The sequence below is a fragment of the Chelon labrosus genome (genome assembly GCF_963514085.1).
Source record: "Chelon labrosus genome assembly, chromosome: 22".
Taxonomy (NCBI): Eukaryota; Metazoa; Chordata; class Actinopteri; order Mugiliformes; family Mugilidae; genus Chelon; species Chelon labrosus.
The window spans coordinates 475,708-547,109 of NC_140355.1; the positions used below are offsets into that span (position 1 = coordinate 475,708).

The window sequence follows — 71,402 nt, forward strand, 5'->3', positions numbered from 1 at the left end:
AATTCTTTCTCCCTCTGATTCCTTACATAGCTCTGAGTCTAATGGACTACGCCACGCCCATTTCTGCCTACCCCTTTTTCACGCCATTTTGAAAGAAATACACCTGAAATCAACTCCTCCTAGCCCGTTCATCCAATTCTCACCAAACTTGGCATGTATCATTTATGGACAAAGATAATGAAAAATTCTCTAAAGAACTTTAGCAGGGCTTTTAATTACAAAGTTAACAGCTAATTCATTTTTATGGCGTGGCACAGTATACACTACTCACAATAAGTTAGGGATATTGTGAGAGACTCAGTGGATGTCATACATACGGTGTTTGTTTTTCACTTCAGAGATTTTTGGGATAGGGAGGCAATTGTATTGGGGTGATAGACACACCTCATTTTGTGTTTTCCACGTAATGGTCTCACTGTGTACAGTGTTCCTTACATATTAGGGCCAATACCAAAAAATACTAAAAGACAACCCTTTTCAATGTGGCATCAATTTCAACATTCTGTGGGTATAAAAAGCTGGTATTGTCAGTAAGTCATTCCAAGTTCATCATTCAAACAGCCACGAACACATGACGTCACTTAACGGACGAGCAGCGCCACCTGGCCATAGCGCGCCTTCGGGTCAGTGGCAGGCAGTCAGATGTTGCTCGTGAACTTGGTGTGTCATCAGTGTCATCAGCAGACTTGCATCAAGACACAGAACTACTGGCAGAGTTTGTGACAGACCCAGGAGTGGAGCCCCACGAGTGACAGACCGCAACGATGACCACTACCTAAGGACCTATGCACTCAGACATCGTTATGCAACTGCCACACAGCTGCAGGTCCATTTACAAGATGTGAGGGGTACTAGGGTTTCCAGACAAACCATTCGCAACCGACTCCACCTGTTTGAATGCCAGACGACCGTTGCAGGTGATTCCACTGACACCAAGACACCGCCGTGAACGTTTGCAGTGGGCACAAGATCATGTGACCTGGACAATGCAGCATCGGGTGTCGGGTCACCTTGCACAGAAATGATGGTCGTCAGCGTTGTTGGAGAAGGTGAGGTGAGCGATACGCCGAGGTCAACATGGTCCCCAGGGTTCGCTTTGGTGGAGGAGGTGCAACAGTCTGGGCAGGCATCACCAGTCAGCGCAAAACAGATTTGGTCATTGTAGATGGCTCAGTCACTGTACATTCTTACCTCAGAGACATCATAGAACCCATCATCATCCCCCAATTCCGCCAGCACACCCCCAACTTTCTGTTCATGGATGATAATGCTCCACCACATCGTGCCAGAATTGTCACAGCTCGACTTCAGGAAGTCGGAGTGCCTCATATGGTATGGCCAGCAATGTCCCCTGACCTGAACCCCATAGAGCACGTCTGGGACCAGCTGAAGCAGAGACTGGATGATCGTACCCCACCCCCACGTGACCTGGCAGAACTGCGTGTAGCACTTGTGGAAGAGTGGAACGCATTGCCTCATAACATCCTGAGGCTAGTGAGGAGCATGAGACGTCAAGGCGACAGCTGTCAAGCTGTCATTGCGGCAAATGGTGGAAAAACCCGCTACTGACATTGTCAATTTTTGTTATTTGGGGCTATCCTTGTTATTGTCTAAATTTTTGGGGTAATAAATATTAAATGAATATTATATTGATGAAAATGGTGTTTCTTCTCATTCATTATTAGTAATATCAAAGGGAATTTTTACTTATTTCATTAAAATTCAGACCAAATAGGAAAAGCACTCATGTAAATAACAATATCCCTAACTTATTGTGAGTAGTGTAACTCCAAAGCTAATATTTTGTGAAGTATATACCCAAACTTAACCAAACTTCATATTATTGATAATAATATGATTCTGTACAAGCACCCCAACTTTTGTGACCCTTGGTCTCTAGGGGGCGCTACAAAAGCAACATTTCAATATCTCAAACTGCAATAACTTCGTGAAATATGGAATAAACAATCTGTACAATATTGTGTAGACGCTCATCAAGTTGCGTGACATTACGTCTACGGGGGGCGCTACAGGTGACACGGAAACATTTCATATGACTTTAAGGCCTATAACTTTTGAAGTATTCACCCAATCCTTATAAAACTTAGCAACCGTCATTATGTTTGCGTACAATCATGGCAAGTTTCGTGAAATTCGGGCTGTAGGGGGCGCTACAACAACTACATGTTTATATCTCACAAACCACCAGAGTCTGCTTGAAACAATGACAATAATAATCTGGGGATGACTCCCTACAAGCCCACTTTGCCACAGCATGGACCCCTTTATGAAGGCTTGTGATCATCTAGTAAATTGTGTATTTTTACAAGGACGTTCTGCATAAATGTTAGCGGCTCAGAGGCTGTAGTTTGGACATGCAAAGCAGAGAAGGCTGCTCTGTTTTAATATACTAATTTTATGTGCTTAGCAATTTTTTTTTAAATCATTTAAATATTGCTGGGTGTTTGTACATGCCAGAAGCCTACCATTTAGTCCATAAATGTAATGGCACATGTATGGCTTATGAAGATACTATGTTCATCAGCACTGAGCTAATTATGTAACATTATTGTGTTTCTCAACCATTAAAATGTACCTAATCAACTGATTATGATTTTTTTTTTCAATCTGTTTGCATTTATTTATTTTTATTTGTATCCAGAGAAAGCACCCCATAGCCATGCAGAGGACAGCAGCTAAAAGGACTAAGAAAATGATGACTGCTGATGACGTTGACAAATGCAGCACCACTACCAGTACAACTTTTGGACCTCATCAGAAACAAGCAAATCTCATTGCAGCACCTGCAACCGCTACCGCAAAGTGAATGCGCTGATTTTTGACTTTGTGACTGGCAGTGCACAACCTTGTGAGCTAAGAGTAATCCAAAAGTATTTATAGAATCCATTACTTTACTTGAGTAATCCAAGGGAATAAATTACAGATTACATTTTAGGACATATAATCAGTAATCTATAAGGGAATACGTTTTAAAAGTAACCCTCCCAAGACTGGTCAAGATATACACACAAAACAACTAATTTACATATCCGTTTGACCACTGCTTGGAGGATTACATGAGTAATAGTCAGAGCCGTTTCTTGCTAGAGGCGAACTAGGTGAATACAGGAGTGGTGACTCTGCACCTGGTCTATGTACAATCCACAAGAGCTTTATCCTCGTCCACACTCAAATGGAGGACGATGAAGAATCTATGCAGAAGAATCTGAAGCCTCACCACGCACTTTCAGCCACTTCTGTCAGTGCAATGTAGCTGACTCCTACATGATATGTGTCAAGTCTAACCCTGTATGACTCTCATTCATTCATTCATCTTCTGTACCCACTTAGTCCTGTTAAGGGTCGCGGGGGTCTGCTGGAGCCTATCCCAGCTGTCATCGGGCGAGAGGCAGGGGTACACCCTGGACAGGTCACCAGTCCATCGCAGGGCCAACACAGAGAGACAGACAACCATTCACACTCACACGCACACCTACGCCCAATTTAGAATCACCAATTAACCTAACTAGCATGTCTTTGGATGGTGGGAGGAAGCCAGAGTACCCGGAGAGAACCCACGCAGACACAGGGAGAACATGCAAACTCCACACAGAAAGGCCAGCCGGCCCATGGATTTGAACCCGGGACCTTCTCGCTGTGAGGCATCACCACCTCGCCACTGTGCCGCCCTGTATGACTCTCACCAAGTGGATATTTCTCTCATCTTGTTTTAGTGGTTTGTATAGGACCATTATAGGAGATCCTTTCTTATACAGTACAGACCTGTAGTTCTGACACAAACATTCATTAATACACAGGATAAGATGTTACAATCCCTTGTGCCAAAATCCCAGGCAAAACACACTTAAAGGCCCTGTCCAACTGAGAAACCCTAACAAACCTCCAGTCATGTGAAATGACGCTTAACCTGCAATCTAAATAAACTAAGTAAATGCTGCTGGCTTGTATGGCCAGCTCAGCAGCAGAGGCTAATTCAAACCTTGTGAAATATAAGCTAACCAAATGCTGCTGGCTAGATTAACCTACAATCTAAGTGAACTAAGTAACTGCTGCTGGCTTGTAGGCTCACAGAGCAGCAGAGGATAATTCCAACCTTGTGAAATATAAGCTAACTAAATGCTGCTGGCTTGTATGTCCCGCTCAGCAGCTAACCAAACAAAGAAATATCGCTACCAACTAACATGAAGACATCAAGATACCTGGCCTAGTCACCAGCAGTATGCAGCATGTCATTGGGGTTTTCAAGTAGGCAGCTCCCTTCACTGATGTTTCGTTAAATTAGGCCCACGACACCTCAAGAAGGCTTAACAGTGAATTCCAGCGTCCTGGAGTCACCCCCCTCCACGCGGCCACTGCAAAACCCTGTTTTTTTCCTCACCATTTCTCACCATTAATATTAGCAACTAATATTCCAATAATTAGCCTAGTCCTTTTATAAATCACGACCCAAACAAACAAATCTACCGTGTTTCGCCCTGTTGATGCGGGCTGAAACATGAAACAAGAAACGAACAAGCAAATCTACCGTGGTTCGCCCCGTTGATGCGGGTTGAAACACGAACAAACAAACAAATCTACCGTGGTTCGTCCCGTTGATGCGGCCTGAACCACGAACCAAACGACCACATCTATCATAATTTGCAAACACACTAGAGTCACGCAGCCACCCTTACCTTTAGCTAGCTCCCCAGCTAGCGCGCTTCCTACGTACCCAAAGCCGCTCACTCGCTCTCTCTGCTGCCCGGGACATGTTACATACCGCAGTCCTCTGGCATTTTTCGCATATGCCCAGCTCGCTCAGAATAGCAATCGCCGATTTTGCCACAAATCCACAGCAGCCCACTTGTACCGGGCGGACATAAGCCCTCCAGCCATTCTGCTCTGCGTCTGCTGCTAACTCTGCATACTTAGCTCTCTTACGCTCGTTAGCCTTCTCACATCTATCTTCCCACGGGACAGTGAGTTCTATGAAATAGACTACACTGTAATCCCAAACAGTTGTACTAGCTCATAACTAATAAGGTCATAACAGTCAAATGTCGTTATGAAGTTGACCAAACTATAAAGTGTTGAGCTCTGTTGAGATTTATGGCACTTTAATTGAATAGGGCTCAATATTTTATATCTAATTTGCGTGGAACGCTCAAAAAGTTTAAGAACCGTCATGACGTTATCGACGTCATGACGTTTTGGTGGGTGGGTCTTATCTCTTCCTCAGGTAAACTGAGTCAGCCATCTTGAATTTGCCTTGATGCGAAGAAGTTTTGGCCAACCCGTGTGGATGCGGAATACAGTTAAATTTGTTTTTATTTGTTTGCAATGCGCACTTTTATCCGCTTTTAACCCCGCTTCAAACCACCACCACCTCAGTTTTTTTTCCATTAGTTGTATTGGCCTCTTTTGCTCAAGCGCCGTCTTTTCATCAGCCCTGATTTGGTAAGTAAGCTAACGTTTTTTTTGGGGGGGGTTTTAAAACTGAATTTCGATAAATAGTCTTAAATTTGGAACTGGGAATACATTTGTACAATGTCCACAGTGAATATTTGTTGTAAATAGTTTACAAGTCTAAGTAATTGTAACTTTAGAAGTTGTTGAATGTGACAAATACGTTACGTTACTTCATTTTTCAACAGTGTAACGTTATCAGCGGGTTTTCTGGATGAACTACATTTCCCATAATGCATGTTTGCCCGGGAAATTTACTTTCTCTGGCTCAGACCACAACAGCAGATCTGGCCGTAGTCGGGTGCTAGCTATCTCGGCTGGAATAACCAGCTGTCCATTTAAATCTGCCCTCATCTCCCAGGCTCCTCCTACTCTTAGCTGTCCCGTGTTATGCCTGATGCCTGCTAGTCTAGCCTTTTCTCCCTCCCATACAAACTTAATGCGTCTATTCTCTCTGTTAACGCCTATGGAATTTAAATCTAATCCTGCTGGCCTCCATGATCCAAAGCTCTCTCCACTTCAACTTCCTTTTCTCCACACTCTCCCAGTTCACCCATTGACCCTGCGACACTGCCTTAGTGCATCTTATTGCTTCCTCGTTTCTGTACCTCTTCCACTACCATCTTTCTCCTTTCTACTGCTGATGCCTTGCTCCACAGAGGTTTCCCTGCGCACAGCCCTAAGCCTCCACGCCCTTGCTGTACATTGCCTATGATATCCCTATGCCTAAGAGCTGCCTGTGCTTGCTGTACTGCCTCTTTTGGGTTCCACTTCCTCCCTGTCTTAGCAGTGGGCGCTGCACTCCTAACCACTGGATCCTTCGACTGAGTGAGAGTCATTTCCAGTCTAACTTTAGCACACTTAAGCTCCTCTGTTAGGCTGGTAACTGGGAGCGCCAATATGCCTTTCCCATACAAGGCTGTGCCGCTTAAGCAGCGTGGGACACCGAGCCATTTTCTGATAGATGAATTAATCATCCTTTCTAACTTTTCTACCTTTGACAGGGCAACGACGTTGTAGTCGTCATGTCGTCCATGTAGGCCCTACTTGGGTGGAGGCAAAGCCCTCCCTGCAGCCTTTCTCCACCTACCACCCATTTGGAAGCCCTAATAATGACCTCCATTGCCATTGTAAAGGCTAGTGGGGAGATTGTACACCCTGCCATGATGCCTACCTCCAGCTGCTGCCATGCTGTAGTGTACTCTGCTGTGGTAAAGCAGAGTTGTATGTCTAAAAAGTGGGCTTTGACTAAGCTTTTTATACTACCTGGAACTCTAAAGAAGTCAAATGCTTCCCATAACATACTGTGTGGTACTGACCCAAAAGCGTTAGCCAGGTCTAAGAATACAACATGCAGGTCTCTCTTCTCTTGCTTTGCTAACTGAATTTGGTGCCAAATCATACTGGTGTGCTCTAAGGATCCAGAGAAGCCGGGGATCCCAGCCTTTTGCACCGAAGTATCAACTAGTCTGTTTTTCACCAAGTAACTGGACAACCTCTGTGCCACAACACTGAAGAAAATCTTCCCCTCAACATTAAGTAGACTAATTGGTCTAAACTGGCTTATTTCCAACGAGTCCATCTCTTTGGGAATAAAAATCCCCCCTGCCCTGCACCATGTCTTGGGAATAACCTGTTTCTTCCATACTACCTTCATCATTTTCCACAGGAACCTCAGCACATCTGGTGCACTCTTATACAGCCGGTAGGGGACCCCATTAGGTCCCGGGGCTGAAGAGGCTCTTGTGTGCCTTATCACTTCTTGAACCTCTTTCCACCTTGGCGGGCTGTCATCACAACTATTTCACCAATAGGTGGAATATCAGAGGGTAGTGCCAACTTTCTAAACCTGTCCGTATCTTTATGCACCTCCTCCAAATACTCCTCAAGCTTCTCTTTTGGTACCGTGAGGCTACCATTCTTTTAACTGCTAAATAGTGACTTCACAAATCTAAATGGGTCCTTATAAAATGCTAGTCTAGCCCGCTCTTTCCTTTTCCTATTTTTCCTAATGTTCTCCGCCCTTCTTAGCGCTGCCAACCGCTCCCTCACGTCTGCCTGTAAACAATCAATAACTTTCTTCTCCTCATCTGTAGCTTTCCTCCACTGCATCTTAAGGAGTCTCCTCTCCCGGACGAGCCTATCGATCTCTTGCTGACGCCTAGATCTAACTACCTGTCCCTCTTGTTTCTTCCGTTTTTCAACCACACCAAATCTTTCCTTACCATAATCATAAATGAAATCTCCTGTTTTCTCCAACTTACTCTCCGCTGTCCCTTTAAGCCTACCTAGCATTATTAAAGCCAACATTGATAATTCGTCTCAAAGGACACAAATCCTTTTAATTGTATTTTGTTAACATTTCACAAATATCCATGAGACTGAACTGATATAACTCTGTCCCATAACTGGGTCAGTCATTACAAACACTGAAAAAATTAAACATTCTGTTTAAGTCCAGATTCTACAATTGCCATAAATGAAGGAAGGAGAAAATTGTGCACATTATAAAATACTTGGGTTTGAATATGTCTCTTGTGGATATTGCCATCTTGCTTTAGTTATGAAATGATACAAATGAGGGATGAGATCATTTTAACAACCTTAAAGCCAAAGGACAGGGAAAGTGTATGCTAAGGAAAATGAGGGCGCCAGATGTTGATAAGAAGCTAAACTGGCATCACCAGCCTGCGCCTGCCCTCTTTCCCTCACACAGTATGTTTGGATGGCATCCCTACCACTCCTTAGCCCACAGAACCCTGGTTATCGTTTATTATGACCCCACACATCAGTTCTGTCGCAACACATGCTATTATCAGTTTGTGAATAGTTATTATATAACATTTTGTAATGCCTTTAAAGAGCATCTGTGATATTAATGAACTATATTCTTCTGATAAAACTGCTGGTAAAAGTATGAGCCTAAATACTTCCATTTGAAAGCTAAGTAGATGGTTTTAAAATATGATGTATTCAAAAACACCAGTACAAGCATGTTGTTTTTGTTGACCACTACTCACTGCAGGTATGTTGTAAGTGGTGTTTTGGATGGCGGCAGCCAACCCCTCCTTCATCATGCAGGTCAGGCTGTAGAACTCATGCTGTTGGTCAATCTCAAACAAGCCTAGAAGTTTCCACTGTTGCCTCAAACCTCCCCATCTCCTCATCTTCACCGCACCAGAGTGCTGACGGAGACCAGACATCCCTGGGCCACCTCCAGCTGGTGACACATCCATCTGGGGTACAGAAAAACACAGCTCTGAATCATGTGACTGACAGTCACCTGACGTTGCGTTGTCAATGCAAAAGAAGGTTTTCAAAGCTCCAGCAAAAAGAAATCAAAGAGCAAGTGGAGGCCAGAGAGGCCAGTGACCAACACAAAAGACAGCTGACTGTCAGTTGAGTCTTTAACAGGGTAACTATGGAAACCAACACAAAGGGACAAAAGCTTTACAGGCTTTGCTGTGGTTCATGGCAAAATGCTTGTCCTCTGACTACTGCTTATCAGCATCAATCATCAACTACATGTCCATTTATTACAGTAAATAGAAAAAAGGTCAGTAAGAAGAGCAAAACAAAGGTAACAACTGTACTTGTGGGAGCATTACAAAGATAGAATGCAGCTCGTAATTTGAAAGACTGGTGGAAATGTAAAAATGTTGATGTAAAAGCATATTAAAAAACAAAAAGAAAAGAAAAAGAAACAACGCTGGTTGATTTGTGAAATATACTGTTTAAAATATGACTAAAATATAAAAAAGGTAACTTTCATTCATTCATTCATCTTCTGTAACCGCTTGCCCTGTGAAGGGTCACAGAGGGGCAGAAGCCTATCCCAGCTGTCATCGGGTGAGAGATGGGGCACACCCTGGACAGGTCACCAGCCTTTGCAGGGCTAACACAGAGAGAGAGACAACCATTCACACTCAAATGCACACCTATGGCCAATTTAGAATCACCAATTAACCTAACAAGTCTTTGGACAGTGGGAGGAAGCCCGGAGTACCCGGTGAGAGCCATGCAGACACAGGGAGAACATGCAAACTCCACACAGAAAGGCCCCAGTCAGCCTGTAATCGAGCCCGGAGCCTTCTTGCTGTGAGGCACCAGTGCTAACCATGCCACTGTTCCACCAAAAAGCTAATAATGATTGGTTAATTAAATGGTGACTTGATTATTCTGCCCTGTTTGCACTATTAAGTGCAACACTTGATTCACTAAAGAGGAAGAAATACAAGAAATCGCTACTGAATAAATGTTAATGAAATTCTGCACTGATGATAGGCAAACAAACAAACAAACAAACAAACAAACAAACAAAAAGAAGTTGAACTAATCTCAGCTTTGAGGTGATGACCAAAGGGAGCATGCGGTACTGTTGATTAAAGGCCATTCCTCAACATGCATTATTATCTGCACTTTTGTTCTTGTAGACATATAAAAAGTTGTTAGCTCCTACACAAATACTTTCTTGTTTTTTATTTATGCAGTTTTACACATATATACACTATATATATATATGCAGTATGTCATGGTGTAAGGGTGTCAGATCGACCTAATTTGATGGGTGTACTTTGAGGCATGTCTTCAATCTCAGTAACTCTTTGTCTTACATCATGGCAAAATCAAAAGAAAACATCCAGAACTCCTAAACTCCTGAACTCCTGAACTCCTATAAATCCCAATAAATTTAAAAAAAAGTACATACAGAGCTTCTGAAATTCCGGACTGAACGGCAAGTCAATCTGGACCAAATACAGCATCCAAAAGTCCTACAATTAACATACAAGGCTTGACTGTTCTTGCATTTTACTTAAGTCTTGCCTTCTTGTGCTTGTGCTTCTCCTTAAGCATACCACAGACACATTCAGCAACAACATGTATCCAGCACTGTTCGCCTGTTGCACTCAACTAAAGTTAACGAGAAGGTTAAGCTGGTGGAGGAGACGGAGTAGGAGAGTAGCACAGAGTGGATAGTGAAACGAGTGCTCACTCTAACGCTGTTTCCCAGAACCGATAGTCTAGAGAACTCACTTAATAACTTATTTAACTAATAACTCATTTAACTTAATAACTTCACCTCAAATGAAGCACAGCAATGTTTTCTATTTTGAAATACATTTTCTGTCTGACCTGTGTCTGCTTCAGTTTCTATCTTCAACATAAGGTTTGTTTACATGCTGGCCAAAAAATGTTACTCTGTTATCACCAATCGTTCCTGACCTCTTACCAAATTTAAAAAAACAGATGCAGTTTACTGAGTAATAAGTTTGAGAACCCTTGGTATAGAACACAAGAGAATATACATTCTATAACATTGCTGTAGTTTATTACAAACCCTCATTTGTACAGCAGACTTGTAACATACATTTGAAATACAAAAATTACAAGGTGTGGCATTGCCATATTTGGAATAAACTGTCTCCAATAAAATCATTAATTACAGGATTTACTGAACTCATACTGAACTCATGAGTCACTGAATTGAAATAGCTTCAAGAACAGTGTAACAGAACAGTCTAGTTTGGAAACAAGTCTCTAGCGCAGGAAAACGTGAACAAGGCTGGAAGGAGAAATTTGGCTTGCAACTTAAGATAAAACATTGCTAAATTTCTGAAGAACTGATTTCCATTCCACAGCCTCTGGGCAGACCTCTGATTGTTCACAACTCAACTGATCTGGATCATCAGTATCTCGGGAACTTGATGGTTTCACAATGCACTGCATCAAACCTTCTTCTGAGGACTTTTTATGTTTCCTTCAAATATGTGATGTGAATGAAGACTGGACTTTAAATTTCTTGTCACAGTTTCTGAAAGGGCATGCCACCTCTTTCCCCTCTCTGATATGTACTTTCAAATGTGAGAAAAAGCTCTGAGTATTGTCACATTTAGTACTGCACAAGCCAACATGACAAGTTAAATCAACAACAGCACACAATGTAGACCTAGACTGGCTATGACAGTGACGGTAGCTGTGAGATTTAAATGTTCCGAACTATTGGAAAGTTCTATGACATCCAGGAAAAACTTAAAAGAAGCATTCGGTGTACAACTGTGGGCCCGCATTTGCCTCACATACAGTATGTTAACATATCAGTGCAAGAGAAAAGGAAAACTTATGACATTTAGGAACAACAAAGTACTATATGTTGGGACAACAAGGCAATACTTGGCTAATATGAAATTATCATACAGTTTAAATGAACAGACTTGCCTATATGATGAACTGATCAAGTGAGGTTGAGGAAGTTGATTTTTTTTCCAGTTTCTAAACTGAATGAGCAAAACAGACATTACTACAACGTAGTACATAATAAAATATTTTTGCTTTGGTTTTAATGCTCCAAGGAAGAACACAGTGATACACCACATTTCTCCATCAGCTAAGACAAGATGGCAATTCCCGGTCCTCACTCCCTTTTACAATCCTCCTGTTCCTTCCCGTTTGCAGTTGTACAGTCAGCTCTATAATAGCAAAAGTAAACGCAAGTTAATTATTTCATGAAAATAGTGTGTTGTTAATATATTTGATATATTTGTAAGAATTTGTAAATCAAATCAAATAAACAAATAATATGATAAGATCAGCTAGCTACAAGCTAACTTGAGCTAGTTCGAGCTTGCTTCACCAATTTTAGCAACCTGACCTAATAAAATGAAACATTATCTGATATGTCAACAGTTCAATAATCATGCAGACAAAACAATACTGAATACTACTAATTTCAGGAGATGAGCATAACTTTACCTCCACAGTTGAACACCACATGGACTGCTCTGGTCAGAATGATGACAAAGCTGTTGCTGTTCAAAGTCAAGTTCAAGAACAGCCAGTCACATCTTGTCACAAAAAAAATGTGTAGTGTGAGGAGTTTGATTAATAAAGAAGTGACTTATCGGCTCGGCTCAGTAGGTAGAGCGGATTGTCCACGAACCAGAGGGTTAACGGTTCGATCCCCGGAATGTGCCACATGCCGAAGTGTCCTTGAGCAAAACACTGAACCCCCAGTTGCTCCCAGTGCCTGGCACTGGTGTGTGAATGTGTGAGCGAATGGGTAGATGTGTCTGTGACTGTAAAGCGCTTTGAGCACCAATAGGTAGAAAAGCACTATATAAAGGCAAGGCCATTTACCATTTACCAAAAAAGAAACATAAGCCCACAATCATCAGTAAGATGCAGATGGATTGTGACTGGACTTGTAAAGGGACGATAGCCCCCTATGAGGAGGCAAAGTGCAGAAAATACTATTTTATGCCGTTAAATTACATTAACTGTTAATTTGCATGCACAGGATGAATATTTAACAGTATTTTACAATTATTATAAAATACAGTAAAATACTGTTGTAATCCACTGTAAATTTACGGCAATTCATTACATATACTGTTTTATCCTGTTAAATTAGTTATCCACTGTGATTGTTAACCGACCAATTTAACTGTTGATTTATATGCAAGGGATATTTAACAGTATTTTACAATTATTGTAAAATACAGTGAGATACTGTTATAAATCAACGGAGAATCTCCAGCAATTCGTTACAGTGTAGTACTAGAGTATTATATAAAAATACAGTAGCCTATACCACTATAACATATAGTAATATAGAAGGTTTACTAGGATTAAATGTAAGGATTTGAAAAAAAAAAAATAAATGAAATGTATTTGTCTAAAATGTATGTAAACTTCTGACTTGGACTGTAAATTGAAAGGAAAATATAATCCGTTTTATACCGTAGCCTACTTACACGTGAAACATCCCAAAAAGCCGCATTATAATGATAGTGCACATGAACAAAGCCCGCTCACACGCTAGTCAACAAAGGGCCAAAATATACAATTAAAAAGTTCTCGACAAATAGGATTTTTTGTTTTGTTTTGTCATTAAATGCAATAACACACTGTCCAATAAACAAGCCATTGGCTACAGCAGCTATCAAAACAGTGATGCTGAGTGTGCACATTTTTGGAATGACTGTCATGATTTAGTAACTAAAAACTTGGAAGCGCAAGCGTTAGAAGCATTAGCGTTAGATACAAAATAGTGCATTTCACCGGAATTATCATCTTTAAAAAAATTAGTGAGGTGGCTCCCTGTCGATAAGTGCCGCTGATGAGAATGCATAAATATAACCTGAGCCACGCAGAAAAGGGAGCCAACATGAAAACTACACTTGCGTATCGTTACATGTGAAAGTTGTCATCTTCAGATTCAAGCGTTTTACTTGCCTTGCTGTGGCTTGTGGACGCAGAGCAGAACAGCAGGTTGAAGCACGAAGCCGGCAATGACTGTCCGTGTCTGTGTGCGCATGACCCTTCAAACCAATGTGCAGGCCTACCCGAAGTCCGGACATGGGGATTTTTCCAGAGATGTCGTTTATGTAAAATAAAAACAAATATTTGCTTCTACTTTGTTTTCTCATTTACAGCGACATCGCTTGTGTAAACACAAGTGATCTTACAAAATGATTACTAAACACGGTCGTTGTTTCATTGTTTCGACGGGCAGCGAAATACTGCTTTTAGTTCACTGCTATTAATTCACAATGTCAGGTGAATGCAGGTCGATTATACCGGGACAGTTTGGGTCTTTTTCTCTCTTGATCCAACTATAATCGTCAGTTAGAAAACAAGCCAGCATATGATTCCTCAGGGATACAGTTTCATTGGTGTTATTTCAATCATTTAATTTAAAAATAAGAATTTAATGTCTTGCTTTCCTTAAAATTACATACTGTGGGATTAATAAAGGATTATTTTATTTTAGATGACTTGATATTATGTGTTAGCCTATTGTAATGTGACTTTATTACTACCTCAAGGCACCAACATTGCTACTTTGACTAAACTCCTTAATAAATAAACTTAATAAAATAGATAGATAGATAGATAGATAGATATACTTTATTCAAATTCAGAGCTTCATCACATAGAAACAGGTCAGTAAAAATCATTGTATTATTGGGATTTGGAAAACTCTGTTGAAAAATCTTGAGTTTCTGATTTACATATTTAATATACAGCAAAACATACACCAATCAGGCATAACATGATGACCACCTTCCTAATATTGTGTAGGTCTCCTTTGTGCCTCCAAAACAGTTGTGATTCATCAGAGAACGGACATGGGCCTCCTGAGGGTGTCCTGTGGTGTCTGGCAACAGAATGTTGTTAGTGGGGGGCCTTGGGTCCTATGGGATGAGGGGAGGGGCCTATGTAGATCAGGCTTGTTCCAGTGCCTCCCACAGATACATGATCAGTTTGGGATCCAGTGAATCTGGAGGCCAGGTCAACACCTTGTGTTTTTCATGTTTTTTTTTAGTTGTTCCTTAACCGTTTCTTGTGTGTGTGTCTGTGTCAGGCTGGATCCTGCTGGGGACGGCTGCTGCCATTAAGGAGTGTCATTACTATGGGTGGGGGGTGCCTAAGTAACATCTGGTCAATGTTAGTCACTTCTCCTGAGAATAGTTGTAATGTTGTTGCTGATCGGTGTATCTAATAATAACAAGACTGTCTAAGACTGATAAATATTGTTCATTAAAAAGTAAAGTCAGCATCTAAAATGTAGATGAGTAGAAGTTGTTGTCATGAAAAAAAAAGAAAAAAGTAATAACATTTATTGTAGAATCCTGTGTAAGTACCTCAAATGTGTATTGTTGGAAATTTACTTCCATTCCACCGATGAACCCCAGCTTCACATTTTATTGAAACGACAGGCCCTCTGGCTGCATTTACAGCTTAACTGCAGAAAGAATTTCTAGACAATTTACGCATTGCACACATTGCAAAAAATTATTTTCTTAAGTCTGTAACAGTATTTACGGTGTATTCTCGCATTGTTTTAACAGTACCAAATTTTCAACTCCTTTTATATTACTGTTAATGACCACACTGCCTCAAGTATAAAAGACCAGTATAGGTGTCTTATGTTAAGTCTATCTCGTTTTATTATTATCTTAACTTTTAACTAGCATGGTAATAAATCCAACTGACCCTTAAAGCCCAAGACATTTCTTTTATGTGCGCAGTTATTCTCATGACACCTTTGTCGTTTTCACACATCATTTCCAGATAATGTCTGCAGAATTAGGTCCAGTTCAACTGACGTTTATGTCTGCATTCTCCCAACAGCTCCTCCAGGTAATATCCAGAAAATGATGCGACAGTGCAGTTGCGAAAGGGGCTTATGTTTAGCAGTCCATGCTCACATTTGACACTAGTCACAATAATAATACGTTTTTGACAACTCTTAGTAAGCAACGCTGTCAGGACTATTAGAAAATGGAACTATGGTTTTCGGTTGTATGGTCAGTACAGAGGCTGATTTGTTTTACAGAATTAGATCTAGAGGAGTCATCCTAACATCCTGAAATTAGTCAACTTTCTTTGGCTTTCGATTCTTCAACATGACAACAGCAGTGAAGGCCCCTGTGGAGAAGACACAAACACATTAGACTCTTGACGATATTTTTGAAACAACATACATTCTGACAACTCCCTGAATTTAATATGCTGAAGATTTAGACATGTTGTCTACAGTCTCAGTCCTAGTTTCAGTTACAATCAGAGGCAGGGTTGTGGGTGATTTATTTTACAATGCAGATTGTGTACTGACCTATAAAGAGGAGCAATATTACAGCTGCAGCGCCAGGCAGAATGACAGAATACTCCCGAGGAAGAAAATACTTGTGCAGTACGTGATGGCTGTCCACAAAAGGCTGGAAAAGAACCAAAAATTATGCTTATGCATGGTATAACAAGACTGAAACTCATGTTTGTGTGTCACAAGTTCATACAATGTAATGCCAATAATAATTTTCTTTGAGACAGCAGAAGAAGACTGATGAAGGCATTTCACAATTCATAAATTGAGATATCCGTACAAGGGGAAAATATTTGTTGTTGGTGTTCATGTTGAAATCATGTTGGTGTTTAAGTGATTTTGAAAGGACAGATTGAGGGAAGCAAAGACTAAGCAAAAGTTTTCCTATGTTGGTCGATTGTAAAAGAAGTGTTAAATTGGATTCCAGGAACTCAACAGAACCTACCAGGACAATGACCCAGAGTGTGTAGTATGCAAACAGCAGGATGCTGAAGACAACAAGACTCATGCCAACTGCTTGATCCACTCCAGTAGCCTGAAAATAAACAAACGACAGCTAAGCAGAAGGCACTTAATGTGCTAAGGAAGGAGTAACATGCTGAGAAATGACAAACCAACAAATTAAATAATCTGAAACGTTCTCCAGAGAGATGAACACTGAGTTAATAACATGCTATACAGTAGTAAGTTGCGCTTTGAGAGCTTTGAAAGGCACTCACAAATAAAATATATTATTATTATTATAAAAGCTTTTAATTTTTAAATAGCGCTGAAATCATGTTGAGGGTTGGGAAGGATTATCTGTGATTGTTTTTTCATGTGTGCCCTTTGGTAAACTTTTATCTAGATAAATCTACTGAGGTAGCAGTAAGTATGCACTGTTTATAGACTGATCAGTCACAACATTAAAACCACTGACAGGTGAAGAGAATAACATTGATCATCTTGTGACAATGCAATATTCTAATGTGAAGCTTTTGGACCTGGCATTCATGTGGTTATTACTTAGATATGTACCACACACCTAGATCAGACCAAGCACCCCCATCCCCAGGTCTGCAATGACACTTCTTGATGGCAGCAGCCATCCCCAGCAGGATGCAGACTGACACAGGCACACACACAAAAATGCTTTAGGAACAACTAAAAAACCACGAAAAACAGCACAAGGTGTTGACCCGGCCTCTATATTCACTAGATCCCAAACTGATCAAGTATCCGTGGGATGCACTGGAACAAGCCTGATCCACAGACACCTGTCCACAACTGTTTTGGAGGTCATTACCTGTCATTATAAGAAGTTAATCCCACTTAAAATTACTTAAATGATCATCCTGTGTTATATGTACAGGACTTCAGTTCAATGCATTCCATCAGCAAGAGTAGAGACAGAGAGGCTCAACAGCAACAGGTGCGTAGTCAGTATATTCTTAACCAGACCAAACTTCATGCAAATATGGAAACACTGGATGTTGATGTCGCAAAAGCTCAGATATATTTACCTTATGAAATGACATAACTTTAGTGAACATTCTGCGTACAGAAATATTTTTCGGTTCAAATACTTTAAATAACACCTATGGAGTTGGTTAGTCTATGTTAGTTGTATTAAATTGCATTTTACTGCAAATATGAAGCTACGAGCTAACCTGTCTCACTGTCCCTTACGTGTTTGTTACAACCCTGAACTTAGCTAGCCTCCCTATGTATCTGCTTGAAGAGCTTCATTACAGGGAAAAAAACATCATTCATTCATCTCTTCATTTGTTTAAACGTAGTAAGTCTTACCATTACGGGACACCTGTTATTTGTTCTATTTGCTTCCTTCTTCTTCTTCTTCTTCTTCTTCTTCTTCTTCTTCTCCTCCTCCTTCTCCGTCTTCTTCGATTTCTGTCAGTTTTGACATGACTAGGCTCATTACTGCCCCCCGCAGGTTTAAATGATTTACTGTAGCAGCACTTCAAATAGTTAGAGCTTTTTTCTTACTTTCCGCACTGCTCCTCTGATATGATGTCAGTGCAGGACAGAAATTGCTATTGGTTAGATTAGAATGAAATACCTGATTTTTAAACATATATCTCTTGTCCATTGCAAATCTGGTAATAATTTTCACGTTATGTAATATAAGCAAAATAAAATACACTGATCAGGCATAACATTATGACCGCCTTCCTAATATAGTATAGGTCTCCCTTATGCCTCCAAAACAGTTGTGACTCATCAGAGAATGGACATGGGTTGTACATGTCTAAGCAACATCCACATGGGGCGGCTATGGCTCAGTAGGTAGAGCAGGTTGTCCACGAACCAGAGGGTTAGCGGTTCGATCCCTGGAATGTGCCAAATGCCGAAGTGTCCTTGAGCAAGACACTGAACCCCCAGTTGCTCCCAGTGCGTGGCACTGGTGTGTGAATGTGTGAGTGCTTGTGTGAGTGAATGGGTAGATGTGTCTGTGACTGTAAAGCGCTTTGAGTACCAATAGGTAGAAAAGCGCTATATAAAAGCAAGGCCATTTACCATTTACCATTAATGCCATGTCCAAAAGTTCCCTTTACAACATTGCATTGTCCCACTGTCAGTGGTCATAATGTTGTGGCTGATCAGTGTATTGAGGTACTATAATGGCATAATCAGATTTTTCAGGGACTCCAAAACACAACTGCCAACTAGTTAAATTCAGAGCAAAATACAGTCATTTATAAAGACAAAACTTGGAATTAGGACTACAACCTCAAAGTTACAGTGCATCCCGAAAGTAATCACAGTGCTTCACTTTTTCCACATTTCAATCCATTTTGGGATAAGTCTGTAACTTAACAAAATGTGGAAAAAGTAAAGCGCTGTGAATACTTTCCAGATGCACTTTACCATGAAGAAAGCATGAGCGAGTTTTATGGAGATGTATAAAACTAAGTTCCAATACCCATGATGCCATGGCTGTGGTTAAATCATGTAAGCTGTATCTTTTTCAGTGATTCAACATGACTGTCTTTTAACTCAGTGAAAATTGCTTTGTTTTGTCAAAAATGACTTAACAACCTTTTAAAATAACTGAAGGATATATTTCTGTATTCTGAAATGCTGACAACAATGTCAAGTGAATACAAAGTTAGCACCTAGCTGGTGAACAAAGAGGTGTAGCATCTAAATGTTGGAGTGTTGGAGGAGTTTGAGCCATGGTCTATGCTGCACTGCCTAAAAGGATGACTGAATGTTTGCTGCTTGTGCAAAGACAAAGAGGCTTATTGTCTTGTCAGTAGTCTGTCTTCACATGACAAGCCGTGCTTGGTACAGTTGTTTGAACTTGCTGCTCTACAAAGAGTAGAGAAGCTCTCCATAAGCCTATCAGTGTACATGACAACATCAAATGACTGCATAGTAGCTAGATGTGAGTAGTCAGGTGGTTGGCCGGTATGCTTTCAATGCTTTGACTGCATTGCTTTTCATGATAGGCTACACTAGCACAAGTAATCTTTGTGATTAAAGAACCAACAAAATATTATTTTGGGCAACTTTGTGTGCGCTTTGGCAGTTACTGAACAGCTTTTGGGCTGGAAACCATCGCCTGTGTCTGTCAACACTGTCATCAGGTTGCCTGAAACAACCCAGTATACCAGAAAATAAAAAATTCATAAGGACATACTGTATTATGTCAGTCTTTTGCTTAAGGCTTGTTGCATTGACCCTGAAGAGGCCAAAATATTAAATACTGCAGCATAGCAAACAATCAAAGCATTGATTGTAATCTCTGTAGACAAATATGTAGATTTGAATGTCAAATGTTAAATCATCATCAGCCTGTAGCCAATTGGTTACAAAGAAGAATGTATTACACAAAACATCAGGAAGTTATAGATGCAAATGTCCTGCAGCTTGTCAGGGTTATTAAAGAGTACAACAGCCTTCAGTAGCCTGACCTGAACATTACAGTGAAAAAAATAAATAAATAAATGCTGCACACAGCCTGAAATATATCTCAGAAATTGAAGTGGAATCCATGAACAGAGACTTAGCTCAATACAAAAAGAGTTTAAGGTTGGATCAGTGTCAGAAAGATATTATGAGCAGCATTATGTGCTCATACCAATATTAGTTTGTGTCAGTAAAAATATTAACATGTGCATCAGAAGCTTAATGTTATAAGTTCACAGAGGTAAACAGTTTTTCAGGATCTTTTCATTCATCTTTTCATTCATCTAGTCATTCATTCATTCAGCTTCTGTAACCGCTTGTTCCTGTGAAGGGTCGCGGGGGGGGGGGGGGCTGGAGCCTATCCCAGCAGTCAGGGCTAACACAGAGAGACAGACAACCATTCACACTCAAATGCACACCTACAGCCAATTTAGAATCACCAGTTAACCTAACAAGCATGTCTTTGGTACAGTAACCGGAGAGAACCCACGCAGACACAGGGAGAACATGCAAACTCCAAGATCTTTTATGTCATCAAAATAAATTCGTTCCAGTCTTATTGTGTGATGTGTATATGTTGTCCATTAGTTTCAGAGAAGCTATAGATAGATTTACAGATTTTCTTTATCAACAACTTATTACACATTCTGACAATTACAGTGGAATAAGAAGTCATTTTTGGAAAGTTCTAACTACTACTGGGAAAAATCCTGCTGACCCTCTTCTATACATTATTGTTTATTATCTATGTAATCTAGAGTGTATAATATGCCTTTTATAGACAAATACTGTATTTCACAAAACACAGTAGTCAAATGACACGACTGATCAACCTTTGATGAAACTTGTTTACACTCTGACCTCTTCTGGTTGATTATCAGCATTGCAGCCTGTACAGAAAACAAGCTAATGACTTCCTTCAGCTCTTCGGTTGCAAAGACATTCTGGTTATAGTGCATGCTTACTGACAAATCAAGACAAACCTGGTTTAAAAAACAACTGCACATCCTTCAAAGCAAATTGCAGATGACTTGAAGAATGAAATGCTGAGTCAAATGATGATGAGCTCTAGAATATTTGCATTACATCATGGTATCAGATCCATTATCCATTATCATTTATTTTCTAGAGGGAGATCTGTCATTGGGCCAGAGGTGGCGTACACCTTGGACATGTTGCCACTCTATCACTGGATGTAATGATGTAATGTATTAAAATCAAAATCAAAATCAAAATCAAAACAAACTCCCTGCTAGACAGTAAGTAAAATAACCATTACTTTGCTTTCTTTCTTTCTTTCTTTTCAAATCATAAAACATAAGTAAAAGTCTTTACATGCGCTCCCTAAGGCATTCCCTGACAAGAATGCTGAATTGTCTGTGTGGACTGACTCTGCTTTATGCCACGCAGAAGGAAGGCAGTGGTCAACGCAAAGTGTCTACTGTGTCTCCTCCACTTGCTGTGGAAGAAGTGGTTGTGTTTTGGGCCTGCTGTGCTCTTCTGTTACTGCTCCGTCAACCATCGTGCCTGCTGCTGAGCTGCTGGAATTTGCGACCTCAGTCCCACTCTGCAGAAATTTGCGCAGGTCTTTGAGTGCAGGTCTGAGCACCTGTACTAATGCAAGCAAGGTAGCCTGGGTACCTTCCAGAGCCTGGGCCTGCCTTTCCTGGGCAAAAACTTGAGCCTCCTGTGAGCGCCGCATCATCTGCAACAGCTCATTCTGGCACTCCATGTGCTGGGCAATCTGTCGAATGTGGACATTGGTGACTCTCTGCTCCTGCAGCAAGCGTGCAGAGTTGAGGGCAATACGGCTTTTCAGCTCCTGGGGCTTGGCCTGACTCTGAGGTGGTGGTGGGGATGCCAAAGACGAGGCTAGCATCTCCACTGGAGCCTCAACAGTAGCCACAACACTAGGAGTGGAATCACTCACAGTAGTGGTGCAGTACTCCACCACGCCTCCATCCTCCAGGGTGTGGTATGTTTCAGCTGAAAACAGGACAGAAAATCTGTCAACATGGCAGAGGGTTTATAATGCGTATCTGTGAACAACAACTCTCCATGTAACAGTCTTTTAAACCAGCGACACCGGTTTCGCAGTGTTACAGCTGCAGTGTTCTATGTGTTATGTGAAATGCTACTTATCAAGAACAAACGTTAACAACTAAAACAAGAAGCATTGTCTTGGTAGATAGGTGACCCACTTGAAATCAGAAGTTGAATTAAAATCATTAAAAGTGTGTGTGTGTGTGTGTGTGTGTGTGTGTGTGTGTTTTACCATTCCACAGATTTAGTGTAAACAAACTCATGTATAGTCTTCTCTAGGATGCTAGGATGTCTACTTTGTGTATAACAGGGATGCACCCACGGACGTAATGGGGGGGGGGGGGGGGGGGGGCACAGGGGACATGTCCCCTGCACTTTTTCAAAAGGCCGTTTTGGTCCCCTGCACTTTTTACCGTCCAAAAACAATGTTACGCTATAGTAAACAGAGACGCGTCAAGCACTAGGACCAAGCGGAAAACGGCCGCTCAAGCTGAAGCCTGTTTCTTTTAGTTTAGACCCGCCCACAAGCTCCTCGATTGGCTCTGCTGTTTCTTATGTGATTGGCCGTCCCCGCTGTCACTCCACCTTGCTGTCACACCGGTCTGCTAGTCTGCGGTCAGGACTCCTTGTTAATCTGCTACTGTAAATTGTTCGTTTGTTCTGCCTGGGTCACGTCAGCTAGAAGGATTGTAATATCAGAGGTTTCATTTACATTAACGTTTGAATCGGTGTCCATGTGCGTATGTGCTGGCTGACATTTTATTCAATTTTTCCCCACCTGTGATGCCAGTTTGACCTGCCCACCACTAGGTGGTTCTATGTAAATGAGCTCTGTTTACTATAAATCCCATAAATAAGTGTAAAAATGGTGGTACTGAGTTGGAGTGAAGTTGACTAACTAAGTCAAACACAGAATTGGGTGATAATGTTTTGGCCCCAAACTGTGGAACAACTTGACTTTGCACATCAGACAAGGCCGACTGTCTTCCTCATTTTAAATCGGCAATCGGTTTTTACTCGGCATGAGATGTTGGTTGTTATTGTTTATATTGTTCGATTGGTTTTATGATTTAAATCTTGTTTTCAACTTTTCTTTGTATTTTTATATTCTCATGTCAAGTGTACAGCACTTTGGCCAACCTTGTTGTTTTTAAAGTGCTTTATAAATAAAGATTGAATGATTAATTAATTGATAAACAACCCCCCCCCCCCCCCCCCCAACTGAACACTGCCCTGCCTCTGATTGGCTTACCATGAAATCTTACTCTACCTTAGCAAATCGTCATCACTTATGCGGATCGGTGCATCCCTAGTGTATAACACGTCATTTTTCCAACAACTATTTACAGACAAACTATTTAACTTAGAATTAATTACAATTCCAGTGGATCAGAAATTTGCACTCAGTCAAATATTTATGACATTAAACAATTTGGAAAATTGCAGAAAATGGTGTAATGGCTTTAGATACTGCTGATAAACATCATTTGAGTCAACTGGAAGCGGACTTGTGGATGTATCATAGTATCCTAAGTAAATGTACCAAGAAAAGGCTCAAAGAAGAGCTTTATTGGGAATGGTTTAGTCAATGCTCAAATTTGAATGTCCTTGAAGTGTGGATGAAGGGTGGACTTGATATTAGTAGAACATACAAGAATACCTACAAACGTCTTGCAACTAAGGTAAGTTTGCATGATCAAAGATTTCAAAGACGAGTGACCTGTGAATAGTTTTACAAAAAAATTCAATTAGTTATTTCTGTTAAAAGGAGCAATACTAGCTTTTCAATACACAGTTGTATATTTCAACTTTATCTATAGGATCAGTTTTAAAGAAGATCATATGTGTGCTTGTCCAAATTTGTCAAAATATTACTGTCACTGTTAACATTAGTGAAAGCTCATTTAGGTGCTTGCTCAAGGAACCCTGGCCATGGACAAAGCAGGCCCTGTGTGTGTGTGTGTGTGTATAATTAACACAATAACTGCTCTAAAAAGAAAAAAAAAAACATACCATTCAGCGGTTTGGTGTCATCACACACTGTTTCTGGGCCAGCTGGAAGAGCTACAAAATATACAGATGGAATATGATAGTAAAACACGACAAAACTTTGCAAGAATAGAAAAACGAGACATTTACGCCCACTGTGTCTTCTCTCACATTAGAAAGTCTCTAGCACTCAAAAGGCCATGCTGTCTATTTTACATGTCAGTTCTCATTCATAAAACCAAAATGCAGTGAATAAATACACTGTCAAAATTAAGTTACAGTCAGAATCTGAAACATAATCTTTATGAAGAAACAAAAGACTACTGCTTAGGACTAGTGGGGCAAAATGTAAAATTGGTTAGATTAGCAGAACAGAAGTAGTTGCCATCCAAAGAAATGTGGCTTTATTTGATTAAACTTCCCAACACTTGAGGATTCATTAGGCTATCACATTTTGTCAAATGGGACAACAAAGCTGCAATAACAGCCTTTGTTCTCAATGTGCCATGTTAGTCACTTTTTTAAGTTTTGCACAACCGTAAGCATCTGTACTGTTCTCTTTGAAACCAGTGTCAAAACCTGAGCAATTTGAGTGCCTTGTTCATGGACACTTTGGCATGTGGTCCATGTACTGGGGATGGGACCACTAACCCTTCCAACCCTTCGTGGCAAGTAAGCCCCGTGAGGAGAAGAGAGAAAGGTAATGCGAGTAGAAATTTATAGGACAAAAGGGATGATTTCAAAGAAGAATGCCACAGCCCCAGTGTGGGAACATTTCGGATTTAAACCGAATGAACAAGATGATTAACACGGACGAGCCAGTATGTCGTATTTGTTTGTAGTGGCAACGAAAAAAGTCAATGCAACCAACTTGTACGCGCACCTGAAACACAACCATCCAGTCCAGTTTTCCCAGCTGGGAAAAAAACTACAGAGGAGCTATCGCCGCGACAGCCAACACTCACTGAGGCGTTTGGTCGTCAAAGTAAATATAAATGAAATAGCGCAAAATGGTGTGCGCTCACAGTGAGTGTAGTTCGCTACTTTGCAATAGAAATGCAGCCTTTTGCAGCCAGCATCTTGAGAAATGCTACATACATTTAACAAACAGTTGTTTTTTGTGTTTCTCTTGAGAAATCAAAGCTTATTGCTTTTGATAGGGTGTACCTGCATTATTATGCCAAAATAATGTTGACAATAATATAATTTGTCGGAAATAAATTGTGTGACAATATATTGTCCAGCAAAATTTGTTATCATGACAGGCCTAACAACAGTACATGTATGAGCACACTGTACCCACTAGGCTTTTTTTCCACTAGGCTTTTATGACTCTATCAATATTTTGTATCAATTATCAATCTCCCATGTATCATCTGGTCCTTCGTTAACATAAGGTTAACACAATCAAACCACACTGATGGATGATTGTAAAAGAAATGATACAGGGAATCGTGTGCTGCAGGATTTCTTCACAGCGGTTGCTTGGGAGGAGGAGAACTCTCATTATCAAATAATCTTATGACTCTTTAGTCCAATCTCATGAGGTCAAAACTCTGGCATACGTCTAATAGCCGATCACTGGTCCAGTAGCATGTCCATATTTTGACTATAACTGTCTAATACCATTGTCTTGGGGAGTGTGGATGAGCACTGGCCACATAGGGTCAAAGTCCAAAAAAAAGTGCAGCTTTAAAAAATAGCTGCAGAATTTGAGTTGGTTTCAGGTGGGCACACATTTCTTTTCTACAATAGTGCTGCAGTCTTTCCTTTCCCATTCTGTTCCCGGCCAACTTCCAGGATCAAGTGTAGTAAGTGCAGCATCTGTTGTACAGGGGAACACTCAAATGTAGAAGAAAACCACTGCTCACATGTCTGCTACATTTAGGTTTTGTCTGTTAATTGAATGAAAAGGGCATTGTCATTCTTACATTTCTGCACAATGCGTTTAATTTGCAAGCTTTTGGTCTTCAACCTTCCTCAAAACATAAAGAAGTAGCAAAAAATGCAACAGTACAAGTTGAAAGCATTTCATTTCATTAGCCTTAACAAAGAATGATGAAATCTCAGTCAGTTGAACTTGTGTGTGGTCTTTGTTAAATGGACTGTACACTTAAATACAGTCAAGCTTGTTTAGAATTAGGTAATATAATGGTCAAAGAAAGAATCGTAAGGGCTACTAGCTAGTTGTCACAATCTGTGTTTTTTTTTTTTTCTTGTATAGTGTGGCAGTAAAGGTTCCACTGTATCAAATATTCAGAGAAGATACTCGCAGCAAACCATACTCGAGAGAATCTTTAATAAGGATTACAACTACTAAGAAATCCCCACCATTCTTTTCCCTTCCCTGGAAAACACATTATCAAAACATCAGAAACATCAAGTGGAGCAATTACTTGCACTTATAAAGAATGAGTATTTGTGCTTTAGGACCTGGGAGACTAATTCATAAATTAATTCACTGGGCAGGTTCAGTACCACCTTGGAGATAAAAGCCTCAAGCGTTTAATCCTTTCTCAAGAGCGTAAACCAACAACAACCAAAAAATTCCAAATCTAAGGTAACTAATACAGTTTTATTATATGGAATCCTTAATATATTCAGCTTAAGAACAAATCTTAAGCTGCTTGACTATAACAAATATTAGGGGTCCAAAAGAAAATTAGTGCTGTTGATAATTAATAATTGCTTTGAATATTTTGGTTCCACTCCTTGGCAACACTAATGAGAATTCTGACATGAGTGTTTTGCTGTGAATAAACTACACCAGATTTTATATGTCACGGTGGCTAGAGGTTGGTGTTTATACAGCATGTATTTAATTATTTACTTCTTTATGGTTGTGTATTATACTTTGTTGCGAATATTGTAAATTTAATATAGTAATGTGTTTAGTGCTTGATTAATTGTCCATTGTCCCAGAACTACACACAAGTTCAACTAATTGACATAATTTCAAGTAAATTTTGAGTATGCGAATGTCTTTACAAATAAAAGTTTTAATTCAAACGCGACCATTTCTGTTCATGCAACATGACAGAGACTTTCTCTTTATGTGCTCGACTAGAAGACATCAGACGAACTTTATTGTAATAGCATACAAATGAGTGTGCCTGCGTCCTGCAGCACATGCTGGGATGAAAAGTTTAGTAAACTTACCCTCCGCTAGTGTGACGGTGGTGGCGGTGTTAACAGTAACAGGCAAACTTATCTCAGCATCCGAGTCCCCAGCTGGCAAACTGATGATGGTAGCCTCCCCCAGGAGGTTACAAATCCTCTGTTGCATGGCAGTGAGGATGACGGGAACTGGAGTGCAGTCGGCGGACGTCCCTTCTATTGCGGCCCGCGCCTGGGCCACTTTCCGCCGAACCTCCGTCTTCATGTCGGACCACTTCTTTTTCACCTCGGGCAGCTCTCTGGGACAGGTGGTGACTGCGTTTACCTTTTTTAGGATGTCCACCCACGCGTTATTCTTTGCCATGTGGGTGACTCCAGCGTTGAAGTGGTTAACCAGTGTGTGCTTTTGTTTCTCAATTTCTTCGACAATAATTTCCACCTCTCTCTCCGAGAAATTCATCTTTCTTTTTTTGGCGGCCGATGTCATAATTGCAGAAAACACTCTTCACGAAAGGTAATTGTGCGTATTGTACGCAAAAATAGTAGTATTTACTCCATTAGTGTGCGCAACGTAATGGCTTCCAGAATCGGCTTCTTCTTCCCACTTACAACGCTTGCGTTAGCTTGGCTCGGAGCCCCGCCCACGGAAGTCCTATTGGTTTGGTCTCTTGCTTGTCTTTCAAATCTCAATTACTATTGGGTTAATCAAATGCCAATCACTCAACAAGTCAAACAAACTACATGCTTCGGAAGCATTCATTGTTAAACATGTCCTCGTCGGACCTAATGTTCAGGCTTCGTACACGTGAACAGGTAAACGGAGGTGTTATGTGGACATTTCCTTAACCAAAACGTCACTGTCGTAGTTAATGTTTTTCAAATTGTGTGCTATTAAAATGACCTGATATTTCACAAGAACATGAGAGGTTTTGGTTATGAAGAGGGAAATTAATCTAAGATGCTCCAAGTTGCAAACTTAATTTTGGTCGTCGTAAACATAGCTACATAGAATATCCAATATCCAAATTATCCATTATGTCATAAAGGAACACAGAGAGCCCCATAGCTGTGTGAAATTGTTTTAAATTGCTTATTTTATTACTCCATGCAGCAGGTTTTAATTTGAATATCTGTTACTGTTATTTTATGTTGTCCTGTAAATCACTTTGTTACTATGTTTAATAAAGTTAAATAATATATAAATTTTTATGTTTCTGGATTTGGAATCTTGTGGGCTGTAACCCTTGGGGTTTGGTCCTCAATTTTCCAACTCTTTCCTACTGAGTCCTTTTATTTTATTTATTTATTTACCAGTTGACTTTTACTATTCCATTCTCTGTCAGCATTATGTGTTTCTTGACTGCCACAGTGGAGTTATTATTATTTTTTCCATCTATATTACCTTCAGTCACCCAGAATTGCCATTTCTGTCACAACAATCAAAAAACAATCTACATTTTAGATTGTCTGTTGCTCACCAGGTTGCAGGTTCAGGCAGTGAACATAAACAAAAAAACAAAAAAAGTCTGGCTCCTAAACCAATAATGGCTAATCACAAACGCGGTCTTGAAATTGTAGAAATGTATACAGTGCGTCCAGAGAGTATTCATAGCTCCTCACTTTTTCCATATTTTGTTATGTTACAGACTTATCCCAAAATAGATTCAATTCATTTTTTCCTCAAAATTCTACACAAAACACCCCATAATGACAATGCGGAAAAAGATTTTTGAGATTTTTGCAAATTTATTAAAAATAAAAAAAATAAAAATCACATGTACATAAGTATTCACAGCCTTTGCCACGAAGCTCAAAATTGAGCTCAGGTGCATCCTGTTTCCACTGATCATCCTTGAGATGTTTCTACAGCTTAATTGGAGTCCACCTGTACTCAATTCAGTTGATTGGAAATGATTTGGAAAGACGCACATCCGTCTATATAAGGTCCACATTTGACAGTGCATGTCAGAGAACAAATCAAGCCTGAAGTCAAAGGAATTGTCTGTAGATCTCCGAGACAGGACTGTCTTGAGGCACAAATCTGAGGAAGGGTACGGAAATATTTCTGTTGCTTTAAAGGTCCCAATGAGCACAGTGGCCTCAAAGTCAAAGTCAGCTTTATTGTCAATTCTGACATGTGCAACATATAACGGGATTGAAATTACTTTCCTCAAAGGCCTACGGTGCAGCAACTTAAACACAAAATGTACAAATATGAAATGTAAAAATATAAGGAAGATATATATATCTATATATACATACATATACACACCCATATACATATACACATATATACTACATGCATACATACCTAAAAAAAAGATATCATCCATAAATGGAATAAGCCCCAAGAAGAAGTTCTAACCACTAAGACTCTTTGTAGAGCTGGCCGGCCGTCTAAGGAGAAGGGTCCTACTCAGGGAGGTGACCAAGAACCTGAGCTCCAGTATTCCTCTGTGGAGAGAGAAGACAGAAGGACAACCATCTCTGCAGCAATCCACCAATGGTAAATGGTAAATGGCCTTGCTTTTCTACCTATTGGTACTCAAAGTACTTTACAGTCACAGACACATCTACCCATTCGCTCACACACACATTCACACAGCGACTGGGGGTTCAGTGTCTTGCTCAAGGACACTTCAGCATGTGGGACGTTCCAGGGATCGAACCGCTAACCCTCTAGTTCATGGACCACCCGCTCTACCTTCGCACCTGGGGTTTGCCAAAAGGCACCTGAAGGACTCTCAGACCATAAGAAACAAAATTATTTGGTCTGATGAGACAAAGATTGAACTCTTTGGTGTGAATACCAGTCATCATGTTTGGAGGAAACCAGATGAATTGCTATTCCCTACTGTGAAGCATGGTGGTGGCAGCATCATGCTGTGGGGATGTTTTACAGCAGCAAGAACTGGGAGACTAGTCAGGGTAGAGGGAAAGATGAATGCAGCAATGTACAGAGACATGAAATGAAAACCTGCTCCAGACCATTCTTAACCTGAGACTGGGGCGACAGTTCATCTTTCGAAAACGACCCTAAGCACACACATTGTCATTATGTGTGTGGAATTTTGAGGGATAAAAATGAAGCGCTGTGAATACTCTCCAGATGCACTGTATTTTCCATAACACTAATGTTGGGAGGCTGGGGCATTTTTATTTTTTTTTTTTTTTCAAATCAGTCTTGGATATGACCAATATTAACTAAAATACTGACTTGATTGCATTATTAGTTTTCGTGTAGCATCAGATTTAAAATTTATTATACTCTTGTGACGTTAGCGGACAAAAATGTCCCATTGACTGCCATTATAACCACATTTTTTCAATCTCTCAGTCATGGCACAATACAAATATTCATCCATTCACTCTGTTTCTGTTGCCAGAGGTTGGATTCTGGGCCGACACCGTATGCTGTCACCAGGATGGCATGTACTGGCGAATGAAACAGGAACATAGTGGACATCAGATTCAAGTGAACATTAGATTCAATTGGCCTTTCTCAGAATGTAAATGGGTCAACTCATTGTTTTAATCACACCTTAGATCTTGTCCTAACATATGGCATAGAAACTGAAGGTTTGACAGTATTTACTCGTAACCCTCTTTTGTCTGATCATTTCCTCATAATTTGAATTTACAATAATGAATTACACAGAAATTGGAATGACATTTCATTACAGTAGATGCTTATCTGATGATGCTGTAACTAGATATAAGGGTTAATTCCTTCATTATTTACCTCAGTGTCATGTACCAATGATGGGGATGACAGCATCCACAATTTAACTCCAACACAAATAGATTATTTTGTTGATAGCACTGGAGCATCACTTAGTACAACTTTAAACTTACTTGCCCCTCTGAAAAAGAACGTCATGAATCGGAGGAGGCTAGCTCCCTGGAATATTTCACAGTTGCACAGTTCAAAGCAAAAGTAGTCAAAAGTAGTCCGAAAGCTGAACAGAATTTGGCATTCCACTTATTCTGAAGAAGCTCACATATGTAGCTGTCAAAGATGTAAGTACAGTGACATTAGAAACTTCTGCATGACCTAATCAATATCTGGAATCCTTCAATTTCAATTTCAATTTTATTTATATAGCGTCAATAACAATACAAATCGTCTCAAGACGCTTTACAAAAACCCGGCCTGAAACCCCCAGAGCAAGCCTGAAGGCAACGGTGGCAAGGAAAAACTCCCTTTTAACAGGAAGAAACCTCGAGCAGAACCCAGCTCATATGGAGGGACCCATCTGCCTAAGGCCAGCCGGGTACAGACAGAAGAAAGAGAGAAGAGAACAGCAAGATAAACATACATCTGTCATAGATACACATATCTGACTAAAGTGTACATGTGGAATCTTATGATACAAACTGATGATGTTACATGACAGTTTGAAAATGTAAGAGGAATCATAGGCAGGTTGGAGAATTGTTCATTCAGGTAGGAGTGGATAACTGCAGGATTCCATGAAGACTGGGCAGGCTGATGAGACCACGACAACAGATGTAGTATAGAGCTCTACAGGAAACGCACAACTCCAGGCCAGAGATACTCACAAGAAGAGGGGGGAAGAGGGGGGAAGAGGGGGGAGGGGAGGAGGACACACACAGCAGTAAACATTCTACATAGTAATAGCACAGAATTGCATGACTAGTAGTAGATAGGAAATTAGAGGGCAAGAGCTCTGTGCCAGAGAAAAGAAAGTGGAGGATGCGAGAGAGGAGAGAGAAGAAAGAGGGGGACATGTGTTTGGTGCATCGTCCCCCAGCAGCCTAGGCCTATAGCAGCATAACTAAGGGATGGTTTAGTCCAGCCCTAACTATAAGCTTGATCAAAAAGGAAAGTCTTAAGCCTGACCTTAAAAATAGAGAGGGTGTCTGCCTCCCGAACCCAAACTGGGAGCTGGTTCCTCAGGAGAGGAGCCTGATAGTCGAAAGCTCTGCCTCCCATTCTACTTTTTGAAATTCTAGGAACCACAAGTAGGCCTGCACTTTCAGACCGAAGTGATCTGTTGGGGATGATATGGTACAATGAGGTCTTTAAGATACGATGGAGCTAGGCCTTTAAGGGCCTTGTATGTAAGGAGGAGGATTTTAAATTCTATTCTAGACTTTAAAGGGAGCCAGTGAAGAGAAGCTAAAACTGGAGTAATATGATCTCTCTTGCTAATTCCTGTCAATTCTCTTGCTGCGGCATTTTGAATCAATTGGAGGCTTTTTAAAGAGCTATTTGGACAGCCAGACAGTAATGAGACCATTTAAACAGGAATGGTCTGTTTAAAGAGTTTCAGTCAGGTTTTAGAGTTCAGTACAGAAACAACTGTGGTTAAAGTTACCAATGATATCCTCATGGCTTCAGACAATGGACTTGTCTCTATACTTGATCTGCTAGATCTTAGTGCTGTATTTGACACTTTTGATCACGATATTTTAGTACAAAATATGGAGTAAGTTATGGAGTTCCTTGGGGTTCTGTGCTAGGACCAGTACTCTTCACATTCTACATGTTTCCTTTATGCAATATTATTAGAAAACGGCAACTTCCATTGCTATGCAGATGACACCCAGCTATATTTATCCATGAAACCAGATGAAACAAAACAGCTGGTTAAACTCCAAGCATGCCTAAGACATAAAGACTTAGATGACCTGTAGTTTTCTACTCTTAAACTCAGACAAAATAGAAGACATTGTATTTGGCCTCTCCCAGATTTGGACTCCGAAAGAGGGTCAGCCGGATCGCTGCAGATTCCACCCACCTTTACAGCTCTTTGATTTTTATTTTACTCTTATAGTGCTTATTGTTAGGGAGCAATTTGTGGTGATGCCAATGAAGAAGAAGTACCAAAGTCCTGTATGTCTTATGCTAAAGAAATTTATTTAGGCTCGATCGAGGAGAACAGAAGATTCGTCATCACAACATAAGTGCATGAGTCCACCTCAGTTCTAAGGGTCAAACAGTAAAGCTCAGATTCTTATACTAAAAAGGTGGGCCGAGGCAGCAAAGGGGAGATGTGTTAACATCCAATTGGCTATTGTACATAAACATGAAGATAAGGACTCACACCAACTAGGAAACACAAATTGTCTTCCAGGAACGGAGGACATTATCATCTAACTCCACAGCTGTGTCTGTAGACAGCCAGACAGTGAGATTGAAGATGCCAAAGAGGGACCATGGCCTTGGCATGTTCCTCAAAGAGAAAATAGGGCAGATAACTGACCCCAGCAGTAATCTAACATTAACTACACAAACTATCCATAGGCAAGAGAAATTATTCTCTAACACTTATTCTATTGTTATTATATTTGTACTATTTAAGCCAGGAGCTACCACCCAAAACTGAAATGATACTGAATAGACACATGTCATCTACATTTGTAAAATGACCATTTTATCAGATTTTTATCATAGGAGAGACACAATGTTTAAAACCATGGTCAACAAAATTTCTGTGTTCTGTATGTATTCCATCTTTTAAATTCAGGAATTCAGGACTCAGGAATAATCTATCAAGTTCCACACACACCTCCTTTCAAATAACCAAGATACAAAACAAGACAATTTGTAGGAATCATATATCCCAATACCTCACAAAGAACTGAATGAGTTTTAACCCAGAAAGTTTGAATCCTCATACCTTTCTAGAAGATGTGTGTATGGTCTGGATCTATTTGGCCACACAGTCTCCAGCATGGTTGCTTCATATTCATCTTCGTTTGTCTTAATATCTTGATTAATCTTTCACTTGTAAATATCTAAATAAATCTTTTTTAGATTGCATGTCTTTTAGTTCTTGAAAACTTTTAATTTTGCCCTATTTGGTAATTGTGCCTACAGCTGTATTTCCTTTCCAACCAGGTTTTGAATATAACATCCAGTTTTCCTGACTTAAATTTGTCATAAAAAACAATCCATTTTAATAGTCCAAGTTCTTACCAAGTTTAAATTGTTTTACAATAGGGTGCCATCTGTCTAAAGTAAAAGATATGTCATATATCATGAATAATGTGTAATGTTCTAATATTATCTCGAGCCTGTCTGTTTTTCAAAACCGAGTTTGATCTTCATCTATCAGGTCTGGTACAAATATTTAGAGCCTATTTGATATAACTGAGGTGTAAATTTTGTAGTCAACAACATCTAATATTGATATTGATCTATAATTTTGGTGGCATTCATTTTCTTCTGATAATATTTACACATCTACAACACAAAGATGAGTAGCTCATGTGTATAATGATCATTGTCAAATAGTGTCAAAATATACTCCCTGGCCATAAAAAAAAAAAGGTCACCACTGGGATTTAACTAAGCAAATAGGTACGAGTCTCCTATTGGATAATTATTGCATGGGCAATTATCTGTCAGGTAGCAACGAGTTATTTAACCCCAACTGATGCAATGAGTAGCTTCTCAAAAGAAAAGATGTTAGTCTATTTGAGAAGGGTCAAATCATTGGCATGCATCAAGCAGAGCAAACATCTAAGGAGATTGTAGAAACTACTAAAATTGTGTTAAGAAGTGTTCAATGCATTTTTAAAAACTGGAACGTTAGTGGGGAACCATTATCTTTGAGGAACAAATGTGGTCGGAAAAAAATCCTGATTGATCGTGATCTGCGATCACTTACACGTTTGGTGAAATCATGTTGAAGAAAAACAACAGTAGAACTCAGGGCTATGTTTAATAGTGAAAAAGCAATTCCACACATGAAGGGAACTCAAGGGATTGGGACTGAACAGCTGTGTAGCTGTAGCTGCTCTTATGTGGTCTGATGAGTGAAGATTTACCCTGTTCCAGAGTGATGGGCACATCATCGTAAGAAGAGAGGCAGATAAAGTGATGCACCCATCATGCCTAGTGCCTAGCACTGCCCCAATCTGGGGTTGCTGCAGTTGCTCAGGTCTAGGTTCAGCAACATTATGTGCCCAAAGAATGAGGTCAGCTGACTACCTGAATATACTGAATGACCAGGTTATTCCATCAATGGATTTTTTTCTTCCCTGATTGCACAGGCATATTCCAAGATGACAATGCCAGGATTCATCAGGCTCAAATTGTGAAAATTTGGTTCAGGGAGCATGAGACATTAATTTCACACATGGATTGACCACCACAGAGTCCAGATCTTAACCCCACTGAAAATCTTTGGGATGTGCTGGAAAAGATTTTGTACAGTGGTCAGACTCTCCCATCATCAATACAAGATCTTAGTGAAAAATGAATGCAACACTGGATGGAAATAAATCTTATCGAAACAATGCCACAGCGAATGCGTGCTGTAATCAAAGCTAATGGTGGTCCAACGAAATATTAGTGTGTGTGACCTTTCTGTTTTTGCTGGTGACTTTTTTTTGGCCAGGCAGTGTAAAATGGTTTTAATTTTAACCATCAAGTGAAATACTAGAAACCCCAAAAGGATATTAATCTACAGTTTTTGTAATGGAATATAATGTGATTAGTGCAACACCACTCATACAGGTACATACAGGGAGCATCAGTGATGAAAGAAGCATACAAACAGCCTGCAATGCATGTAAACACATTAGGCACATGCAGGTGCCCCTAAGTAAGGCTATGGGTTAAGCTTGGGCCTTTGTCAGGTCCAGAGCTGCCTTGATTCAAATTGGTTGTCAGTCATAGTAAAGAACCAGCCAAGACGACAACAGTCACCTACCTCATACAAGTAAAGACCTAAAGCCACTGTCCCAAAGGTGAATACCACAAAACCCTATACAGACAGAAATTATTTATTTTCATGAGGTATATAGGCAAAGCACCCACCCACCTATCTATTATTTAATAAGTCTGAATTGACTCATTTCAAGTGTTCCCGTTTAAATGGAAAAAGCTTGATCCAGGTGTTTCAGGACTCCCCCCACCAGGTGCAGGCTTCCAGTGATGAGGACGTGAATCTCAGCAGCTTCACGGAGAGGAGTAGCTTTGGCCATGATGCTGGGTTTAACTGGTAAGACACTCTTTTCTGGATCAGCTAGCACTGAGTCCTTGCCCTGAGTGATCCACTGAAGGGCGCTGAGGATGCAGGGGAAGACCAGGGTGTCTCCCATCTTTCCAGGGACAAGAGGCAGACTGTCTGTTATGAGAAGCTGTGTTCCTTTGTTCTCCCCCTGACCGTTAAGAAGACGCCAGCTCCTCTCATTGTCCAGGCAGCGAGTGAGCATATTTTCCACTGACACGTTGAAATTCTGCTGGTCTGAGAAGAGAAATAATAAAGGATGGATGATGAATATTGTAGGCGCCATTAATGCATTTATATTTCTGTTAGTAGTAAGGTTAAGGGATATTGTTTATGTGATTATACAGTTGAAACCAGATGTTTACATACACTGTGTTAAAAGACACAAACATTTTTTCCTCACTATCTGAAGTTAAATCAGACTAAACCTCTCCTGTTTTAGGTCAGTTAGGATTACTAAAATTATTTCTATTTGCGAAATGACACAATAATGAGAGAGAGAATTTGTTAGAGAATTTTTTATTACTTTCTTCAAAGTCAGAAGTTTACATACACAAAGATTACTATGTCTTTAAACAATGAAGGAAATCCCTGATGATGATGTCATGGCTTTGGAAGCTTCTGATCGGAGGCACACCTGTGGATGTGTTTTAAGGCTACACCTCAAACACACTGCTTCCTTGTTTGACATCATGGGAAAATCAAAAGAAATCAGCCAAGATATCAGGAAGAGAATTGTGGTGCTCCACAAGTCTGGTTCATCCTTGGGTACAATTTCCTGATGCTTGAAGGTGCCACGGTCATCTGTTCAAACAATTATACGCAAGTATAGACACTAGGGGTGCACCGATCCGATATTGGGATCGGATATCGGCCCCGATATTGACAAAATAGCTGTTTGTTTTTGTTTTTTTCCCTCCGTCGCAGCAGATCCTGCGTCATTCGTTAGAAGCACGTGTGTCGCATGCTGGAACGAGTTGGAGATCCTGTGTAGTAGTCCAGTAGGTGGCGGTATATGTCGTGAAGATATGATCCGCCATTAAACAGAAGAAGAAGAAGGAGTTGGAGCATTTAAGCAATATGGAGCGAGCCAAAGAGTCGGCTGTGTGGAGATATTTCACGCTTGCCACGCCAACTAGTTCGACGGCTGTTTGCAATGTCTGCAAAGTAAATGTTTATTTATTTAAATTTATTTTAAGAAGTTTGATTACATTCTATTTTCCATTTGGATGCACAATTGTTCTTTAAATAACAAATAAATAAGTATTCAATACATTACATCTATGTTATTTTGTCTTAGTTAGGAAAGTAATGTTTAGTTAGGAAAGTCTGGTGCCTTTAGTCTTTCTACATGGTGGAAGGAAGGTATAATGTGGAAGGTATGCAGTTTATTATTAATTCAACAATGGTATCGGATTGGTATCGGGTATCGACAGATATACAAAGCCCAGGCATTGGTATCGGTATCGGGACTGAAAAAGTCGGATCGGTGCATCCCTAATAGACACCATGGGAATGTCCAGCCATCATACCGCTCAGGAAGGAGACGGGTTCTGTGTCCCAGAGATGAACGTGTTTTGGTCCAAAATGTGTGAATCAACTCCAGAACAAAAGCTAAAGACCTTGTCAAGATGCTGGCTGAAGCTGGTGAGAGAGTGTCATTCTCCACAGTGAAGCGAGTCCTGTACCGACATGGACTGAAAGGTCACTCAGCGAGGAAGAAGCCATTTCTCCAAAAGCAACATACAAAAGCCAGATCACAGTTTGCAAATACACACAGGGACAAAGACCTTAATTTTTGGAGACATGTCCTGTGATCTGATGAAACTAAAGTGGAACTGTTTGGCCATAATGACCATCGTTACATTTGGAGGAAAAGGGGGACGCTTGTAAGCCTGAGAACACCATCCCAACTGTGAAGTAAGGGAGTAGTAGCATCATGTTGTGGGGCTGTTTTGCCGCAGAAGGAACTGGTGCACTTCATAAAATAGACAGCATCATGAGAAAAGAACATTATGTGGAAATACTGAAGCAACATCTCAAGACATCAGCCAGGAAGTTAAAGCTTGAGCACAAACGGGTCTTCCAAATAGAGAGCCGAAGTCCCGCCCCTCTACTTCCGGGTCATGGGACCTATCTTTCGAAAAACTATGAACGGCAGTCTATGGAGAGATCATAATTATTTTTTGGTCCCGTTCGAATTGTGGCATGAATTTCACATATGATGTGTGTGAACTTAAAAGATAATTTTTCACGTCAAGAGATAAATTATTTGACGTAAATAAGCTGAACAACATTAGGTTTTGTATGAGATCGCTTAGTGAACTACGTCTCTCGTCTCGAACAATGTACGTAACTAGAGAACTATGGCTGTCTCCTTGTTGAGCTTTACCGTCTTCTTCCAGGACGAAGGCAGAAGCATCAAACGAGGTGAAAATCATTATAAATCGGGTCATTCGAGAGCTGTAGTTACACGAAGGGAGTTTTGGTCGGTTCTGTACGCGCCAGCATGCGGGACTTGTAGTTCGTTTAATTACGTATTTTCCATAGCGTTTTACTTAACTATCTTGCGACAAACTGTGACATTCTTGACTTGTAAAATCATTTTTTTATTCTGAAAAACAACATATGTATAATCCAAGGCACAAGTCGATCGGGACCAGAAAATAATTTATCTTTCGCCATAGACTGCCGTTCATATTTTTTCGAAAGATAGGTCCCATAACCCGGAAGTAGAGGGGGCGGGACTTCGGCTCTCTATGGACAATGACCCTAAGCATACTGCCAAAGTAGTTACAAAGTGGCTTAAGGACAACAAAATCAATGTTTTGGAGTGGCCATCACAAAGCCCCGATCTCAATCCCATAGAAAATTTGTGGGCAGATCTGAAAAGGCGTGTGCGAGCGAGGTGGCCTACAACCCTGACTCAGTTACACAAGTTCTGTCAGGAGGAATGGACCAGAATTCAAGCAGACTATTGCGAGAAGCTTGTGGAAGGATACCCAACGTGTTTAACCCAAGTCATACAGTTTAAAGGCAATGCTATCAAATACTAAGGAAATGTATGTAAACTTCTGACTTTGAAGAAAGTAATAAAAAATTCTCTAAGAAATTCTCTCTCTCATTATTGCGGTGTTTAGCAAATAGAAATAATTTTGGTAATCCTATCTGACCTAAAACAGGAGAGGTTTAGTCTGATTTAACTTCAGACAGTGGGGAAAAAAGGTAACACAGTGTATGTAAACATCTGGTTTCAACTGTATTTATTAGGGGGATAGCAAGTCACATGGTTATATTAGTTGATATTCAGCTGCTGATTTTTGGTTAGAGAGAGAGCAGGTGGGCCGCCATATTTTTTGTTGACCACTAATTTTCTTTGAGCACTGTAGCTAATTTTGGTTATATTTTAGAGTACGTTTTCATGAGTTGATTATCTTTTGTTTGTTAATAAACGGTTAAACTTAGTTTCGAAGTCTCAGTGGATTTTTTTTGTAGCGCGTCAGACAATAGGGCCCATCTTCTGTCTCTCAGCGTCTCTTTGGATTAACGAAGTCGCTACAAATATGTTCCTAATATATTCAGTGGTTGCATAAAGGACTGTGAGGAGTCAAAAGCTCCCAAGTAGACCGTAGCTCAGCCTGTGCAAGATGAACAGAGGACAACAAGTGTGTATAAGAGCTGGTATCAGCATCAGCTGAGTATATATATATTTGATTATTATTATTAAAGTCAAAAACACTTACAGGACTGGGACTGGACAGTGACAAAACATAAGAGGTTATGTACTCATGTTCACATAGTTTAAGCTGCCACAAGCAAGGTTCATGATGATCCAATGATGAAGCAATGATCTCACCTGCATTACAGGAAGCAATGGCTTCAGTGATGTTTGGGCAGAACACAGCAAAGTCAAAATCACATGACTGAAGAAACAAGACAAAGCAGAAAGAATGTGTGTTACTTACAAACACTGAAATGTACCACTTTTTTTTTTATTTATTTTTTTAAACAACAGGTATTTCTGAAGGATGCACAAGAATACACTAACCTACACATTAAATGAACATCAGAATGAAAAATAGAAAATGTTTACTATAAAATTCTAACTACTGTTATTTTTACTTTTATCTTTCCATCAAGTCTAAAATGTCACTTTAAGCACATTGTAAGCAATGTGCTTAAAGTACAGTATTGCATTTAGTAACAGCTCAGTAGGTAGAGCGGGTTGTCCATGAACCAGGGGGGTTAGCGATTCAATCCCCGGAGTGTGCCACATGCCGAAGTGGCACTGGTGTGTGAATGTGTGAGTGCTTGTGAGAGCAAAAGGTAGAAAAGCGCTATATTAAAGCAAGGCCATTTACCATTTTAAAAAAAAGTCTTTCTTTGTACTACTCGGGTTGCCATCGTAATTTCGCTGTATGTCGACATGCAATGACAATAGCATTCTGATTCTGATTGTACTCACCACCAGTAGTTTAAGCATGGAAGCTGAATCTCTCTCTCCTGTGGCATTGAACAGCAAAACTCTAGCCACAGGTCCTCTATGCACAAACATATAAAAGTCTCACATTACTGTTGGTAAAAGCAATGACCGGCACCTATTAAGGTCCTATTAAGGTCCTTTCAATAAAAATATATACCATATACAACAACAACAATCCTGCACAAACCCCTCCTTTATGACTATTATAATATTCAGGTTGTGTTAAAATTGCATAAGTGTAAAACGAAACTGAAAAATCAACATTTAATTTATCATGCTACTTTGTCAATTATATATCATCAGTTGTTTGATGGATGAAGGTCACTAGGGAGTGACATTCACCTTGCATTTCTTTCGTGCTGGGCTGCAGTTTCTTTGAACCAGTGTACACAAGCCTGCATACTGCGCATGGTGTGAGCTCCATCCAAGAAGTAGGTGACTGCTTCGTGTTGTAGTGTCTGATTCCTTCCAGGCCATTCTGTTTCTGCCAGTCCTGAGACCCAACACAATCAATATAACCTCACTGGATGTCACAGTTAGTCTAGAAACTGTCTGAATGCCCTCTAATACAACAATCCCAGAATGTGATGAATTCTCATTTGCTCTTATAGATTTGTTTCATTCATGTAGCAAAACACAAAAAAAGATTTAGAGACTCACCTTTCACCATGATAGGGCTGGGCTTAAACAAAGTCGTCTGAGGTACGTTATTGTTCTCAACAATGGTGGTTTCACACAATGATTTGTGATTTGGAAAACTTTTATCTGTTGAAGAGAACATGGTGAACTCCTTTTCACACAACCACCGTATAACATTAAATATGTTTGAAACATAAAACAAAGACCCAACATTTCAGAACCCGCTTTTTTAATGTAAAAAATAAAAACCAATGCAAAGCTACAGAAAACCAAAGTGACATACAGTATTTCAAAGAAAAAAGCACTTTTTATTTGGATAAGATTGCATCAGTCTGGCAGATTCAGGGAATCTCCTGAAAGTACAGCTTAGCTTCATTTGGAGTTTATCAGATTCTGCGTGTAGAGTTTTTTTATCCACTGTATGTGCACATTACTCGTGCTTTGCACTGCTAACCAGCTTGATGGCCATACTCCTTTTTAGCCAGGAAGCTGTGGCATTTCCAAAACTAATTTTGTATTTTGATTGGGAAGACCACACAACATTTTACCACTTTGACTCAGTCTGTCTTAAACAGTGATGGGAATAACGTTGTTAAAATAACGTTATTTTTTTCAGTAACGAGTAATCTATCTAATTACTATTTCCATCATTACAACGCCATTACCGTTACTGACGTACACATGAAGTGTACATTACGCTCAGAAAAAAATTCTAATTCTTACGACATATTTAAACTTTTTTTTTTTTTTTTAAAGTGACACAATATTTACTTTCCCTGGTAACTAGTTACTTTTATAGTGGAGTAATTCAGTTACTAACTCAGTTACTTTTTGGGAGAAGTAACTAATAAATAATTAAATTTTAAAAGTAATATGCCCAACACCGCAGTTTGTGTACAGTTTGTAATTTAACACAGAGAAATGTTATTCTTAAATTGTTGAACTAGTTCCTCACACAATCTTTCAGAGTCATGAACAACTCTTTACTTCTGAAAGACTAAATCTCCCTGGTATGTTTTTTACCACCTCATAACTAATTAGTTTTGCTATCAGCAAGTTAGTACCTGTTGATAGCAAAACTAATTAGTTGTGAGGTATTCAGCCAGGGAAATTGTCTATGTCCCAGCACGTTATCATCATCAAATTCAAAATTAGCATTCATTTTTCAAATACACAATGTAATTGTGTAAAAATAACTTACTAAAATCATAATGATTCCCAGCTGTAGCTGAGCCGCAGAATATTTGAACCATTAAGTTGAATTTAGTCTGATGGTTGAGTTGGTGGTCAGAGTCATCATTGTGTTCTCATCAGTTGTTATTGAGAAAACAACAACATGTTGGTAGCCGTTAGCCGCATACACATAGACATATATATATTGTATATATGTCTATGGTTAAGTCGAGCACTGACGTGTGTGTTAGTGTAATCGGTATACCAGGAAATCGTGCACTGACAAAAGTTCCGCGATGTTTGGAACGCAAACTGCCAATTAATTAAAGAGCCAATTAATAACGTCACTCGCCACCAAGTGCTCAGGGGTGTGATTTGCAATCTGTCAAAATGACAGATGGCCTTCAGATTTTTCCGTCACAGTTTAAAAAAACGGTCAATGACGGAAAATATTCGGTTAATGCAACCCCTGCCCTACACATATCAGTATTATCTCTGGAATGACAACTAACATATGGTTCAAGATCCATATCTGTCCTACCTGGTAGACATCTTCTCTGTAACCATGTGTGACTTAGCTGGAGAGCAAGGGAGGCATTGGAGCGCTGGTGCAGCCCCGCCAGGCCCAGGCGCAAAGGTCCACAGTTTGCCGGGTAGTCCTCCAGCTCTGGACACACCCACAGAGGGCACTGCAACATCAGTTTACATTATATTACATAAAAAGTTTAACAAGGATATTTCACTGAGTAATCGGACCGAAAAAGGAACACTTACCCTGACCTCTTTGGCTCTGTCCTTGAGCACAGCCATTGCATCTTCTGGCTGTCTGACAGTGAAGGCAGGAACCCCTTGCTGCAAATATATGTACATAATCAACATCCAGTGAGATGGCAGAACCGTAGAGAACAACAAAAAAGAGTTTCAGTGCCTTCTACACCAAGTCTGAACACAACATGAAGAAATCATGCCAGGGCTGAAGTTTATTTTCGAGCGTGTAGTTCATTCACAATGACTCACTGACACATTCCTGGGGCCACATTCCTAAGGATTCTTAGCGCAAAGAGTTGCTCCTGGTGGCCAAATTCTAAGAAAAGAATCTTAGCTCTTAAGAGAGCTCCCAAGGTGAGATCTGTGAAGAGCAGGGAGGGGGACTTTCTTAAGCAGAGGAGAAAATGACGGAAAGGAGGCATTTATCTGTTGTGCTATATTTTCCCATGCCTGCCTCTTGGCTTGTAGTGTGACACTGGGGCCAAATCTACCTCTCAAAACACTTATTCTCATTGACCAATTGAGTCGGAAGCAAATACTGTTCCTCTGTCCATTTGGGTTTCCTACTTCTTTTCTTTTCCACTGCTGTTCGGTTTGTGGAAGATTTGAACGCCAACCAACAGTGCTTCTTATTAGCCGGTTAGCAATCACAGAAATTGATGAAAGCTGAGCCATTTTACCCTCTTAAATACATATTGGATGAAGTGTAAAAATGACCATCATGGAAAATGAATGGAAGCAATACATAGAACTATCAGCAAGTGAATACTGTGCAAGTGGACCCAAGTTTTCACAAATTTTTGGGTGGATCAAGTATAGCGTATTATTTATTTTATTTTGTTATGTAAAATATAATTTATAATTACAGTCTTCATAGAGATTAGATGCTATTATTAAGTCTGTTTATTTGACGGTCCATTCTATGCCCATTATCACCAAAAGTGTATTTTAATCTAGCTTTTAGGATCAACCAATCATCTTCTGAAATGATGACTCATACCCAGCAATGGGGTCAACCACACCTCCTCACTAAGTAAAGAGTTTCTGTCCATTCCTTGCTCAGAGTTCTCTGAGAATGTTCTGGAATCACTCCTAAGCTAAGACTCCTAGCTAGGAATTTTTGGGCTAAGTTAGGAGCTCTCTGAGAGGATTCTCAGAATCTTTAGGAATACGGGCCCTGGTCTTTACTGCCAACACACCTTGAAAATGCCTGCTTTTTGCCAGGCGATCTTTTCAATGGTGTCTCCCAGAATCTGTGTATGGTCAATGCCCAAGGACGAAATCCCACACACCCACGGCCTCCTGTTGACAGAACCACACAAATCATTTCATAGCTCGTCGACTGTTCAAGTAAAAATTACAATCTGTGCAATGCCATACCATTTTATAATTAAGTGTGCAGAATGAACCATCCATCAATTTCATGTAAAATATTTAACACTTTGAAGAAATAAATGTCAGCTGTTCTTCTAGGATTTTCTGACAAAAAGCTTACAATGCATCAAGATGATCTTATTGTTAAATGGTTGGGGTACTGTGAGAATTAAAAAAATAATATCCCATTTTTTTGCTATATATTGCTTGTCTGTCTACAATCTTGCAGATTTATGCAAAAAGTTGCCTGCAGTTTTTGTTATAAGCAGTCTGAGACTGTGTTATATTGCGGATTAGACCTTATTTTTATTTTATTTTATTTTATTAAAACTGTGACGCTACACTGACTGGGATACACTGAAGTAATTTCATGTAGTTTTTTAATGATTCCACAATTTAGCCCTAAAAATTAATAGGCCAAGCTTTTGCATGTCATTATTGTATATAAATACTGGGATAAATAATAGGACTACAGTAAAGGTTATTTTCTAATGACTAACATACTGTTTACATGCTATTCTTTTATAGTCTGTACGGAAAACCTTGAAATGGAGAATCTTACCTTATAATGTTGGTGCAGTCATATGCTCCACCAATACCAACTTCAATTACTGCTAAATCCACCTGACCAAAGACAATAGTGGTTTAGATTTAAGGGAAGTTAAGTCATTAAAAAGAAACATGATAAATGACTTTGTTGTTATATGTAAGGCAGTGCAATGATACAGCAGGAATGACTTGAAAACTTGCCTGGATTAAATCTGATGACTGACAGCATTTGTTTAACTGAACCAGTTTTTGACTTCATTGTCAAAGCCTAACACAATAACTTACAGTGGTGTGAAAAAGTGTTTGCCCCCTTTCTGAGTTCTTATTTTTTGCATGTTTGTCACACCAAATGTTTCATTTAATCAAACAAAATTAAATATAAGCCAAGAAAACACAAAATGCAGTTTTTAAATGAAGGTTTTTATTATTATGGGAAAAAAATCCAAACCTACAGGGCCCTCTGTGAACAAGTGTTTGCCCCCCTCTTAAAATATAACTTAACTGTGGTTTATCACACCTGAGTTCAATTTCTCTAGCCACACCCTGGCCTGATTACTGCCATGCCTGTTCTCAATCAAGAAATCACTTAAATAGGACCTGCCTGAGAAAGTGAAGAAGATCAAAAGATCCTCAAAAGCTAGACATCATGCTGAGATCCAAAGAAATTCAGGAACAAATGAGAAAGAACGTAACCATATCCATCAGTCGGGAAAAGGTTATAAAGCCATTTCTAAAGCTTTGGGACTCCAGCAAACCACAGTGAGCGCCATTATCCACAAATGGCAAAAACATGGAACAGTGGTGAACCTTCCTAGGAGTAGCCAGCCGACCAAAATTACAATAAGAGCGCAGCGACGACTCATCCAAGAGGTCACAAAAGACCCCACAACAACATCCAAAGAACTGCAGGCCTCACTTGCCTCAGTTAAGGTCAGTGTTCATGACTAAAGTTGACTAAAGACAAAAGTTGAACTTTTTGGAAGGTGTGTGTGTGGGGCTGTTTTGCTGCTTCAGGACCTGGAAGACTTGCTGTGATAAATGGAACCATGAATTCTGCCCTCTACCAAAAAATCCTGCAGGATAATGTCCGGCCATCTGTTCACGACCTCAAGCTGAAGAAAACTTGGGTTCTACAGCAGCACAAGGATGCAAAACACACTAGCAAGTCCACCTCTGAATGCCTGAAGGACAGCAAAATTAAGAGTGGCCTAGTCAAAGTCCTGACCTGAAATGAAAAATGTGGCTCCAATGTAGCTGAATTACAACAATGCTGGAAAGATGAGTAGGCCAAAATAATTCCACAGCGCTGTGAAAGACTCATTGCAAGTTATCGCAATTGCAGTTGTTGCTGCTAAGGCTGGCCCAACCTGTTCACACAGGGCCATGCAGGTTAGGATTTTGTTTTCCCTTAACAATAAAAACCTTCATTTAAAAACTGTGTTTTGTGTTAGCTTGTGTTATCTCTAACTAATATTTAAATTTATTTGATCTGAAACACTTAAGTGTGACAAACATGCAAAAAAATAAGAAATCTGGAAGGGGATGAACACTTTTTCACACCACTGTATATATAAGAAAGAGTTCCCATTTGCTGCTGGCGAAGAGCCATGACCATAATACAGCAGGATATAAGAGTGTTGTGTGCTCTATTTTACTGGAAGACATTTACTGGACTAGACTGGATAAAACTAGACTTTATTTATCCCTGTGGGGAAATTAGGGTGTTACAGCGGCAGAGAACAGTGCAAGATACAAAAGGAGAGTAAGGTAGAGAAACTATATAAAGTAAATATGTTATGGTACAAAAAAATTACATAATGCATCAGGTTTAAATAGCTAACCAAAAGTTGAAAAAAATCAACTAGTGTAAACTGAGGGGTGAGGTGGTAAAGAGGCTGAATATACATCACATTCATGAATATCATGTATAAAAACAATCTCCAAATGGGAGTTGCACCAAGTATTGCACAATAAAGACACACAAGGTAATGACGGGGATGAGTTGGCGGCTGTGGCTCAGTAGGTAGACCGGGTTGTCCATGAACCAGAGGGTTAGCGGTTCGATCCCCGGAATGTGCCACATGCTGAAGTGTCCTTGAGCAAGACACTGAACCCCCAGTTGCTCCCAGTGCGTGGCACTGGTGTGTGAATGTGTGTGTGCTTGTGTGAGCGAATGGGTAGATGTGTCTCTGACTGTAAAGCGCTTTGGGTACCAATAGGTAGAAAAGCGCTATATAAAAGCAAGGCCATTTACCATTTACCATATACAGATGTGTTATGTTCTTTGTATGTCCAAGAAAAGAAGCTCAGCAGCAGTGCTAAGAAATGCTGATGTTAAAGAGTCTGACTGCTGAAGCACTCCTTCTTGCACAGTGGTTGCCGCAGTCTCTGGCTGAAGGAGCTACCTAAAGTCCCAACTGTCTCATACAGAGGGTGAGAGGGGTTGTTCTTGATGTTTGACAGTTTGGCCAACATCCTCTTCTCCCCCACCTGCGCCACCGAGTCTAGAGGACACTCTAGGATGGAGCTGGCCCTCTTTATCAGTTTGCCCAGTCTCTTATTGTCCCTCTCCATGAGTCACCACATCAGCAGACCACAGCATAAAAGGTTGAAACCACAGTGTCATAAAATGTCCCGAGTCATGTCCTACACATCCCAAAAGGACCTCAGTCTCCTCAGCAGGTGAAGGCGACTTTGGCCCTTCTTATTACTGAATTATTAGTGTTTTCCGACCAGTCCAGTTTATTGTTCAGGTAAACACCCAGGAATCTGGATCCATCCACAATGTCGATGTCCAATCCCTGGATGTTCATTGGTGCGGTCTGTGTTGCCTTCCTTCGGAAATCAATCACCATCTCCTTTGTCTTGGTGGGATTGATATGAAGGTGATTACATTCACACCAGTCGACAAAGTCCTCAACTACCTTCTTGTATTCCAGGTCATTCCCATCTAACGTATCATTCAAGAACTTCTGGATGTGGCAGCTGTCTGTGTTATAATGGAAGTCCAAAGTGGAATGGAGAAAGAACTGTCCCTTGTGGAACACCTGTGCTGCAAAGCACCTTATCAGACACATCGTGAAGCCTCATATACTGTGGTTTATTCATGAGGTAATTGATGGTCGATGCAGTCAGCTGGCTGTTTACACCCTCCCTCTAGCGTTAAAGGCACTGGAGAAGTCAAAAAACGTGACTCTCACAGTGCCTTTGGGCTCCTCAAGGTGCAAGAGGGATCTGCCCAGCAGGTAGATGACAGCATTATCCACCCCAAAACTCGGTTTATATGCAAACTGCAGGGGATCCAGCTTGGGGCTCACCAGGGGTCGGAGGTGGTTCAGGATCAGCCTCTCCATGGTCTTCTTCAGGTGAGATGTTAAGGTCACAGGTCTTAAGTGGTTGGACTCCCTGGGGTGTATGATCTTTGGTACTGCAACCATGAAGGAGGTTTTCCACAGAACAGGAACTTTCTCAAGACTAAGGCTCAGGCTGAAGATGTACATGACCACTGGAGAGTGGGGGCTGGAGAGGTGTCTGCAGGTAGATTAGGGACGCGCGAGGGTGGTCTAGGACATAGATTCTCAAACGGGGGTCCGCGGACCCCTAGTGGTCCGTGGTGTAATTGCAAGGAGTCCGTGAAAATAAAATATCTTTTAAAAAAGACCTGATGACATTTATAGAACTAGCATTATTTTATTCAAATGTGACTGAGACACAACTGAAAGCTCATATTTGCCTTAAAGAGTGAATAAATGCCATAATGCAATTTAAAATGCAGTTTCTGCTGTTTCTATCAAATTGCACCGCCACTCCCCAGATTGGGTGGGGGTTCCTCAGGGTCGATCGAAAATATGCAGGGGGTCCAGGACCTAAAAAAGGTTAAGAACCACTGGTCTAGGAGGTGTGGATGCTGCAGGGGAGGAGGGAGTTGGTAGTCAGAAAGTGCGTGGCCGGGATGCGGACTGATGTTCACAGTTCTCAGGGGTGGGTGAGGGAGTGGATCCTGAATCAAAACTGTTAAAAAAAATCTGATTAAGTTCATTTGCCCAGCCCAGTCTCCGGATTCGGGGCCATTCCCTCTGACGCTGCTGGATCCCGAAATTGTCTTCAGCCCTCTTCACACCTCCCTGGTGTTTTTCTTGCGAAATTGGTCTTCCAGCTTTCTCCTATAGATGTCTTTGCCTTCTTTTAGTTCACTCTGTATCCTCTTTAGCTCCTCCTTGTCTGTCATATCTAAAAACCCTCTTCTTCTCATTAAGAGGGCATTCAGCTCAGGGGTCAAAATGGGTTATGACGGGATTTTTATGACCCTGTCAGTTGACAGACAACGAAAAAGTCTAGCGCAACCTCTGATCAAGAGGGACACGGCAGCAGTGCCATACGACAAAACATCAAAGCGATATAAAGAAATAACGGATGCAGTGGCGTATCATTTAGCGAAGGACATGCTCCCGCTTGAGAAGTCTGGGTAGAACATATTAAAAAATAAATAAAAAATCAATAATTATTGATATCAACTGATATGAAACACTTATATCGTGATACATTTTTCCACATGAGGTGGACCAGGTTGTGATGAGAGCGACCAAGTGGGAGGAGGGGGATGAGCTGTAGGCTTTACATACAGTAAGTCCAGAGTCCTATAGTCCCTAGTGTGGCATGTAACATACTGTGTGAAGGTGGGGAGAAAGGAAGACAAAGAGGTATGCTTAAAGGTATGCTCTTCTGAGATAAAAAGAAGAGAGTGGGGGTGCGATGTTTGCAGCTTTGACACTGCAGTGTGGAGGAGATCACAGGCCACTGTAGAATTGGCAGAAGGAGGGACATACGCTGTTATCGCGATAATATACACACTCATTGCAGAATTGCACTTATAGCTGATGCAGTTTTTGGACATGTAGCTGATACACAATGTTTCTATTGTAATTTTTTATAACTCCCTTTATTTTTCATTATTATTTATCTTTTTTGATACTTTATATTGTGTGGCATTCATTGTGGACAGCAAACATATTTCCTTACTGTGCATATGACAATAAACACTGTGAATCTCGAATAGATCAAAGAATGTAGTACAGGCTACTAGCGTACCTTCTCCTGGAGGAAGACATGAAAGGCCAAGATGGTGAGGAAACGGAAGTATGCTGGCATCGCCCCTTGGTAGGCATCCTGATGACGTTAAAGAGAGTAAATATTGACTGCATTTGTTTGTTTGCTGGGTTTACGTTGTGGCTGCTTCTATGTGAAGCCAACATCTAAAATTGGGTTGAGAACTGTCCAATGCCTTGATTATTAAAAAATGGGAGGATAGTGGGGAACCATTGTCTTAGAGGAATAAATGTGGTCAGAAAAAAATCCTGATTGATCATAATCGGCAATCACTTAAACATTTGGTGAAATCAAATCGAAGAAAAACAACGGTTTGTTTAACAGTTAAAGTAAGAGCATTTCCACACGTACAATGCGAAGGGAACTCAAGGGATTGAGACTGAACAGCTGTGTACCCTTAAGAAAACCACTAATCAGTGAAGCTAACTGGAAAAAAAGGCTTCAATTTGCTAGGGAACATAAAGATTGGACTCTGGAGCAATGGAAGAAGGTCATGTGGTCTGATGAGTCCAGATTTACCCTGGTCCAGAGTGATGGAGGCATCAGGGTAAGAAGAGAGGCAGATGAAGTGATGCACCCATCATGCCTAGTGCCTACTGTACAAGCCTGTGGGGGCAGTGCTATGTTCTTAACCAAGTTACGTAAACTTGTTACTGAATGGTCCACACATTGCTTCACACTGTTATATATCCAGCTTTGAGATTGTACATTGACCGACAATGATTCTTTGATTCCCGGTGGCATCACTTTTATACTATTAACCCTTTATCAGACGAGGAACCATATTTGGTAACTTCTGCACATACATTAAATTGCATCCCCGTGCCTCTCAGAGAGGAGCATGAGAAACATGTGGTTTTCACTCGGCCAATCAGCGAAGATCAAGGAAACATTCTCGGGTCAAATGTGGTCTGCAAGGTCCACCTCTACATGAACGCTGCTTTATTAGGTACGGTGAAGAAGTGGCCTAATGTTGTCTAATGTGACAATGTGTATATTGACAACTGCCTGAATCAGCATTCATGTTTTAATGGTCTAAATACATGTTTACATTACCACTTAAGGGCAAGGAACCTTGATTTTCTACATGAAAATTTGTATTATTATTTTTTTTTTTTTAAATGTCACAAAAGTAAAAAAGTCTTCTTATGCCCTACAATAACACTAGGATTGAAATTTAGCATTTTCAACTATTTCAATATGTGCCCTATAAAGGGTTAATGTGCCAAACAAAAGGCATGAAAACAGAAGACAGAATGCTGGTAACATGATCAAAGTCCACTGATATGGATATGATAAATGTTCTGGACTCAGTTACAGCAGAATGTGATCATACACAGCAAAGTTTTTTCTCTGAGGCTAAGAATACAAACAAGATATACAATCTGGTAAAAGCAAATCAGTGATAAATTAAAAAAAATCAATGCTTGAATGATGTCAGTTATTTTAAATGGTTTAATCCATTGTCCACTAACCCATTCCCCCGAGCACAGTGAATAGGCAACTAAGATTAATTTGTTTTCATTTTAAACAAAGACTAAGTACTAAAACAATCTCTGCGTTGTTATATGACCTACCTTGGTATCATCCAGTCGTCCATAAATCTGCCAGAAGTATTTAGTAAAAAGTTCTTTTCCGATGGGCTGCCCGTTGATTCGTATCCTCTCCCTGACTTGCACCAAATGTGGGGAACTGCAACCAAGAAGGAAACATTTGGCCAAATCTTAGTCATGTTCACTGGATTATAAACCTAAATAACCTCAGTACTGATGAAGGCATAAACTTACATTTAAACTTAGATTTCAAAAGGGTTTCCTGTTTAAGTGTAATATGGAGAAAATAACAAACTAACGCTGCAAACCCTTGGACTTCTCTTAATGCGCTTCATGATGTAGTCCCATGATATGGTTTTCATTTCACTGTAATGCCTTATCAGGGTTCATTTGCGGAATTTCTTGCCTTCTTAATGGGTTGAGACCATCAGTTGTGTTGTACAGAAGTCACGTTGGTACACAGCTGACAGCCGTATTTGACAACTGTTAGAATTCATATTATGGCAAGAACCAATCAGCTAAGTAAAGAGAAACGACAGTCTATCATTACTTTAAGAACTGAAGGCCGGTCAGTCCGGAAAATTGTAAAAACTTTGAATGTGCAGTTGCAAAAACCATCAAGCGCAATGACGAAACTGGCTCACATGAGGACCGTCCCGGGAAAGGAAGACCAAGAGTCACCTCTGCTGCTGAGGATAAGTTCATCAGAGTCACCAGCCTCAGAAATCGCAAGTTAACAGTACCTCAGATTAGAGCCCAGATCAATGCCAGAGTTCTCGTAGCAGACACATGTCTACATCAACTGTTCAGAGGAGACTGCACCAATCAGGCCTTTATGGTCAAACAGCTGCTAGAAAATCACTACTAAGGAAAAGCAACAAGCAGAAGAGAAGAGAATTTGTTTGGGCCAAGACTGGATTTTAGAACAGCGGAAATTTGTGCTTTGGTCTGAGTAAAAATTTGAGATTTTTGGTTCCAACCGCTGTGTCTTTGGAGTTGGTGTGGGGGTGCTTTGCTGGAGACACTGTTAGGGATTTATAAATGTATTTATTTATTTATAACATTTAAGGCACAGCATGGATTCCACAGCATCCTGCTGCAACATGCTATCCCATCCGTTTTGCGTTTAGTTGGACCATCATTTATTTTTCAACAGGACAATGACCTCAAACACACCTTCAGGCTGTGTAAGGGCTATTTGACCAAGAAGGAGAGTGATGGAGTGCTGCACCAGATGACCTGGCCTCCACAGTCACCTGACCTAAACCCAATCGAGATGGTTTGGGGTGAGATGGACCACAGAGTGAAGGCAAAAGGGCCAACAAGTGCTCAGCATCTCTGGGAACTCCTTCAAGAATGTTGGAAAACCATTTCAGGTGACTACCTCATGTAGCTCAAAGCGCAAAAGGTAGACTGAAGAGTTATTTCACACGTTTTTTGTTTACTACATAATTCCATGTGTTGATTCATAGTTTTGATGTCTTCAGTGAGAATCTACAATGTAAACAATCATGAAAATAAAGACAAAACATTAAATGAGAGGGTTTGTCCAAACTTTTGACTGGTAGTGTATTATTCTAAGATGAGATGCTTTATTTTAAAGTTGACAAAACTTCTATTTCTGTGGTAGATGATTATGTACAAACAAACAGCATACTGTTCAGCTGTAGTTGTTAGGAAGCATTAAGTGATCAACTCAGTATAGGAGAGCATGTGTTACCGCAAAACCTCAAACAAACAGATGTAAGAGATAGAGGTATTTTAAAGTCCACATATCTTGATCAAAATACCTTAAGATATTCAAACAGTTTGGACCCTAACTCTTGGTGTAACCTGGTGGTTCGAAGATTTAGGAAATATGGCATGTGACTGCAACATTTCTGGTTCTCCTAATTCAATTGGGAGAGGATGACCTTTGTCACATGTCATCATTCACTTGCCTTGTGCTTCCCATCTCATTCTCTACTATATTCAATCAGCTGACCAATCTTGAGCATTTACTGTGGTTTAGCCGCTTGTGAGAGACATGTAACTTTTTCAATACCATCAAAAATGGCTTAAGAAAAGACTTTCTAGAGGCCAACAAAGTGGTCAGTGATAAGTCTGTTGGGACATTTCTAAATAAACCATGTAGATAGAAATAAAGGCATGAACAACATGGAGGTATGTGGCAGATCAAAAAAAAATTAAAAAAAACTAAACTTAACAGTATCTCCACCAAGTGCTGCTATTTGGTCCTTACCTAAAAGTATCAATCAATAACACACCTAATCAGAACAGTTGAAACAGCAGTTAAGTTACATTGTAGGTATTGCAGCACCTACGGTGGAAAATGCCTAAGCTTGAACCACTGATGGGACACAGGCTAGGCTGTTGCAATGTGCAATAACTGACATGTATATAATGATTTAGCAAGGGGTCTTAGGTTCTCAGTGGCATCCCTCTATACTAACAGTTTAAGTATTATTCACACACTGTAGCTTTACCTGTAAAACCCAGTGCGGAACCCATAGCTTCTCAAAATCTGCTCTGTGAACGCACACGTTGAACCCTGCAAGACAAACAAACACTCAGAGGACATCCTTGCACAGCTGCCAGAGTAGTGTGTGTCTCATTCAGTTAAAATCATTTGTTTGAAAGCATGTTTGCCTGCTAGTTTAAGATTGCACAATAGGAGCTTAGGGGCCTTTAGATTACAGGAACAGTCTGGGGCTAGGTAAACTGTCAATGGTCATATTGTCCTAGCTGCCAATACTTGATTCAGTTCCTGGGGGACTGGTCTAGGTAGCTGCTATTACGATAAGATTAGAAAATCCTTTAATGTAGCCCACAATAGTAATAATGGTCATTTGTATTGTTAATAGAATGTAAGGTTCTATTTTGTATAATTTGAGGTGCCTAGGATTTGCCTCTAGTTAGTGTTAAAAGATTTTCTGTGAGAATTTGTTGGACAGGAAAAGAGAATACTAATGTAAAACTATGATGAGAACACATTTAATAGAATACTAACACTAAATTATATATACTGGCAAATTCCCTAGATCCCAAACCGATCAAGTATCTGTAGGATGCACTGGAACAAGCCTTATCCACAGAGGCCCCTCCCCTCAACCCATAGGAACCAAAGGCCCCCACTAACAAGATTCTATTGCAAGACACCACAAGACACCCTCAGAAGGCCCATGTTCATTCCTTCATTAGTCAGAACTGTTTTGGAGGCCTTGTGTGTCTGGTCAGCTCACCTTGCCCTTTGTTCCGGTCACATGAATGATATTAAGATGGTCTAGTTCCTCCACCTTTGAAACACAAGAACACACACGTCAGATAAGGTAAACGAACACTTAACCATGTGAGAAAACAATGTCACTATTTGCAATCTTTGATGTCATCATTGTTCTGTAGCACACTTGCATGAGATCTACTGGACACTGGTCAAGAGAGTGAGCAGCTCTTCAAGGCCTTTCTTGAAAAAGGCAGGCAGCACCTATGTAACCTCAGGCAACTGAAGAAAATTCCAAATTTCATGAGACCTTCTACATTGCTACCATCCAGTCTGTGCTCTCTCCACTACTAACCGACAAACATCTGTTACTGTAACTCTGCTGAAGTATATGTACTTTATGCCACACTCCATAATAATATATAATATTGCCCCATATAGACAGACTTGTTGTCTTCTTATTCAGTCCCTTGTTTACTACTCATAGTTTATTGTTTATTTAAAGTCTCATTTTTCTTATCTTATTTTACTTAACTTTAAATACTTGCTACTTACACTGTGGGGAGGTAATGCAACTTAATTTTACTGCTGCTGTCCCTGTCCATTAAGCATGTGACAAATAACCCTTGAACCTGCTGACTTGTGTTGATCTAACTGACTCACTGTGAGGCCAGCACGTTGCAGGAAGACTCTCATAGCTTGTAGCTGCAGCTTAGGGTGGCTTCGTTCTCGTCGGACCTGCTCCAGGGCACTGGCATTCGTCTGTAGCGTGTTCAGGGTGCATATGGCATCCTGCAGAGCAAGCAAAGGGAGAAATATTCAAAATTAGCAATATTTATTTGTTATACATCAGTACTGATTCATATTAACATTGCTGAATGCCATGGCCTGAAATGACATCCATTAATGACAGTGGCCAGTCTGGGCTAGCTAAATGTTGTTAGTTGTCTGTAGTTTAACTCAGATTGCCCTATTTGATTAATAATATCTACAATCTTATTTTTTCTATTTATACATTTGATGATTATGTTATTGTGTCTTTCCCAAAAATATTTTTTGGTTTCTTGGCCTTTTTTGAAAATGCTATTTTTCACCAAAAAATTGTCAAGGGATCCCGAATCTCTAACTCAGTCAGAGCTGAATAAGATTCCCTTGTCATGTGTATAGTACACAGGATAAAGGAAATGATTTCCACATGTGTGGACTTGTAAGATGTTCTTCAGTCCAGCTGGACGCTGACTTAAACTTCTATCACGACACGAATATATTATTTTCCGTCATTGAAGATATCATTTCAGCAATTACTCTTTACTAGACATTTGTGCGCCAATTAGAGCATGTTCCACATCGCTTCTTGATAGTCGTTTAATGGTGGTAACAGCAATACTGCCATCTTCCGAATTACAGTGTGCATAGTGTATCATACCATAAATATTCATTCGTAACATACCATATTTATGCATAAAGTTAGCAAAATATCGATCCTACAATACATCTCTTCTCCGTAACGTCTTTCCTGTAAAACATGCTAGTTGTGACGATGGACGTGGCAAGTTTCTCTCCTTGAGCTCACTGAATTTCCATGTAGATGTTTAACAGGCAACAACTCGTGTTGTTTTACTATTATAAAGTTTGCTTTATTCAACAATTATTATCTAAGTGAAAAAAAGATGTGTCTTCTATGTGATGTCGTAAACTTAAGTGTGCATTTTACACTCACACACACATTACAGTCACAATAGACATAGAGTCATAACTCACTCAAATTACTGACTCGTGAGCTAAACTTCTGGTACAACACTGTCACATTTCCCAGCTGGCCCCGCTGGCTGAGCCAGTCCATGTGGTCGGGTAACAGTACAGTAAGCGCTCTGTTCTCACTGTAACTAGCAGTCACTCAGCACTTAACAGCTAAATTGTCATCTGACAGCACTCCACTCGGTATGACAGTATGGTGTGGTCCCGCCAGCCATTTTCCTATCTATGTCCAAACTGTGAAATCTAGTTTGAAAAACTTGAAAAATTAATTGACTGCTAGCTAGCTTGTTAGCAACCAGTAAAGCGACATGTTAGCAGAGACACAGAGCGTACCTGATACTCCATTCCCGGTATCTGAGGAGCTGCCTTTGTGCTGCAGTGCCTGAACGAAATCCCCGCCAACTTGCACGGCCAGTCCCGCTTTCGCAGCCGCGCGGCAAAACCACAGCCCCGCTGCAACACGCGCGACAGGCACACCATCATGAAACGTCAGGATGTCAGAGGAAGCCCCAGCCAAATATGGGAGGTTCCTTTCACAAGCGCGTTGACGTCACGACACGTCCCTTTCAATACGTTGACATTAAATGTAATAAAAATACATTTACAGTCTGTGGTTGTTATAGTTATTGTGTAATTTATTGTGTCAGAGTTTGTTTACGGATGCTTGAAGGTCTATGTTAGCTTTGATTTCTAAGTGCACAAAAATAAACTGTATTATTTTCTGTGTCCTGATTAATAGAGAAAGAAAGAAAGAAAGAAAGAAAGAAACACGTTTGTTACTTCAACTAAACCACTTCTTCATCCTGAATTCTGAATATCTGAAAGAATGGAAAAATTCCTAATTATACATTTTACATTTAATATTGATACTTGATAATACAGATAAGCGTTAAGCTGGGGACACACTGAACAACTTTCAGTCTTTACAGATTTTGCAAAGACTGGAGGTACACAGTAGATTTCTGTATGACCACTGAAAGCACACTCTTAACGGCCGTGCCTGACGAGGGATGACAGAGTACATGATAACTAAAGCTAACTGAATGCATCAAACTCTCATGCAAACTCTCGCGAGGGTAACAGTTGTGGTGTGCCCTGTAACCAACATTAGGCACTCGTGCTCCTGCCACAACTCTATTGTGTCTCCATGTCTGTGGTCCAGGTTTTCTTTGTCACCACTCTCCCACTCTCACTATTCACCTTTATTGTTTTGATATTCCTTCTATTTTCCGTTGTCTTCAGATGGTATTTCCCATGTCCCTACCTCTCTTTTTCATCGGCTGTTGGCAACTCGTGTATGCAGTTGGGTATGTAATTAGTCCAGATTCGGCTTGAAAAATTCAAATGTGTTTGACTGCGACAGAGTTCAGGTTGGGTCTGTTCCCCTCGCACACTTGCAGATTTGCATTTTCACCCCTTACACACTAACAGATTTTTTTGTGCCAAATACCCATGCCGACTGTCCCCAACTAGTGCAGACTTTGCCCAAAAGGGAACTGAGGGTAAAATGTGACAAAAAAAAAAAAAAATCTATCTTGTAGTGTGTCCTCAGCAGAGCCATTTCTTGCTATAGGCCAGTGACTCCCAATCTGGGGTATGCGAAAGAGTTGATTCTGAACTCAGCCTGATTACATTTTGAAACTGAAAAAACGGATAACGGGTTGTTTTCTCATTTTCTGATTCTCCACCTAAATGAAAAATCAAAAGACTGTTTTTCATGTGAGTCAATTATGTTAATAGCTAGATTGTAGGACAACTGGCTGTGAAGCTATGTATCAGTTTGCTGCTAATGTAGCTAGTGCTAGGTCACCTAAATAAGAAAGACACAGATTCCCTGAAATGTCTGTGATTGGTGGGCAGGTGCAAATCTCCTGATGTTATAGCTATACTTGCTAAAGTTATTTTCCCCCCAGAAACAAGCAAATCTCGTTTTTGATTGGGTCTTTAAATTATGTCGTCAACAATTCTGATAGCTTTCTGTAATTTGAGCTGTCAAGTCATCAGTCTGAGGTAAACTAGGTCACCCGGCTAACCGCCCGAAAATGGATAAATGCTGATAAATAAATCTATTTTGTGAGAAATAATTCACTTTAAGAGACTTTAAATGTAGGTGGTGGGGGTGGCGGCAGGCTCACAGACATTTCTTTTTCTAGCTGCTTCAAGTGCGTGTGAGTAGGGGGTACATGGCTGGAGGTCAAATGTCTGAAGGGGTACGGGCTGTGAAAAGTTTGGGAACCACTGCTATAGGCGAACTAGGCGAATGCCTAGGGCCCCCAAGCCACCAGGGGGCCCCAAAGCTGCATGTTCATCCTCATCTGAGGAGATTTAAAATGTCCTGTCTTTATCTGTAGCTATCTCCTGTGTTTGTTACATCCCTTATATGCTTAAAAATAAATGTAGGATATAAATAAAAATAAACTGCAATGATAAACAGTTTTCTTTTTTAAATGCAAACCTTTATTGAGAATTTGAAAAAGTACAGACAATCAGAACATACATAGAAGCAGACAAGTGGGATGATACAAAAATAATAAAACAATATACTATATTAAAATAAAATAAATAATACATGTAATCAGAAATATAAATAAAATAACTAAATCAGGCACTCATCTTGGGGTAAGTGAAAATTAATTTTCTAAGCAAAGCAATGTGTGCTCACTTTTCTTGTTTGTCATTAATTTTAAAGTGTCTATATAAACATTAAATTCTTTCATGAAGAAAAAGTTAGGGAGGAATTTAGAGAACTTCATCTTGTGGATGTGAAATTTACTGATCAGAATCATGAGATTTACTATGAAACAAACAGATTTATCATTACACACAAATTTTGAAATAATATCTTTGGGTCTTATCGTTATGTATTGTTTTGTTTTATCGTAGATAAATTTCTCCATGTCCTTCCAAAATACAGATGATGACGGGCAAATACAGAATAAATGCAAAATTGTTTCTGGCTCATCTCCACAGAAAGTATACATTTCGTCCACATCTGTAAACCTAGAAGTTGATATGTTACAAGGGTAAATATTATGCAAAATTTTAAAATGAACCTCTCTTATCTTATTTGAAAGACAGAACTGAAAGGGACACAACCAGGCCTTGCGCCAGTTTATACCAGCCAACTGCGAGCCCCAAATAAACTCTCCTCTGGGTGAAATCTTATTACGACTCTGTAATACTTTCCTTAGATGTTTGTTTGTACATTTTCTATCCATTATGTCAATCCCGTCAATCTTAAGAGAAAGTGCCTGAATATTGATATTTTGATAACTTAAGTGACATTTTATTTACTCAATCATACCAGTGGGAATCAACTTTATAATAGAAACAAACTCTCTGTATTTGACTGGAAAGGTTTTAGCGTTCATAAAGTCTTCATAACTATAGAGACCATCAAATAAGGCTGTCACAAATATTATGTCCCTCTCAATCCAGCTCTCTTTGTATATACTTTTGTTTTTAATAGTAACATGACCATTGTTCCAAAGCAGTTTCTTGTGTGGAGAAAAGTTGTGAACATAAAATAATTTCCAAGAGAGTAAAGCCTGCTGACAAAACCTTAAGAGGTTCAGAGGTAATTTAGAAACTGTGAAGTTGCAACTCAATAAAAAACTTAAACCTCCTACTTTTTTAAATATATTGTGTGGAATAAGCAATGATAAGCAGTGGCTGGTGTTTTTAATGGCATTATTGCGTCATATTCGTTGGACCCTAGTATATACATGCATGCATAGACATATATAGATAGACGCGACATTGAGCGCTGCCGTCTACTAGAGCGGCGTGCCTACAGGGCGGCCATCTTGGAACAGGGCCACTCGCTCCTACAGTGCATTACATCTATGGAGGAATGGGGTTTCTACACAATAAAAGTGATCATAAACCGCTCAGTTGAAGTCCGGCATCTTTTCTTTACAATCCTCTGTCAGAAGCTAGTCTGCTGATAACATTAAGTAAAAATTGTATTTGGGTAGTAAAACCATATTTTTATCATAGCTACATGTGTGACGTTTTTAACAGTTCAGTACGTTTTGAAATCGGTCCAAAATTCAGCGAATAATTCTACTTTGAGATTGAGGAGTACCTCTTTCCTTCGTATGTTCATACACCGCTGCCTCTGCGAGCCCTGTACCAAGATGGCGGCGCTTTAGGCACGTCCCTCCACAGTCAATGTCGCGTCCTATTAGACATTCTCTGGTCGCGTCTATATATGTCTATGCATGCATGTATACCTGATGTATACCTATATACAGTCAATGCATAAAACGAAATACTCACGCATGCACCGTGCTATTACTCCTCCGTGTCGCCTGGTGTCGCTGTGAACTCATTACACTGAAGTTGTCTCATCCGTTACTGGTCATACGTACTAGCCTCATTGACTATCCTTTGTAATTAGGTATGCGACGATGTTGAAAAAGTCAATTAGATTTTATATGTTTTAACCATAGGTGATGGATTAATTCAGCTAGTAATTACATCGCTTGAATCCGGTGACTGAGTAGAATTTAAAGGCAGCATACCTAGAAGTGTCGCGGACTCGGAACTGGACGGAATGCAGCGAGACAAAACAAGCAACGCTGGCGGAGCTGAAAAGTAAAAATATTGTCCTTTATAGTTTAATCATTTACAAACTTAGACGTAGCTTCGTCAATTAGATTGACTTGGGGCATATTCTATACAGCATTTTTTTTGGACATAAATATCTTAACGTCTTGTGAAATGTCTTCTGTCCAGGCCCGACCGGGAGGCCGCCATAATGTCGAAATACTACGATGGAGTAGAATTTCCTTTTTGTGACGAGTTCTCCAAATACGAAAAAATGGCCAAGATAGGGCAGGGGACTTTTGGGTGAGTAGTACACATACAAGTTGTTGTGTGGCTGTAAATGCGTTTTGAATTTGTGGTATTAGCCATGAGGAAAATAGAGGAGTGATGTTCCTTTTCTACAATTGAATAGCTTTTGATTAACGAATCTAAAGTGCAGGTGATAATTCTGGTCTCGTTAACAGACTGGCTGTGTGGCATGTATCTGTGACAAATCCCATAAAGAGAGCATATAATGTGTAATAAACTTGAAATATGTTTTACGATGAATTGCATATCGAAGTGGAAACTGACCATAATGTATTTAACAAGAAAATGTTTGCTTACTTTTGTGTTGTGTAAATTTCTGTCTGTCACAGGGAGGTGTTTAAAGCAAAGCACAGGCAGACGGGGAAGAAAGTTGCACTGAAGAAAGTTTTAATGGAAAATGAGAAAGAGGGGGTAAGCTATCAATCTACTCTGAAAACAGATGTAGACATAGAGAAGTTATACCAAATGACTAGGTTTTATTTTATTTATTTTATTTTATAAACATTCATTTAGTTTGTAATAATAACCCTGACTGGTCTGTACTATGCAGCCTCGTACACAACATACTGTGATGCAGCATGTGTTCTGACGCCATTCTATCAGAACCAGCATCAACTTTTTCAGGAATTTGAGCTACAGAAGATTGTTTGATTGGACCACTTTGGCCAGTGTTCACCCCCGCCTTGCTACTATGTGCCTTGGCTCTGATGATCCTGTTGATGGTTCACAGCTTTTTCTTCCTTGGTTCACAATTGTAGGCCCAGAAGAACTACAGTTTTGGACATGCTCTGACTGAGTTGTCTATCCAGTTTGGCCTTTCCAATATCACTCAAATTCCCACCCTTGTTTGTAATGGTTAATATATCCTCTTACTAACAAGTGCCATGATAACTTCAGTGATATATATGCTGAGTTCACATTAGTGCATGCATTTTACAAAACTTTTACTTATAGAAACTGATCTCTTGCTCCTTGCAGTTCCCAATCACAGCTCTGAGGGAAATCAAGATACTTCAGCTGCTCAAACACGAGAATGTGGTCAATCTGATTGAAATCTGCAGGACCAAAGGTTGGCCACACAGATATTTTAAACAATCCATTTCTGTTTTGTATGTGTTCATTTTTAAAGTTCAAAGGCAAAATATATCTTGCGGAAAGCAGATGGTTGTATTTATTTTACTCTCACTCTTTTTGAAGCTACTCAGTACAACCGATACAAAGGCAGTATCTACCTGGTGTTCGACTTCTGTGAGCACGACCTGGCCGGGCTACTGAGTAATGCCAATGTAAAGTTCACCTTGGCAGAGATCAAGAAGGTCATGCAGATGCTCCTAAATGGATTGTACTACATCCACAGAAACAAGGTGAGGTATTTACATAGAAGATTAGTACTATTAGAGTACTATTCTAAAACAACCCTTAGTGAAAGTATTTTGACTGATACACCGTTTATCTTATTTACTACATTATTTTGAGTGGGTTTAAAATAGTATTGAAAGAATTGTGTGGGAGACGCAGCTTCTTTAACACGTAGTGTTTAATTGCAAGGGTTCAAAAGATATTCCAGACCTGACTACTAAATGCTGCTTGGGCAGGTGTGTAATGTTTCAGTGGGCTCCAACAAGATATCTGACTGAAAGCAACATCACATCATTACATTTACACATGTCCTACTATCTAATGTCTACAGAATGAGAAAGAGACACTTCCTCTCCCAGTGGCAATGTTATTTATCATTAAGTCAGTATCATATTGGCATCCCAAGTAAACAGTTTTTAACCCAATCTTCTGTCTCCCATAATCTATAGGAGTTTATAAATATTAATTTGTGTTATCATAGGTCAAAGGTCATTATTGCTCAATGATACTGCTTTAACAAAGCAGAAATCTCACTTCATTAATCTCATGGTTTTGTTGGCTCAGATCCTTCACAGAGACATGAAGGCAGCCAATGTTCTCATCACCAGAGACGGTGTCTTGAAGCTTGCAGATTTTGGTTTGGCTCGAGCCTTCAGTCTGGCTAAAAACAGCCAGGGGAACCGGTACACCAACCGCGTGGTAACCCTCTGGTACAGACCACCAGAGTTGCTGCTAGGTAAGTCATAAAATTGCACACTAAAATTCTAGTATGTCACAGATGTTTGAATAAGCACTGTACCCAGATTTCCCTAACGCCACGGTTTCTGCGGAGTCTTAAATTTGATAATGGCAATTTAAGGCCTTAAAAAGTCTTAAATACAAGCATATTTTGCATTGTAGGTCTTAAATCTCATTTAGTCAAGTCTGAAATCCTTACGTCCATTTACCGCTTCATTCGCCTTTCGTTCAATGCGTCGGTGGCATTCACAGTTAGTTCCGTGTGTATAACTATTAGCTGAAATTAAACAACAAATGAGACCTGGAAGTGCAATCCAGTGTTCAGCCCGGTTTGGAATGTGTTGCTGCACTGGGCATGGTATGCGCGCAGGCGAAGCGGGGAGATTTTTTTGTCACGTAACGTTTGTTGGCATTATGTAATGTGGTGTTGGAGAGAAGCTTAGCGCCACATTTGCTAGTAGTATGCTTCAACATGAAGTAGCAAGGCAGGACACAAAGTGGAGGGATTTCCGCACAGTAGAACCATATAAAGAACCATATAAAGCCAGAGCTCTATAGCGGTCTACAGCGATGTGTTTCAAAGCCGTTTAATTCCATTGAAATGCATTACAAAACTATGCATGGCACATTGGATGGAGGAAGTTGGGACATGTCTCAATACATGTTAAATCACATCTAGAGGGAAATGTATAGTTAAACAATAATACATTTTGTTATTTTGAAAGTAATTCTGGGTCTCTGATTTTCCTCATTTTTTGTACTTTGAGTAGGTCTTAAATTTAACCTATAATGGTCTTAAAAAGTCTTAAATTTCACTTGCTCAAACCTGCAGAGCTATAACAAGGAAAAACTATGTTTTTTTTTTGCTATAGCAGGGTATCCCTTAAGGGAAGTCCAGCCATCAGTATCCTGCAACTTTCATGTTATTAGTCTTTCACAAAGAAAGTAAGCCTAATGGGTTACATACACAGAGAGTGCTGTGTATGTACCCCAGACCGGTCTGATTAAAAACTTAATGGTGCCAGTACAGTGGCCCACAAGCATTTGTCCTGGTATGACTGATGGCCAGTATCCAACTGTGTCTTTTGCAGGCTGAACACACGAACACTAGTTGACTAGTTGGCTAAAATGCGGTTGTTAGGTAATATTAACTTGAACAGTGATCCATGGTCCTTTTTAAATAAAAGCTACTTTTTCTTGTTAGAAACATTTCTACATCCACTGTCTTTCTTACTCTTGAATGCATTTTTTCAGAAATGTATTTTTGAAGCTTGCATGTTTGAAACTTAACTTGTTGGCTCATTACCGCCACCTGGAGATCAGTGGACTCTTGCCACCCATGTGCACAAGAACACTGAACACAGACCCATTCAAAAGGACATGGACTCCACAGGGTATCTTTTAGCACCAACACAGTCCTGAAGAAAGCTTTAAAACATGATGATTTTTTTTTGTTTGTTTGTTTGTTTGCTTTTTTTGTTAAATTTTTGGAAGGGGAGAGAGACTACGGACCCCCCATTGACCTCTGGGGAGGCGGCTGCATCATGGCAGAGATGTGGACCAGAAGTCCTATCATGCAAGGCAACACTGAGCAACACCAGCTCACACTCATCAGCCAACTTTGTGGCTCCATCACTGCTGAGGTGAGATTCCGTTTTAGTATAAAGCTGCATTACATGGCAGCACATTTGTCAACTTTTTCAGCTGAATATTGAACTACTTTGTATCCTCTTTATATCAGGTGTGGCCTGGTGTGGATAAAAAATATGAGCTGTACCAAAAGATGGAGCTGCCTAAAGGCCAGAAGAGAAAAGTGAAGGATCGTCTTAAAGCCTATGTCAAAGACCCATATGCACTAGATCTCATAGACAAGCTTCTTGTTCTGGACCCGGCACAACGCATAGACAGTGACGATGCACTGAACCACGACTTCTTCTGGTCTGACCCCATGCCTTCAGACCTGAAGAACATGCTCTCCACCCACAACACTTCCATGTTTGAATATCTGGCCCCGCCCAGGCGGAGAGGACATATGCCGCAGCAGCAGCCCAATCAGAACAGAAACCCAGCCACCACTAGTCAGACTGAGTTTGATCGAGTGTTTTAATGGAGATATTTATGGACAGATAGTTTGCGTGGTTTGCCGTGACAAAACTTTGTTCCCAACTGGCCTAACATTGAGGAAAGCTTTGCATTTCTTTTCGATATTACTTCCAGTTTTTTCACATGATCACAGCTGTGTGAGTTTATCAAAGTATGTAGGTTGCTTGGGTTAACCAAGTGTATGACTGATGTTCAAAGATATGTTTAGCCTTTTGCACGCAATGATGGCAAACATTTTATTTCCAGTAGCAGTTTATTTGTGGGTCCAGCTTGTTAATAATTTTACAATTTACATTTGTTAAGTTTTCTATGATGAGTATATCTATCCATACACAGGTTGTGCTGTGTTTCAAGGTCTAGTGTGAAATCTTTATTTAGAACATTTACATGGTCAGTAAGTTCTGTACACATGCAAAAGAGCATATGCGAAATAAATTGGTTACTTTTTGTAGATGTTTTTGGCAGTATGTTTGTAGTGTAACCATGCTTTGGTTTTTCACATTCTGGGGCACCATGCAAATTTGCCTGGGACATTTCATTAATAATTCCAAATAAATTAAGCAATGTCATTATCAGAAGTAGTAAGTTCAAATACATTGATCTCAATCCTCTAACTTGAAGGAATGTTCAAAAACATATTTTAAATTTCTAAACACATTCGTAAAGACTACTAGATAAATGAGATTTCTCGTACAGACCGCTGGGTGACATCCTGCCAAAAGCTTGGCAAAGGGATTTTTCCACAACATTCAACCACAATGTTTGGCTACCCCTCTTTGACTGTCACTACATACGTATTTTTGTGTGTGTGTGTGTGTCTGTGGATATATCTTTGGTCAGTGCTGATACAGGCAGGGCATCCAAGCACAGCTATACCTGTGGCGTCAGCTGTTGTCAATGAAGTTGGCTGTCTTGCTTGCCCTCACTTCAGCTACTGTATGTGCAAATGGCAGCGGGGATTTTACTAATGGTCCATAGCAGGACAAATATGCCCACAGCTCTTATCAAATAAACTGCAATGTTTTATAGTGTATAGAGCAGAAAGAACGGACTGTGTGGCTATGGGAGCTAACATGTATGCCCAGATATATACTCCCGATAGGCAAAATCTCATTCCAGGATTTTAACCAGCCATATGAGCTTCCACAGCTGTTTTTCAACATTGTCTGCATTCATTTGCAAGCTGATGCTTGTGCTGCTGCACATCTAATTGTGGACTTAACACACAGACTGGACGCAACATGCCCGAAATTCTCCAAAACTGTTTCTCTGTTTTTAACAACTGTTAAACAAGACATTGAGGACATAAGAGCAGTATATGAGCTGTGTCACTACACTATGGAATCATAGTAATAATATTTGTTGTGGCTCAGTGAATGGAACTTTACGTTGTTGCCATTGCCCTCCCTTGGATCATCAGTGTGTATCTCATGCCTCTGTACAGGAGATTTTCCCCATATGGAGAAACGGTAAGATGTTGTGAAAGGAACTGTACAAACTGGCAATGGTTTTACAATGGATGTGGTGATGATATTAATGTTTGTTTGCGACACTATCATCATACGCTGCCTGGCCAAAAAAAGTCAAGATTCTGCAATGTCACAAGATTTATTTCCATCCAGTGTTGTATTCATTTTTCACTAAGATCTTATATTGGGAGAGTCTGACCACTGCACAACACCTTCTCCAGCACATCCAAAAGATTCTCAATGGGGTTAAGGTCTGGACTCTGTGGTGGACAATCCATGTGTGAAAATGATGTCTCATGCTCCCTGAACCACTCTTTCACAGTTTGAACCCCATGAATCCTGGCATTGTCATCTTTAAATATGCACGTCATTCACCATATTCAGGTAGTCAGCTGACCTCATTCTTTGGGCACATAATGTCGCTGAACCTAGACCTGAGCAACTGCAGCAACCCCAGGTCATAGCACTGCCCCCACAGGCTTGTACAGTAGACACTAGGCATGATGGGTGCATCACTTCATCTGCCTCTCTTCTTACCCTGATGCGCCCATCATTTCGGAACAGGGTCCAATCTTTATGCTCCCTAGCAAATTGAAACCTTTTCTTCCAGTTAGCCTCACTGATTAGTGGTTTTCTTAAGGCTACACAACAGTTCAGTCCCAATCCCTTGAGTTCCCTTCACATTGTACTTGTGGAAATGCTCTTACTTTCGCTATTAAACATAGCCGAGAGTTCCACTGTTGTTTTTCTTCCATTTGATTTCCCAAACATTTAAGTGATCGCCGTTCACGATCAAAAGGGATTTTTTTCCGACCACATTTCTACCTCGACAACGATGGTTCCGCACTATCCTTCCAGTTTTTATTAATGCATTGGACAATTCTTAACCCAATTTTAGTAGTTTCTCCTTAGATGTTTTCTCTGCTTGATGCATGCCAATGATTTGAGTCTTTTCAAACAGACTAACATCTTTTCCACGACCACAGGATGTGGCTTTCTAGACATGGTTGTTTGAGAAATGAGAAGCTACTCATTACATCAGTTGGGGTTAAATAACTTGTTGTTAGCTGAAAGATAATCGCCCATGCAGTAATTATCCAATAGGAGGCTTGTACCTCTTTGGTTATTTAAATCCAGTCATGGACAACCCGCTGTACCTACTGAGTCACAGCCGGTAGTTGTTGGCTGATCTTGACCAGATACAGAGAATCCGGAAGGTACCAACCATTATATCTATTCCCAGATCAATATCTTTCAAAGAACTAAACTGGTTAAAACCTGTTTGACATCACTAGTAATGAAAAGCTTTGAGAGGATTTCAAATAATGTTAGTGCCTTTTTTTTTGATGGAAAACTTGATCCTTAGCAATTTGCAGTCAAACAGCCAGATAAAGGTGTGGGGAATACCAAACCATTTATATGTAACACTGTGTACTAGTACGTAGAAAACCCCAGATCTTGTGCTAGATTTTATTTGCTGTCTTTTCTTGAGGTTTTTTAAACAGGTCCAGCCTCACATTCTAATTGAGCGCCTTACCTCTTATTTTAATCTTATTTTAATGTCCATCACAACCGTGTCAAAAACAAGTACCCCTCATGGTCATCTGTTGTCACCCCTTCTATTTATCATGTACACTGACAGCTGCAGGACTTCTCAGGAGAATAGGTTTCTTGTACAGTTTTCTGATTATGGTAAATGGCCTTGTTTTTATTTAGCGCTTTTCTACCTATTGGTAGAAACATCTACCCATTCGCTCACACAAGCACACATACACATTCACACACCAGTGCCACGCACTGGGCGCAACTGGGGGTTCAGTCTCTTGCTCAGGGACACCTCTACCTACTGAGCCACAGCTGTCCTATTATCATTACTTTATGGTTCAGAGTCTGATCATAGTCCTGCATTACCAGAATGTATTAAATGGTGTGATGATAATGATCTTAATCTCAATGTGTCAAATACAAAGGAAATTATTATTTACTTCAGATGCAACACTGATCATAAAGCCAGTGTTATACAGGGTGAAGACATTCAGACAGAGTATTCTGGGTATATTGGATATATGGCTGTTTGATTTCAACACTGAGACTATTGTCAGGTGGGAACAAAAGAGAATCCTTTTGATAAGGAAGCAGAACTCTTTCAGTGTTCGTAAAGTAATTAACATTAACTTTTATTGTTCATTTATTGAAGGCTTTTTCAATCAATCATTATTTATAAAGCACTTTAAAAACAACACAGTTGGCCAAAATGCTGCACACAGATGTGAGGTAGTATAAAACACATAGAAGAATTAGAAACAAGATTAAAATCATAAAACTATCAAACAATAACAACAATAATAACCAACATCTCAAACTGAGTTAAAAGCCAACAAGAAAAAAAAATGTGCTTTAAGAGAGGATTTAAAAAGAAGAAGTTAATCGGCCTGCCTGATGTGCAAAAGCAGGTCGTTCAACAATTTCGGGGCAGCGACTGAAAAGAGCCATCACCTCTCAACTTCCTCCTTGCCTGAGAGAGCATGAGGGAGTGTAAGGCGGGAGCAGGTCATACAGTGGAGCGAGGCCATGAACACATTTAAAAACAAAATAATTTTAATATTAATCCAAATGCAAACTGGTAGCCAGTGAACTGCCATTAAAATTGGGGTAATTTACTGTTTTTTGGCACCAGTTAAAAGTTGAGCAGCAGCATATTGAACCATCTGTAGTTGAGAAAGTGACGTGTGGTTCAGCCCAATATAAAGTGCATTGCAATAGTCGAAACAAGTTGTGATAAAAAGCATGGATTAAAATCTCAAAGTGACGCAAAGAAAGAAATGGTTTCACTTTGACCAGTTGTCTCAGTTGAAAAATCACTGATTTAACCTGTGCATCAAATTTGAGATTCCTGTCGAGTCTTATACTAGGGTTTGTTGCTGTCTGTGTGACGTATTGATTTAAAGGCCCCAGATCAGCATGGACCTTGGAGGCATCACTAGGTCCAAATAAAGAGACCTCAGTCTTTTTGTCATTTAAGTGCCATAAAATCATGGCCAGCCATGCCTTGATCTCTGCAAAGCACTCTAGCAGTCACCCCATGATGAAGTGCTTTGAAAGGCTGGTACAGGACCACATCATCTCCAGACTCCCCCCAACATTTGACCCGTACCAGTTTGCTTATCGCCCCAACTGCTCCACAGCGGACGCCATCTCCTCTGCACTACATCGGAGCCTGCAGCATCTGGAGGGAAGAAATACACATTTGCGGATGCTGTTTCTGGACTTCAGCTCCGCGTTTCACACCTTCATCCCACAGCATCTGATAAATAAACTGGCCCCCCTTGGATTCAGCACCCACCTGTGTAACTGGCTGCTGGACTTCCTCACCAACAGACCTCAGTGTGTGCAGGTGGGGAAAACGTCTCCAGTGTCATCTCCCTGAGCACCGGTTCCCCCCAGGGCTGCGTCCTGAGTGCTGTTTACACTGATGACCTACGACTGCTGTGTTAGGCTCACGACTGACCACATCGTGAAATTTGCAGACGACATGACAGTAGTGGGCCTCATCAGCAACGACAATGACCAGGCTTACCTTTCCTGGTCAGGAAGTTCAGAAGATTCCTCTGGCTCAACGTGTGGAGCTCCAAAATATTTTAGAATTGTTCCTGTAAAGACAAAATAGATTATGAGCGCATATTCCTATTTTATAACTGCAGTGATGTTGCAGTAATACAGAAAATTAAAATTAAAATTAATCTGTTTATATATTAAACATTGTGATGTACAGTGTCCCTTCAAAGCTTGTACCTAATTACAGCAATAAATAATATGTAATAAAAATAATAATAATAATGAATAAACGGGTCTGGAGTCTGTCAGTCATTCCCATGGCAGGACAGACTGTCCATTCACATACGACATATTCATTTTATATTAGCCAACTTTCACGAAGCAAACACAAAATAAAGCTGAGTTTATGACGGATAAATCCCATCAAGTCCACATCACCTACAAATGCCTTTAACCGTTTACTTCCTCCGTTTTACCGCGCCACTGAGATAACGTCATTTTGATGCCATTACGGTGTTTGTTTAGTTTAATATTCTCGCTAACGTGAATAATGGGCTGTCAATCATTCCCACCAT

General features: G+C 40.1%; 4 protein-coding genes across 4 annotated transcripts; 1 reads left to right on the forward strand and 3 right to left on the reverse strand.

The window, feature by feature from the left end:
• Positions 1-14,361: 14,361 nt before the first annotated feature.
• Positions 14,362-17,945, reverse strand: dpm2 (dolichyl-phosphate mannosyltransferase subunit 2, regulatory). Its single transcript, XM_084571925.1, has 4 exons — positions 17,861-17,945; positions 16,518-16,607; positions 16,085-16,187; positions 14,362-15,897 (listed from the first exon to the last, which is right to left on the reverse strand). Exons 1-4 carry the CDS (start codon positions 17,861-17,863, stop codon positions 15,842-15,844), a joined length of 252 nt encoding a protein of 83 aa, XP_084428051.1. The 5' UTR covers positions 17,864-17,945; the 3' UTR covers positions 14,362-15,841.
• Positions 17,946-20,416: 2,471 nt separating this feature from the next.
• naif1 (nuclear apoptosis inducing factor 1) lies at positions 20,417-28,699 on the reverse strand. The gene is made up of 3 exons (XM_084571615.1): positions 27,176-28,699; positions 24,041-24,091; positions 20,417-21,970 (listed from the first exon to the last, which is right to left on the reverse strand). Exons 1-3 carry the CDS (start codon positions 27,618-27,620, stop codon positions 21,423-21,425), a joined length of 1,044 nt encoding a protein of 347 aa, XP_084427741.1. The 5' UTR covers positions 27,621-28,699; the 3' UTR covers positions 20,417-21,422.
• Positions 28,700-30,966: 2,267 nt separating this feature from the next.
• Positions 30,967-57,455, reverse strand: LOC311507645 (folylpolyglutamate synthase, mitochondrial-like). The gene is made up of 15 exons (XM_084572072.1): positions 57,077-57,455; positions 55,649-55,777; positions 55,008-55,061; positions 54,252-54,316; positions 51,790-51,904; positions 50,195-50,272; positions 45,120-45,181; positions 44,383-44,485; positions 43,190-43,267; positions 42,957-43,104; positions 41,264-41,368; positions 40,946-41,096; positions 40,586-40,661; positions 39,977-40,043; positions 30,967-36,357 (listed from the first exon to the last, which is right to left on the reverse strand). Exons 1-15 carry the CDS (start codon positions 57,224-57,226, stop codon positions 35,981-35,983), a joined length of 1,758 nt encoding a protein of 585 aa, XP_084428198.1. The 5' UTR covers positions 57,227-57,455; the 3' UTR covers positions 30,967-35,980.
• Positions 57,456-61,010: 3,555 nt separating this feature from the next.
• On the forward strand, positions 61,011-66,257 carry cdk9 (cyclin-dependent kinase 9 (CDC2-related kinase)). The gene is made up of 8 exons (XM_084572553.1): positions 61,011-61,342; positions 61,484-61,597; positions 61,933-62,014; positions 62,582-62,672; positions 62,801-62,967; positions 63,527-63,698; positions 65,195-65,343; positions 65,442-66,257. Exons 1-8 carry the CDS (start codon positions 61,302-61,304, stop codon positions 65,805-65,807), a joined length of 1,182 nt encoding a protein of 393 aa, XP_084428679.1. The 5' UTR covers positions 61,011-61,301; the 3' UTR covers positions 65,808-66,257.
• Positions 66,258-71,402: the final 5,145 nt, after the last annotated feature.

Bases quoted from the DNA above. Each gene is read 5' to 3' on its own strand.
- dpm2 (XM_084571925.1), bottom strand. The intron at 16,188-16,517 runs GTAGGTTCTGTT...GTTCTTTTCCAG, and splicing joins CACTCTGGGTCATTGTCCTG to CCTTTTGTGGACAGCCATCA. The intron at 15,898-16,084 runs GTCAGTACACAA...TCTTCTCCACAG, and splicing joins AATATTGCTCCTCTTTATAG to GGGCCTTCACTGCTGTTGTC.
- naif1 (XM_084571615.1), bottom strand. From the start codon at position 27,620: ATGACATCGGCCGCCAAAAAAAGAAAGATGAATTTCTCGGAGAGAGAG. The intron at 24,092-27,175 runs GTAAGTTTACTA...TATATTTTGTAG, and splicing joins CACCGTCACACTAGCGGAGG to CTCTTCCAGCTGGCCCAGAA. The intron at 21,971-24,040 runs GTATGTTTTTTT...TCCTGTTTTCAG, and splicing joins TGACACCAAACCGCTGAATG to CTGAAACATACCACACCCTG.
- LOC311507645 (XM_084572072.1), bottom strand. From the start codon at position 57,226: ATGATGGTGTGCCTGTCGCGCGTGTTGCAGCGGGGCTGTGGTTTTGCC. The intron at 51,905-54,251 runs GTAAAGCTACAG...TCTTGGTTGCAG, and splicing joins TTCCGCACTGGGTTTTACAG to TTCCCCACATTTGGTGCAAG. The intron at 43,268-44,382 runs GTGTGTTGGCAG...ATATATTTGCAG, and splicing joins AAAAAGCAGGCATTTTCAAG to CAAGGGGTTCCTGCCTTCAC.
- cdk9 (XM_084572553.1), top strand. From the start codon at position 61,302: ATGCAGCGAGACAAAACAAGCAACGCTGGCGGAGCTGAAAA. The intron at 61,343-61,483 runs GTAAAAATATTG...TCTTCTGTCCAG, and splicing joins AACGCTGGCGGAGCTGAAAA to GCCCGACCGGGAGGCCGCCA. The intron at 62,015-62,581 runs GTAAGCTATCAA...TGCTCCTTGCAG, and splicing joins TGGAAAATGAGAAAGAGGGG to TTCCCAATCACAGCTCTGAG.